The 67881-nt window shown below is 50.0% G+C and overlaps 7 protein-coding genes and 1 pseudogene across 9 annotated transcripts in view; 6 read left to right on the forward strand and 2 right to left on the reverse strand.

Moving 5' to 3' along the window:
• Nucleotides 1–3174: 3174 nt before the first annotated feature.
• Nucleotides 3175–7334, forward strand: S100A5 (S100 calcium binding protein A5). Its single transcript, XM_074389601.1, has 3 exons — nucleotides 3175–3275; nucleotides 3946–4097; nucleotides 6975–7334. The coding sequence occupies exons 2-3, from the start codon at nucleotides 3960–3962 to the stop codon at nucleotides 7116–7118; spliced, it is 282 nt and encodes a 93-aa protein (XP_074245702.1). The 5' UTR covers nucleotides 3175–3275; nucleotides 3946–3959; the 3' UTR covers nucleotides 7119–7334.
• A 908-nt stretch (nucleotides 7335–8242) lies between these two features.
• Nucleotides 8243–9715, forward strand: S100A6 (S100 calcium binding protein A6). Of its 2 annotated transcripts, none has more exons than XM_010329658.3 (3): nucleotides 8243–8352; nucleotides 8932–9090; nucleotides 9484–9715. In XM_010329658.3, the coding sequence occupies exons 2-3, from the start codon at nucleotides 8953–8955 to the stop codon at nucleotides 9616–9618; spliced, it is 273 nt and encodes a 90-aa protein (XP_010327960.1). In that variant the 5' UTR covers nucleotides 8243–8352; nucleotides 8932–8952; the 3' UTR covers nucleotides 9619–9715. The 2 variants fall into 2 exon arrangements, with proteins under 2 accessions (XP_010327960.1, XP_010327959.1); XM_010329657.3 differs by having other exon boundaries at nucleotides 8246–8352; nucleotides 8907–9090.
• A 10381-nt stretch (nucleotides 9716–20096) lies between these two features.
• LOC104649907 (protein S100-A7) lies at nucleotides 20097–23483 on the reverse strand. 2 transcript variants are annotated; one of them, XM_074389829.1, is made up of 3 exons: nucleotides 23400–23483; nucleotides 21343–21499; nucleotides 20097–20426 (listed from the first exon to the last, which is right to left on the reverse strand). In XM_074389829.1, the coding sequence occupies exons 2-3, from the start codon at nucleotides 21481–21483 to the stop codon at nucleotides 20262–20264; spliced, it is 306 nt and encodes a 101-aa protein (XP_074245930.1). In that variant the 5' UTR covers nucleotides 21484–21499; nucleotides 23400–23483; the 3' UTR covers nucleotides 20097–20261. The 2 variants fall into 2 exon arrangements, with proteins under 2 accessions (XP_074245930.1, XP_010327961.1); XM_010329659.3 differs by lacking the exon at nucleotides 23400–23483 and adding an exon at nucleotides 22952–22984.
• Nucleotides 23484–31347: 7864 nt separating this feature from the next.
• LOC120360193 (protein S100-A15A) lies at nucleotides 31348–34972 on the forward strand. The gene is made up of 3 exons (XM_039460224.1): nucleotides 31348–31474; nucleotides 32644–32869; nucleotides 34624–34972. Exons 2-3 carry the CDS (start codon nucleotides 32720–32722, stop codon nucleotides 34798–34800), a joined length of 327 nt encoding a protein of 108 aa, XP_039316158.1. The 5' UTR covers nucleotides 31348–31474; nucleotides 32644–32719; the 3' UTR covers nucleotides 34801–34972.
• Nucleotides 34973–40124: 5152 nt separating this feature from the next.
• S100A8 (S100 calcium binding protein A8) lies at nucleotides 40125–41160 on the forward strand. The gene is given in 3 exon segments (XM_010329660.3): nucleotides 40125–40172; nucleotides 40629–40808; nucleotides 40960–41160. Coding segments are annotated over 3 exon segments (342 nt in total). The 5' UTR covers nucleotides 40125–40139; the 3' UTR covers nucleotides 41089–41160.
• A 3873-nt stretch (nucleotides 41161–45033) lies between these two features.
• Nucleotides 45034–50863, forward strand: LOC104649922 (lysosomal-associated transmembrane protein 4B pseudogene; annotated as a pseudogene).
• Nucleotides 50864–52593: 1730 nt separating this feature from the next.
• LOC101049750 (protein S100-A12) lies at nucleotides 52594–54157 on the forward strand. Its single transcript, XM_003941895.4, has 3 exons — nucleotides 52594–52700; nucleotides 53287–53444; nucleotides 53927–54157. The coding sequence occupies exons 2-3, from the start codon at nucleotides 53307–53309 to the stop codon at nucleotides 54065–54067; spliced, it is 279 nt and encodes a 92-aa protein (XP_003941944.1). The 5' UTR covers nucleotides 52594–52700; nucleotides 53287–53306; the 3' UTR covers nucleotides 54068–54157.
• An 11539-nt stretch (nucleotides 54158–65696) lies between these two features.
• The window catches only part of S100A9 (S100 calcium binding protein A9), a 3484-nt gene continuing 1299 nt past the window's right edge, over nucleotides 65697–67881 (reverse strand). Inside the window, exon 3 of the mRNA XM_003941998.4 lies at nucleotides 65697–66069. Within this exon, the coding sequence (XP_003942047.2) occupies nucleotides 65812–66069 (258 nt within the window). The 3' untranslated portion in view covers nucleotides 65697–65811. The remainder of the gene's footprint in view (nucleotides 66070–67881) is intronic.

The following is a 67881-nucleotide window of genomic DNA, read 5'->3' on the forward strand; positions in this document are numbered from 1 at the left end:
GTTGGGGTTTGGAATGGAGTTTGGGTGTCCTGGGAGCAAGCTGGAGGGAAAAGAATAGGGCTGAGCTGCAAGGAGGAAGTATGCCGGCGGGAGTGGGATGGGGAGGAGGGCTGGCACTCAGCGCTGACATTCACAGTCCAGGCCATCCTGCCACCTGCTTCCGGATCACTGGCTTCAAACCACAGTGATGGATTAATCCTTTCCCATCCACGGGAGGCTCAGGGAGGGGAATGTGGAGGGAGACCCTGCTGTTTGCAGCAGCCAGGAATAGGGAAGATCAGCGTGAGAATATAGACATGCTGGAATCCACCGTCTCCGCAGCAAAGGTCCCTGGATGAGATCTGTGATCAGTCAGGAATTGAGCTCCTTCAGAGAAGGACAGGAGACCTCAGAAGAGATGAGTGGGGCTCAGTGGGTGGGGTGGGAGTGAGGCAAATAGTGGGAAGGTGACCATAGTTGTGGAGGCAAAATTCCACATATACGATCTGATAAATGAAATTGAGATTATTTCCTCCCAGAAAATCTGAGGCATGATATTGCTTCCCCTTAGGTAGGTTCAAGGCCAGAGGCTCTAGGGTGCAGTGGTGGGCTGAGCTTGGTTTTCAAGGCTGTGCCTGAGGGATCTTTAAGGAAGAGGTTCCTGGTGGTCAGGAGCAGAAGCTGGAGGGCTTGGTCCCACTGACCTCCTCTCGAGGGTCCTCACTCCTCTCATCACGTGGGCTTTTCTCTCAGGTTTCAGAGGAGTGGGGCAGGTGACTCAGATGTTCCCTACAGAGACTTGGGAGGAATTTCCGCTCAGGAGAAAGTCTGCTGCCTGCCCCGTGCTCTCCATCCATCCTCCCTGGGAGCACCCTCCCCGGGGCCTCCACTTGCATCACGCTCTCCTTCAGAGACACCTGCTTCATAGTAACCAGTCCCTGCTGCCTCTCCAGACTTGCCAGCTGGGGGTGGGGTGGAGTGGGGGAGCAGTGGGGAGCCCCCAGGCTGGAGTGGGACTGCAGCAGTGACAGGCACTACACCAAGTCCAGTTCTGTTCTTGTACTTGGACAACAACGTCTGAGTGTCTCCTGGGATACAGGCGACTCTCCCTGATCCCTACTCCCTCCTTGACGGCAGCCTGAGCCTGAATGTCCCTCCCCAGTCTGCAACCTCCGCCCCTGTGCAGGCTTTAGCCCTTTGCTGGGTGCCTTCCCCATTCCTGATTCTTAGTCCTTCATGCTGAGAGTCTCCGATGAGTCTTCCCCATGAAGATCACTGAGGCTTAGAAGAAATCATTATTTTTTTTCTTTTTTTCTTTTCTTTTTTTTTGAGACGGAGTTTCGCTCTTGTTACCCAGGCTGGAGTGCAATGGCGCGATCTCGGCTCACCGCAACCTCCGCCTCCTGGGTTCAGACAATTCTCCTGCCTCAGCCTCCTGAGTAGCTGGGACTATAGGCACGTGTCACCATGCCCAGCTAATTTTTTTGTATTTTTAGTAGAGACGGGGTTTCACCATGTTGACCAGGATGGTCTCGATCTCTTGACCTTGTGATCCACCCGCCTCAGCCTCCCAAAGTGCTGGGATTACGGGCGTGAGCCACCGTGCCTGGCTATTTTTTTCCTTTTTTGAGACAAAGTTTCCCTCTTGTTGCCCATGCTGGAGTGCAGTGGTACGATCTTGGCTCACTACAACCTCCGCCTCCCAGGTTCAAGCGATTCTTCTGCCGCAGGCTCCCAAGTAGCTGGGATTACAGGCATGTGCCACCATGCCAGGCTCATTTTTGTATTTTTAGTAGAGACGGGGTTTCACCATGTTAGTCAGGGTGGTCTCGAACTCCTGACCTCAGGTCATCCACTTACCTCAGGCTCCCAAAGTCCTGGGATTACAGGAGTGAGCCACTGCACCCAGCCAAAACCATTAATTTAAAAGCCTTTTAAAAACCTCTGGGTTCACATTAACTCATGATCTTGACCACATCCTTGGCAGAAAATATCATCCCCCACGGATCCCCATCTTAAGGGGTGTCTTCTCTGCTCCTGGAGTGGGTGTCAGGATGGGTGGGAGGGTCTCAATGTGGAAAGCAGCCCAGGACATGGAGAGATGACACCCTGTGTTTGGGCCACACCTCTGAGGTTTTCTTTCCAGGACAACCTGGTTTCCCCTCTTCGGCCTATTGTTCCACTGGACTTCAGATTGTGAGTTCTGATTTTTGGTCAGAAGAATAAAGTTCCTGGGACTGGGGATGGGTGTGCCGTGGGAATTCAGTGTGTCCCCAGCTGTGAGACTGGCACAAGGGGTTTCTCCCCAGCTCCATCCCGGGAGGCTCCGGTGTGGGCCTCCTCAAGTCCCCAGCCCCTTCCCATTGGCCCCTTCCCTCCCCTGGCTTCCTGCGGACCGACAGCAGGGGAATAAAGGCAGAAGGCAGGGTGAGGGAGGCCGTGTCTGCTGCCTGGATTTTCTGGGCTCACTCCCACGGTGGTAAGTTCTTCCTTCCTATGTCCCTGTTCATCTGTTATCTGGTGGGTCATGCTGGATGGTGAGGCCTGGTGCTACGAGTGGACATGTATGTGCTCAGGGAGGAGAGGGCAGAGCCTTTGGAATTTCTAGAAAAATGGCTCTGGGGTGGAGGTGGGGGCTGGGCCAGACAGGATGCTCCTGCAGGTGCACAGAGGTCCTCGCCTTCAACTGTGGTCCCAGCTGAGTCTCCTTGAGGTGGGAGAGGCTGAGGTTTTGGGTGGTGGGCGAGGAATGACGGGTCCGGTTCAAGAATGGAGGGGATAGCCGGGCGCGGTGGCTCAAGCCTGTAATCCCAGCACTTTGGGAGGCTGAGGCGGGTGGATCACGAGGTCAAGAGATCGAGACCGTCCTGGTCAACATAGTGAAACCCCGTCTCTACTAAAAATACAAAAATTAGCTGGGCATGGTGGCGCGTGCCTATAATCCCAGCTACTCAGGAGGCTGAGGCAGGAGAATTGCCTGAACCCAGGAGGCGGAGGTTGCGGTGAGCCGAGATCGCGCCATTGCACTCCAGCCTGGGTAACAAGAGCGAAACTCCGTCTCAAAAAAAAAAAAAAAAAAATAAAAAAAAGAATGGAGGGGAGGGCTTTGGGCTGGGAGGTGAGGACTCTCCACAGGATTAACCTGCAGCCCTCAAGTTCCGGGGGTGTTGCCTCCTTCCTCCCTAGGGGGAAGTGGTTTTGGAGTCTGAGTCACTCGAGCTCCATCTGTCTCTTCCCTTATTTGGGGGTGACTGTGCCGTTGGAATCCAGGCCCTCATTCAAGCCTCCGGATCCAGGTTTTGGAATGACCCTGCAGATTTCAGCAGCCCCCCCCCCCCGCCCTCTCCGCCCACGGACCTGTCTGTGTGTGCACTGCTCTGGCCAGAGCTTGGAGACCGGCTAGGCCAGCTCAGCCACCTCTACTACTGATCCTTGTTGAGACCTCATCTCCCGGTTCCAGCCCAGCCCTCTGTCAACCCTGGACTCGCTCTTTGCCCTGTCCCTCACTTTACTAATGGGACAGTCCTAGATATCAGGAGATTCAGGCACTGGGGCAAAGGCTGGTGACTAAGGTGGGAACTGCTGCTGGAAGGCCTGTTCCCAAAGTGTAAAGGGCAGAGAGAAAATCCCGACCCTTGATCTGCTCCGCCATCTGCCACCAGGTCTTTTAAGGTGGTCGTTTTGTCATCTTCCTGCCCTAAGCCCCCGTTTCAACAACTCCCAGGCAGGAGAGTCTGAGTCTCCTTTGGGGTCTGGCTGTTCTCCTTGCCCCAGCTGCTCCAGAGTTTGCTGTGGGCCTCATTGTAACGTGTGCTGATATCGACAGGTGCTCCTGTTGGTGGGCTTCGGTCTCATCCTGGGTTCCAGTCTCTGGTTCTTTGAGGGAGGGGCCTTCGAGGTAAGCTAGTGCTGGTCAGGGCACGTCTGACTTCTTGAGGAATGGCATCTACCCCTCTCCCTCTGCAGAGCTGCATACCGTGATGGAGACCCCTCTGGAGAAGGCCCTGGCCACTCTGGTGACCATATTTCACAAATACTCAGGGAGAGAGGGTAGCAAACTGACTTTGAGTAGGAAGGAACTCAAGGAGCTGATCAAGCAAGAGCTGTGTCTTGGGGAGGTAGGTGATGGTTCCCTTATTCTCCACCCCAAAGTCCGGTGCTCCCTCTGCGGGACACATACCTGCCTCCAGGGTGCTCCAGCTTGAGCCAGGGGCAGGGTGGCCATGGGCTACAGGCAGAGGCCAAGGAAGACAGAGGGCATTTGGGGCCAGCAAAACTCTAGCCCTCTGTGCAGGAGGATGGGTCAGGGGCTCACTGAGAAGGAGGAAGGGCTGAGTCTGGAGCGTTTAGAGAAGGAGATTGAGGAGCCTTCGAGGGTGGGGCCACACTCTCGCAGCAGTGGCAGAGCCTGAGCTAGGGGTCGTGGGCGGTGAAGGGGTGCAGGGTGTCCAGATCCAGCTGTGCACAACTCAAGAGTAGGAGACTCTGCCTGATTCTCTGTGTGCACAGCAGGGCCAGAGCTCTCTGGTGGTGGCACTCAAACTGAAAGGTTAATTTGTAAACGTAGGGTGTTGAGGAGACAGAACTGGTTCTCACCAGATGGAGATGGCAGGCAGGGGGTGACTGACAGAGGGAAAGGCCCATGAGGTGATTATAATTACAATATCCCTGAGGATAAATAGTTTTGAGACAGTCTCACTCTGTTCCCTAGGTTAGAGTGCAGTAGTGCGGTCATGGCTCACTGCAGCCTTGAACTTTCAGGCTCAAGCAATCCTCCCACCTCAGCCTCCTGAGAAGCTGGGACTCCAGGCTAGCTCCACCACACTCAGATGATTTTTAATTTTTTTGTAGAGATGGGGTCTCGCTATGTTACCCAGGCCGTTCTTGAACTCCTGGCCTCAAATGATCCTATCGCCTCGGCCTCCCAAAGTGCTGAAATTACAGGCATGAGTCACTGTGCCTAGTCTTATTATTTTTACAGTTAAAAAAATCGGTGCTCAAATATATCAAATAACTTGTCTAATGACATCCCGCTAGTGGGAGGCTGAGCCGGTGTTCTGGGCCAGGCCTGCGAACCATTCTCCCTGTTTACTTTACAGTTTAGCCTGGGGGCTTCTCCATCGATCACACCTTGAGCCCTGGTAGGCCCTCCCAGAAAGAAAGTTCACAGGGTGCCACATGGGCAGGGGACAGAAGCAGGTGCGGGCGTCTCCAGGCCTGATCTCGGGCCTTCTGCCAGGCTCCCTGCATCCTGGAGTTAATGAGGGCAGAGGGAGGGGCCATGGGTCCAGCAGGGGTTAATTACAGGAGGAGAGTCGGCCTGGGGAGGGCCTGGCAACAACTGGAGCCTGGGCTAGGGACTAGGGTCACGTCACATTCAGGCAAGTTCCGCCTCTGTAAGTCCCAACATCCTGTCTCCAGGAAAACCTGTAGCTGACGGCGGTGATATGAGGAGACGGCAGGATCTGCCTATCTGTATTTTCTTCCTGTTCCACTGAAAGGACCCTGACTCTATTATCCTGGTGGAGCCGTGGGATGTCAGGGGACCAGATAAGAGTGCACAACCAGGCTCCAGGCTCCAGGCAGGCCTCTATTACAGCTCTCCCAGCAGGGGAGGGATACAGTGGCTTCACAGCCCCAATGCACTGCTCTCATTGAGAGACAGTTTGGGCTCATTCTCAGCTAGTCCTTAGAATGGGGAGAGAGTCGGGCCGGGCGCGGTGGCTCAAGCCTGTAATCCCAGCACTTTGGGAGGCCGAGGCGGGTGGATCATGAGGTCAAGAGATCGAGACCATCCTGGTCAACATGGTGAAACCCCGTCTCTACTAAAAATACAAAACATTAGCTGGGCATGGTGGCGCGTGCCTGTAATCCCAGCTACTCAGGAGGCTGAGGCAGGAGAATTGCCTGAACCCAGGAGGCGGAGGTTGCGGTGAGCCGAGATTGCGCCATTGCACTCCAGCCTGGGTAACAAGAGTGAAACTCCGTCTCAAAAAAAAAGAAGGGGAGACAGTCAGTCAGAGACTTAGATAACGAATGCTCAGTGCCACACAATCAGCAAGACTTTTTTTTTTTTTTTTTTTTTTTTTTTGAGGCGGAGTTTCGCTCTTGTTGCCTAGGCTGGAGTGCAATGGCGCGATCTCGGCTCACCGCAACCTCTGCCTCCTGGGTTCAGGCAATTCTCCTGCCTCAGCCTCCCGAGTAGCTGGGATTACAGGCACGCGCCACCATGCCCAGCTCATTTTTTGTGTTCTTAGTAGAGACGGGGTTTCACCATGTTGACCAGGATGGTCTCGATCTCTCGACCTCGTGATCCACCCGCCTCGGCCTCCCAAAGTGCTGGGATTACAGGCTTGAGCCACCGCGCCCGGCCTAGTTTTTTTTTTTTTTTTTTTTTTTTAAGATGGAGTTTCGATCTTCTTGTCCAGGCTGGAGTGCAATGGCATGATCTCATTGCAACCTCTGCCTCACAAGTTCAAGTGATTCTCCTGCCTCAGCTTCCCAGGTAGCTAGGATTACAGGCATGTACCACCACACCTGGCTAATTTTGTATTTTTAGTAGAGACAGGGTTTCACCATGTTGGTCAGACTGGTCTCGAACTCCTGATGTCAGGTGATCCACCCGCCTCGGCCTCCCAAAGTGCTGGGATTATAGGTGTGAGCCACTGAGCTTGGCCCAGCAAGCTGTTTTTATCAGGTGTTGGTATAAAACCTAGACAATTGTTTCTGTGGCTGGGGGATGGTGTTTCAGGAAAGGCAGGCTAGGCTAGCGTTCCTGCTGTCATTTATTTCCATCCAGGAGTCAGGTTCCTCACCCCCTACCTGGTGCAGCGGGCACTATGAAGTGTGGGCAGCGGGCAGACTTTGGGGGTCGAGATGCTGACAGTGTCGCTGACTCAGCTGGGGCTCTCCCTGAGGCTTTGAGGGGGGTGACAGTGGTGGGAGGGCAGGGTGCGGAGCGGGGTCTGAGCTGTCCCTCCACCTGGTCTGTGAAGAAGATGAAGGAGAGCAGCATCGATGACTTGATGAAGAGCCTGGACAAGAACAGCGACCAGGAGATCGACTTCAAGGAGTACTCGGTGTTCCTGACCACGCTGTGCATGGCCTACAACGACTTCTTCTTGGAGGACAACAAGTGACTCGGGATGCCCTCCACCCTCACCCTGTGCCCCTTGCCGCTGACCTTGGCTGCCCCTGTCACGGCCCCTCTTTGGTCCCCTGCCCTCCTCTCCCTCCCAGATGGACCCGTCCACGGGAGGAAATAAAGTTTCCACCACAGGTGCTGGGAGTCGGGTTCTGAAGAGGTCTTGCCTACCTTGGCCTGGGGAGGGGGGAGCACAGGGGGTCTCTCCTTGAGTGGGTTGAGACAGCCTCTGTCTCTGGGGGTCAGGGTCCTGGTGGGCTCTCACTCCATTCCTCTCCTTCGGTGTGGACGTCATTGGTCTTGTCCTGGTTTAGTTTCGCCCTCCTGGAAAGTGGGGACGTCAGGCCGGGCAGGGACTCTGCAAGGACGCAGAGGAAGCTACCAGAGAAAACTGGTTTGAGAGGCGGACACCGGGAGGGGTTGGGAGTGGCTCCTGAGGGCCGTGACCAGCGGGCAGGCTTGACTTCAGAGCTCAGCGGAGGCCGCCCTGGCAGCCCCTGTGGGAAGGGCAAGCCCGTCCCTCTCCTCCATCTCCCCTTCAGCAGCACCCCGCTCATCATCTCTGGGGACCAACGCTTTGTCCTCTCGCTACAGGGCTGGCTCCCGCCTGCACGCATTAACGCGAGGTGCTGTAGCGAATGGAATTTGGGGCAGTGAGGGGAAGAAGGCTGGAGGTGGAGGTAGGACTTGGTGCTGGTGGGGGGTGGGTGCCGCAGATGTCGTTAGACCGCTGGCTGCTCCCCCTCTCTCCTCTGGGGTGACCCTGAGTATCCTCTGCGGGACACCGGCATCCTGTGAGGCGCCCTGCCTGCCCACACGGAGGCTGCGCAGACTCGACGGTCACATTCACGCTCTGGCAGAGGAAGCGGGGGTGACCGCGGCCGTCCTCCTCCTGCTCCCCTCGCCGGGTCACGTGTCACCAAGAGCAAATGGAGCTGCGCAGCTGAGGGAAACTCCCCGTCACCGGGCGTGCAGGGGGTTCTGTTGGGCTCCCCTATCCCGTCCTAACCCAGAACAGCCCCGGGCAGGAGGCGTGGAAAGTCGAGGGGGGACACCGGGGTGTGCGTTGCGTAAGCCACGGCGCGGGGTGGGGCGCGGGCGGGACTCGCGCGGGTGGGGTGGGCTTGGCCGAGCCGGCCTCCCGGACACAGACCGCTATAAGGCCGGCCGGATCGCGACGCAGCCCATCCCCTCGACCGCTCCCGTCGCGCTTGGCCACCTCGCTACCGGTGAGTTCTCGCCAGGAGCCCTGGGTACTTTCCAGGGCCGGCTGCCCTCACGCTGGGGGTCCAGCCACCCCCTGCCCAGCCTGGCCCCTGGATCCGGACTGGGGCCATCTGCGGCCTCCCCCGCTGGAGGAGGATAGTCAGGAGCAGCCGTGCTGTGCCAGGCAGGCCCCGGGCTAAGGGATCCCAATGGGGTGTGCTCTTTTGGGGTGCGGAAGGGAGTGCCCTGGGTGTGTCACTGCCACCATGTGTGGCCCTGTGAGGCTGTGCTTAGGGCTGCCCGTGCAGCCTCCATCCCTCTCCCCTGCCCAGCCATACTTCATAACTTCTGGATCCCCTAAAGGACAGTTCTCAGCGGTGCCCAAAGCTACTGTTCCCATATGCTTCTTAGAATCCTTAAGCCACCTCTCCGGCCTTGGCCCCAGTCTGCCCTCTTCTTCCCCTTCAAGCCCTGGGCTGTCTCCTGATGCCACTGTGTGTGGTCTGAGACTGAGTGGTCGGGGCTAGTGCCGGCAGCGTTGCTGGGGTGTGTGGGTGAGAAGTCCTTGCTCCCACAGCACTGACCAGGCCCTCTGCTGCCAGCTCCGAGCCCAGCCCTCAGCCATGGCATGCCCCCTGGATCAGGCCATCGGCCTCCTCGTGGCCATCTTCCACAAGTACTCTGGCAGGGAGGGTGACAAGCACACCCTGAGCAAGAAGGAGCTGAAGGAGCTGATCCAGAAGGAGCTTACCATTGGCTCGGTGAGTGGCCTCCGCCCCAGGGCCCCTCTTCCCTCCCTTGTCCTTTGGAAGCAGGATTAGGGGAGGAAGAGGTGCCAGGTGCATCTGACTCACATTTACCCACATTCCGAGGCCCTGCTCCACATGTCTTACTGAGCTGTAGAACCATTCCCACAGCGGGTAGGGGATGCTCCCAGCCTGATGTCCATCCCTCCATCACCCTGCTGGTGAGGACCAGCAGCTGAGGAGTAGCTGAGGATATGTAATGCCAAAGTGAAACCCAAGGTGGACATAGGTCCTTGGAGATGAGGGAGCACAGAGCGACTTGTAGAGAGGGTGGCCTGGGAGGGGGAAGGAGAAGAATCCAGGGTTGTCGTCACCACTGAGTCTGGATTTCACATTCTATCACATTAGAAGCTGCAGGATGCTGAAATTGCAAGGCTGATGGATGATTTGGACCGGAACAAGGACCAGGAGGTGAACTTCCAGGAGTATGTCACCTTCCTGGGGGCCTTGGCTTTGATCTACAATGAAGCCCTCAAGGGCTGAAAATAACGTGGGAAGGTGAAGACACCTCTGGGGGTCCTCTCTGAGTCAAATCCAGTGGTGGGTAATTACACAATAAATTTTTTGGGGGTCAAATTTCCCCTTGCGTCCTGGCTTCCCAGTGATTTCTGTTCCTTCTGGGCTTCCTTGGTGTCGTGGGGCACCAGCCATCCGAAGATTTGCTCACGGTCAACCTCTGAAAATGACTCACTGACTCGCCAGGCTAGGGGACCCACCCTGACAAGGCCACTGCTAGCACATAAGGTGCCTTTATATGAATGAGGAGTGATGCCCCTCTTGGTTTGGAGAGGGTCCTGGGATGAGCTTAGAGATGGAAATGGTTCCTGGGCTGGGCTGTGATGGGTCTGGGGGCAGAGATAGTCCCAAAGGCTCCCAGATGTGTTTTGCGCTGGGTGTGGCAAGAGGGGCCCTGGGGCGGGGCAAGTTCCCTTTGTCACCACAGTGCAGTGGGCAGAGAGGACGCATCTGAGATGTCTGAGGTTTGCCTCAGGGAGTTTTCCAGACCAGTGAGGTCGCTGTGTGACTGAGTCTACTCTGGCTGCCCAGGTCCCAGGTGGAGTCGGGAGGCACGCTCTAGGTGTGTCCCCGCGTTCAGGGATGGGGACTTTTTGTTGGGATGGGGGTCTGAGGAGCTGGCAGCTGCACCAACACGTGAACCACGGGGAGCTCAGTAACGGGGTGGGGTGTCCCTGCAGCCTCAAGATAATGACTCACCCGGAGGTTCCACGGGAGCCTCGCCTGGACCTCAGCCCCCATCAGAGAAGATGACTAAATTGAATTATCGTTCATCGTCTTCATTAGTGTTTGCAGGCAGGAGGGAAGGGGGTAAGGGGGGTAAACGCTGTTTCAGGGTGATGCCACATCATTCAGCCTCTCTAGACCTCGTCTGAGCCGGCGCAAGTTCGCCTCTAGCGCCTGGGGAAGAGATCCTGACTTCAGAGGGAGACCACATCCTTCTTTCCCTCTCCCCTCCCCACTTTCCTTGGGGACCCAGCTTTGTGGAGTTAAAGTTGCCTTCTGTCTCCACTGGGTGGGGATCGGTAAACAACTGGGAGCCGCACCTTCCCTGTGGCCTCCCCTGCCCCGCTGGGAGAAGTCGCGCTGTCGGCTGCAGGAGACGGCGGGCGGAGGGGTGGGGGCCGAACTCCCCCTCCGCACAGACGTGCCCAAGCCTTGGCGCCATTCCGCTCCCTCTGGAAAAGTACGCGCTTCCCAGCTCCTCCGGCGCCCGCCCGCTCCCCGCCCTAAGCCGCTGTCCCCGCCTTTCCTCGCCGCCCCTCGCCGCCCGCCTTCCAGCTGCGGACAACTTGGGGCGAGGAGCGAGCGCCCTCCTGTGGTGGGCAGAGAGCAGGACGCCGCGGGGACATTCGGGTTGGTTTTCCTGAGTCTCTGGCGGTGGGGCTGTGGCCTGGCGGTCGGGGAGTCCTTAGGAAGAAGAAGACAGACTTGGGCGCCCCGGCAATGTCAGGGTAGGGGATCCTTTGGCTCCCGGCAGTCAGCCCCAGAATCAAGCAACTCAGCTTCACAATCGACACACCCACCATGAGCAAGTCAGTGAGGGAAAGGCGGTCCCTCTGCAAAGACAAATGAAATCTGGACTCCGCGCCTCCCCTCCCCTACCTGCAGGGCTAGAAGACCTTCGCACTCATCAGTGCCGCCCGAGGAGAGGGAAGAGGACTTTCAGGGACTGGAAGCCCGCTGCTGCGGGGAGGCAAGGCCGTCCGCCAGGTGTTCCTGGGGAACGCGGGTGGCTGGGCAGGCCGCGGGTGCAGGAGAATCAACGCAGGTGCACGGTCCACCTGCTAAGTAAACAGGCGTGTTCTTTTCGTTTCTGCTTCTCCACAGCGGTGGAGGGAAACGGGAACAGGGACGTCAAGAATAAAACAAAAAACAAGGCCGGGCGCGGTGGCTCAAGCCTGTAATCCCAGCACTTTGGGAGGCTGAGGCGGGTGGATCACGAGGTCAAGAGATCGAGACTGTCCTGGTCAACATGGTGAAACCCCGTCTCTACAAAAAACACAAAAAATTAGCTGGGCATGGTGGCGCGTGCCTGTAATCCCAGCTACTCAGGAGGCTGAGGCAGGAGAATTGCCTGAACCCAGGAGGCGGAGGTTGCGGTGAGCTGAGATCGCGCCATTGCACTCCAGCCTGGGTAACAAGAGCAAAAATCCGTCTCAAAAAAAAAAAAAAAAAAAAAAAAACCAGAAAACAAAACAAACACCAAATCTTTAGGGGGATATTATATATATATTTTGAGTTGGAACCTCACTCTGTCGCCCAGGCTGGAGTACAGTGGCGCCAGTCTCAGCTCACTGCAATCTCCGCCTCCAGGGTTCACGCGATTCTCTTGTCTCGGCCTCCGGAGTAGCTGGGACTACAGGCTAGTTTTTGTATTTTTAGTAGAGACGGGGTTTGACCACATTGGCCTGGATGGTCTCGATCTCTTGACCTCGTGATTCGCCAGGCTCAGCCTCCCAAAGTGCTGGGATTACAGGAGTGAGCCACCGCGCCCGGCCTAGGGGAATAATTTTTGAGGTTTTATTTATTTGTTTGGCAGGGAGGGGAGGGAGGCAGCATTTACAATGGAATACAGCAGGTGCAGCAGTCAAACTGTGGAACTGGGTGTGGAGAGGTGCACAGACTGGACATTTTATTGCTCCAACCAATTTGAAGTTGGAATTGAATCCTTTCAGCTCGGTGTCGAGTACGGTGTGGGCTTACAGGCCAGGGAGAGCTCGGATGTGAGCTGAGGGCTTCACAGAGGTCACTTGGCTTCTCTGAAGGTTGAGCAGTGCGAGTGGCTCTCTATCTCCCCACTTCCTTCAGTTGAGGTCCTCCCATTGCTGACATTAATCCTCAATCTCGTCACCTTAACACCTGTGAAGCTGCACCAGCAGCGCCACAGACCATCTCTGTGAGTTGGGGCAGGCCCCAGGTAAGGGGGTTTAGGACTGAGTCACAGGAAGTGGCTTTCTGTTCTTTGTCAAGCAGATAGGAAATTGTCAAGAATAATGCCACCACCTTTGTATGGCACCACATAGGCACCTACTGTAGCCACTGTCTCTTGTCATCTTCAGAAGATTTATGCGTAGTATTGTTTTATTTTATTTTATTTTTTTAGAGACTGTCTTGCTCTGTTGCCCAGGATGGAGTGCAGTGACACTATCACAGCTCACTACAGCCTCCAACTCCTGGGCTCAAGTGATCCTCTCACCTCAGCCTCCTGAGTCGTTAGGACTACAGGTGCACACCAACATGTCTGGCTGATCTATTTTTTGTAGAGTTGAGGTCTTGCTGTGTTGTTCAACCTGGGCTTGAATTCCTGATCTCAAGTGATCCTCCCCACTGGGACTCCCAAAGTTCTGGGATTAAGGTGTGAGCCATGTGAGCCCTTGTGCACAGCCTGTGTAGCATATATTATTAACCCCACCAGACAAGTGAGAAGAGTGGGCTGCAGGGAAGCCATTGCCTCTTCCCAGGTCAGACTGTAATTTTTTTTTTTTTTTTTTTTTTTGGAGATGGAGTTTCACTCTTGTTACCCAGGCTGGAGTGCAATGGCATGATCTCGGCTCACCGCAACCTCCACCTCCTGGGTTCAAGCAATTCTCCTGCCTCAGCCTCCTGAGTAGCTGGGATTACAGGCACGTGTCACCACGCCCAGCTAATTTTTGTATTTTTAGTAGAGACGGGGTTTCACCTTGTTGACCAGGATGGTCTTGATCTCTTGACCTCGTGATCCACCGGCCTTGGCCCCCCAAAGTGCTGGGATTATAGACGTGAGCCACCGCGCCCGGCCCCAGACTGTAAGTTAAGAGACAGCTGCGAGCAGAACTGAAGTGCTGATTCCAGGCCAGCTCATTTGTGCCTGTCTCATGACATTCTTTGACCATTTCTTCCTCATCTTTTTCTCCTAAATGTTTTAATTAGATATTGGGAATATATAAAACTGTCTACAGACCACATCTAAGATACAAGAACAATGACACAAAACCCACCCAGTTTAACGACTGAACATTACCGTTACCTTCTGGTTCCCTGACTTGCCTTCCCCATCCCATTCTTCCCTCTCTGTGGAACTACTATCTGGTAACAGTATTTGTTCATTTCCTTTCTTAATAATTTTTACTACATGCATTTTAGTCTCTAAACAATATACAGGTTTACATTATTGTGAGTTTTATGTAAATGGAATAATAGCATGTGCACTCTTCTGTTATTGGCTGTTTTTGACTCAACATTATATTTGAGATTTATCCACGTTGCTCTGGTTTGCCAGTTTTTACTGCTATGACTATAATATAATTGATACTGCCTATTGCTGATTATCATTTCGGGTTATTTCTATTTTTTTTCCATTACAAACAGTGCTTCTGTGACCATTCCTGTGGAGATATCTTCCAGGATACATGCCAGAGTTGCTGGAGGTTTGTACTTCTGAGCGGAATTGCTGGTCTGTAGTGTACTCACACTTTCAGTTCTGCTAGAAAATGACACCTTGTTTTTCAAGGGCATTGTACTAATTTTCACTCATACCAGTTTTTCATGTTCCATTTACTCCACATCCTTATTTTTTGTTGGTCTTTTTTTTTTTGGGTGCCAATGTAGTATGAAATGTTAACTGATTTTTAAAATTTGTATTTCCCGGATTACTGATGATTCTGAGCATCATTTCATATGCTTATTAGCCTAAGTTTCTCTTTCTGTGAAGTTTCTGGTTAAGATTTTTGCTCTTAATGTTGCAAATGTCATCCAGTTTGTGGCTTGTTTTTTCACTCTCTTTAAGGATTGAAAATTAAGCAGATATCCAGCTCTGTTGCCCAGGCTGGAGTGCAGTGGTGCAATCTTGGTTCATTGCAACCTCTACCTCCCAGGGTCAAGCAATCCTCCCACCTCAGCGTCCTGAGTTGCTGGGACTACAGGTGTGTGTCACTATGCCTGCCTAATGTTTTTGATTTTTTTTTGTAAAGGTGAGGTCTCACTATGTTTCCCAGGCTGGTCTCAAACTCCTGGGCTCAAGTGATCCTCCCACCTCAACCTCCCAAAGTGTTGGGCTTGCAGCTGCCAGCCACCCTGCCCCGCCTAGATTTTTTAAATGTCTTTGAATAACACGTTATTATTTTCACCATGTATGTACTTGATTGTACAATTTATTGACCGTGTTGCAAATGCCATGTTTTTGCTTATGAAAAAGCCATCCTCTATCTTCTGTAACACAGATGTATATATTTTTTATATTTTATTTTAAATTATTATTATTTTTTAAAAGATATGAGGTCTTACTATGTTGCCCAGTCTGGTCTTGAACTCCTGGGCTCAAGGAATCCTCCCACCTCAGCCTCCCAATTGCCCGGCTTATAAAATATTTGAAGAGACTTATTCTGAGCCACATGTGAGGACCATGACCCATGACACAGCCTCAGGAGATCCTGAGACCATGCAACGAAGGTGGTTGGGTTATAGCTTGATTTTACACATTTTAGGGTGGCGGAAGTGACAGGCAAACATCAACACATTAAGGTATACATTGATTTGATCTGGAAAGATGGGACATCTCAAAGTGAGGACTTACAGGTCATAGGCGAATTCAGAGAGTTTCTGATTGGCAATTGATTGAAGGAATTAAATTATTATCTGAAAACCTAGAATCAATAGAAAGGAGTGTCTGGGTTAAGATAAAGGATTGTGGAGACCAAGGTTCTTATTATATAGATGAAGTCTCATAGCTGGCCACCCTTAGAGGCAATAGATGGCGAAGGTTTCCTGTTCAGATGTTTAAAAGGTGCTAGGCTCTCCGCTAATCTCTTCTATTTTTTTATGTGCAAGATGATTTTTTATTGATGTGTAATAGCTGTACATATTTATGGTGTACGTGTGATATTTTGATACAAGCATACAATATGTAATGATCAAAGTAGGGCAGTTGGGGATCCATCGCCTCAAACATTGACCATTTCTTTGTGTCGGGAACATGCTGCATCTTCTTTTCTTTTCTTTTCTTTCTTTCTTTCTTTTTTTTTTGAGACGGAGTTTCGCTCTTGTTACCCAGGCTGGAGTGCAATGGCGCGATCTCGGCTCACCGCAACCTCCACCTCCTGGGCTCAGGCAATTCTCCTGCCTCAGCCTCCTAAGTAGCTGGGATTACAGGCATGCACCACCACGCCCAGCTAGTTTTTTGTATTTTTTTTTAGTAGAGACGGGGTTTCACCATGTTGACCAGGATGGTCTCGATCTTTCGACCTCGTGATCCACCCGCCTCGGCCTCCCAAAGTGCTGGGATTACAAGGGCTGAGCTTTAATGTCATCTCCTCTTAGCCATTTAGAGGGTGAACCACCATCCCTTCACCCCAAGGAAATGATCTCTGCCTCATTTGCGCCTCCTTCACCCTGGCCCCACTCCGGCCACAGCGGCTACGTCACCTCAGATTCCCCGATGTCTTTCCATCCAGAACTGGAATCGTGGAGGGAAAACAGTTACTCAGATCTCCTGGTTTCCCAGCACGTAGCAGTTCTGGATCCCAGCTCATAATTGTGCTCTATATCATTTTTTATTATAAAATGCATTTGTGCAAATTCTGGTCAATACTGTCTCATGTAAACAGCAGTGCAAAATCTAAAAACTTCCAGTCCTGCAGGCAGGCTGTGCAGCTTAGGAGAGGACACCACAATCTGGACCCCAGAATCTGGAACTAGGCCAAAAAGAATAATGCAAATGAATGCGTAGTTTGCTGGGGTTGCTGGAGTTTCAAGTCTATCGCCAGAGTTCAGAAGGCAACTGACCACCCCTGATGTACGCCTGCCCCCCTTTCATTTGTCCAGTTCATATTTCACCTCAAAGTATTCCTTCCACTTGACAATGGCACATAAAGATTAGGATGGATTAGGGACATCTTCTTGTCTAGGATTAGAAATCGCCTTCTCAAGGAAGCCTTGTCTAATGAGCCTGAGAATATTTCACACTCTCCATGCTGATGCCAATGCAGGACTCACCACAGCTATTAGGATATTCTGTTTACATGCCCATGTCATCCCAGAGAAGTGATCACAGGGCAGGGACCTCATGTCTGGCATAAGTTCCTAGTTAAGATCCAAAATCCTGAGATATTGCTGATGTGCTGTGGCAGATTGTCAAGAGAACTGTGTCATTCCAAACCCACCAGGGCAGCTTATACAACAGAAGCAGCTGGCTATAAAGAGGAGAGCTGGCCAGGCCTCTCCTCAACCACAGCCCAGAGCTCCAGTCACCAGATAGAAAGTGGATTTCACTTCATCCAGTACTCCTTCAAAAGAGTTTCAATGAATAGGGTGGAGGCGATGTGTCATTCTGTATAGGAAGGAGACCATTTTAGAGCAAGGCCTAAGGGCACAGGTGCTAGCGTCATATTGATCAGAATTCAACCTTTGTTCTAACACACACTAGAGCAAGAATTTGTTTGATTTAGAGTGATTTGTAGCTACTGTACATTATGTGAGTATTAAAGAGAAAGAATTGACAGCTCTATGCCCACACTCACATGACAGCTGATATGAAAGAAATTCTGGAATTCCAAACAGTCCCAAGAATTTCTGATATCAAAAGATTCCAAAAGCTTTTTTTTTTTTTTTTTTTTTTTCAGACCAAGTCTCACTCTGCCACCCAGGCTAGAGAGCAACCGTGAGATTTTGGCTGACTGTAACTTTTGCCTCCAGGGTTTAAGCCATTCTCTTGCCTCAGCCTCTCGAGTAGCTGGGTTTACAGACATGTGCCACCATGTCCAGCTAATTTTTGTATTTTTAGCAGGACGGGGTTTCATCATGTTGGCCAAGGCTGGTCCAATAACTTGAGCATATTTCATGAACATACCCAGAATGCTGTGAGCTGTCCGTGGTGCTGAATTCACTGTGACGTCACTCCTGCCTCCCTTTGCTTTCTTCTAACTGACACGTCTTCAACCTTCTCAACAGGAATCTCTTATTTTCCCCCACATGCAGGTGGTTTTTGAGTAGCCTCCTCAAGGGTGATCTCAACTTTCCAGGAAGTAAATAGGGCAAAAGGAACAATGTGAAGAGGAGCAAAAACTCATAAAAAAGCATGTTCTTGAAAAACAATCAGTTTGTTTCCAGATTGTCACTATAACCACGCCATGACAGCCGGCTCATACATGTCCCCTTATGGATCTGTGACACAGTTTCTTTGGTATTTCTGTCTAGGAAAAGGGTTGATGTATCATAGAGAATATATATATTTAACTAAGTGTGAGATAATATCTTATTGTTTTTGTATCTTGCATTTTACAAGAGTTCTGACCAGCATCAGATAAACTTCTGTGCCCTCATTTAGTTGACTTCAATATTATTGAATTAAAGAATTACTGCTTCTCACTAGGAGCATCATTTACCACTTTTTAAATTTCATATTAAAACTCAATTTCTAGTAGAGTCTGATTTCTTAGGTTCATTTTTCTATTTAAGTATCTTTTATCTTTTATTTTCCTTTACCATGTTTTAAACTAAATTAAAGCAGTTTATTTGAACCAACTAGCTTCTTTGAATTTACCCAGTGTTAGCAATGATCATTCACGTCTGATAAATAAGAAAAAGACACCCAGATATACACTCTTGATAGGAGACAACCCCACATATGAAGCAATCTGCTTTAAAAAACCTGAACCCTGAATATGCTTAAGGTTCTAGATCTACCGAGTTAACAAAGGGAAGAGAAAGCCCCAGGAGTCGTTAATTGACACCACATGGATGCAATCAGGAAATCCAGACTATAGGAAATTTTACAGGACAAACGATCCTGTTTCTATAACAATAATAACAAAATGAAAGGAGAAAAAGAAGAGAGTGAAGCTGTACATTTAAAAAATCTTGGCTGGGTGCAGTGGTTCACGCCTGTAATTCAGCACGTTGGGAGGCCAAAGTAGGCAGATCACTTGAGGCCAGGAGTTTGAGACCAGCCTGAGCAACATGATGAAAATTCATTTCTATCGAAAATACAAAAATTAGCCAGGTGTGGTGGTGCATCCCTGTAATCTCAGCTAGCAGGAGACTGAGTCATGAGAATTACTTGAACCTGGAAGGTGAAGGTTGCAGTGAACTGAGATTGTGCCACTGCATTCCAGCCTGGATGACAGAGCAAGACTCCATCTTACGAAGAAAAAAAAGTTTTCAGAGCTGTATCAATCAGATATACTGTACGCAGCTTATTTTGTCTCTGGTCAAGTAAACTTTAAAAAAATCCATCACAACTGGAAAAATGTGAAAACTGGACATTTGATTAAATAGTATTAAATATTTTTAGATATGATAGTAATATTGTGATTATGGGCTTCTTAGGTTGCCTTGTCTTTTAGAAATACAAATTGAAATGAAATTATGTGAAGTTTGGAATTTTCCCAGCAAAAATGAAGGATAGGAGTGGATGGTACTGTAAGTGGAACAAGACTGGTCATGTACTGACCATCATCAAGGTGGGTAATGAATACATAAGGGGTTATCACACTATTTTCTCTATTGTTAATTTGTCTGAAAAGTTACTTCATGGCCGGGCACGGTGGCTCAAGCCTGTAATCCCAGCACTTTGGGAGGCCGAGGCGGGTGGATCACGAGGTCAAGAGATTAAGACCATCCTGGTCAACATGGTGAAACCTCGTCTCTACTAAAAAATACAAAAAATTAGCTGGGCATGGTGGTGCATGCCTGTAATCCCAGCTACTCAGGAGGCTGAGGCAGGAGAATTGCCTGAACCCAGGAGGCGGAGGTTGCGGTGAGCCGAGATCGCACCATTGCACTCCAGCCTGGATAACAAGAGCAAAACTCCATCTCAAAAAAAAAAAAAAACTTACTTCATAATTTTAACAGTTTTAAAAGGATGAAATAAAGACATTTTCAGATATACAAACATGAGATGACTTACCCCCCACCATACCCTTACTAAAGAAACCTCAAAAGCAAGTACAATACTACAAGAAAAAAGAAAAACTACCCCAAAGGCACAAAGAATGATAAATGATAGAAATGGCAAACAAGTAAGTAATTCTAATTAAATATTTGTATAAATCAAAAATAATAATTCCTCACTCTGCACATTAGCTCACACCTCTAATCCTAGCACTTTGGGAGGCCAAGATGGAAGGATCCCTTGAACCCAGAACTTCGAGACTAACCAGGGCAACATAGTGAGATGCCCATCTCTACAAAAAATAAAACATTAGCCAGCCATGGTAGCACACCCCTGGAATCCCAGCTACTTAAGAGGCTGGGTTAGAAGAATTACTTGAGCTAGGACGCTAGAGGATACAGTGAGTCACGATCCTGCCACAGCACTCCAGCCTGAGCAACAGAACTAGACCCTGTCTCAAATAATAAAAATCATTCCTAAAGAAGGGACATAATTTTTTTTTTTTTTTTTTTTTTTTGGTAGTTTTGACAACGTCAGTCACAAAGAGAAGGACATCAGGCAAGTGTCTGGTGGCGGGACACATTTTATTGTTCTGGGGTCTCTCACAAATTCTCACAAACTTGACCTGGAATTTGTAGTTTTGACAACGTCAGTCACAAAGAGAAGGACATCAGGCAAGTGTCTTGTGGCGGGACACATTTTATTGTTCTGGGGTCTCTGGAGGCCCCTGGGTGGGGCTGGATCACTGGCTTCCCCCCGAGCAGGGCTCCGCTCCGTGGCTCTGCTTGTGGTAGTCAATGGCTATGTCTCCCAGAAGGGACAGATACTCAGAAAAATCAATCTTCTTATCCCCATTCTTGTCCTTTTTCTCAAAGGCATTGGCCAGGTAATTTGTGCCCTTTTTGTCCTGTGGACAGAAAAACACACAAACAAGAAAGATTCAATCACGGACAAGTTTTGGGGCTGTGAGGGGAGAGGAGGTGGCAGAGACAGAGACAAGTGCCTAGATCTGCACAGGCGTGGTGGTGTGGCTGACAGCACAGGGCGAGTGGCTGAGGTCGGGGTGAGGATGTGAGTGTCACCCCTGGAGTTCCCTAGGGAGACTTTTAGACACAAACCTCAGGGTGGGAGGCAGGTCCTGTCGCGACACGCTCTGTTAAGTGATCTTGGCAAGGGAGTCTCCTGCCCCAGCCTCACTCTCTCCTGTCCCCAGCCTTCTAGGGCACTGCCTACCTTAGGTCTACCCCAGGCGCTCAAAATAGGCCCTCACACTTGGTTCTCTTTCTCTGACCCCCTCTCCATTCTTCTCTTTTTCCACCAAACTCAGCTTTCTGGGCTCCCTGTTCTTTGTCATCTAGCCCTTTAGGTACCTAGTAGCCCACAATATTTTTCAGATTTGCTAATGAGTTTTGGTTATTGCAAAGAGGGGCACTGATTTCAACTAGCAATGGAACTTCTAGTGCTTTCCTGTTAATCTCAGGGATGTTGATGTGGGGCCTTCAGGCAGCGGGACCTGAGCATGTGAGTTTCAGTCTCAGAGAGAGAGGGTCAGGGAGCGCTGGGAGAGGACTGAGCACTGCCCGCAAGCTGCAGCCTGCTGACTGTCTAATAACATCTTTATACCCGTATAACCCTTTACCATCGTGAGACTTGTTCGCCTATCATCCTTAGATTCCCATATGGTCCAAGCAATAAAGCCGTATTCGCAAACGAGACATTTTTGAATCGGAGGATGAGGGTGACCTGTCCAAGGTCACACAGGAAATTGTATCCTGAACCATGTCAGGGCCCAACCAACATTGAGAAGCTAGACCCCGACTCACACAGGCACTGAGGAAGTTGGGGAAGTTCTCCTTCATCATCGTCAGCAGGCTGGGCTTGTCAATCTTGTCGTCATTTCCGGTGTATTTGTGAAACATGTCGATCATGCCCACTATGGACTTCTCAGCTTGAGTGCTGCTCATCTTTGCTTTCAAAAGGCTTCAGAAAACAGAGACAATCATTTCTTTCCCTTCATTAGAATTAAGGTCTCTATGTGCAGGTGTTGAAAGAACGGCTGAGGAGCGAGTAAAACAGGGCTAAGATGGAGCAGAAGGAACTTGACTTTTTTAATGTGATGAGGTAATTTGCTCAAACATGGGAGGCTGGAGCCAAGTCTGAGACCTGCCCCATCCTGGCCGGGACCCAGAGGAGGTGTACCCGGACGGCAGAAGTCCAGCTGTGGGCAGTGCTCTGGAGAGCGAGAAGCAGGAAGAGACGGGGGCCGACAGCACGTGGAAGAACTGAACCCTGAGATGGGACCCCCAGCCACAGCCGCACATGGCAGACCCCACTCCTCAAACAGCACCAAATCCATCTCCTCCAGCTTCACGGTTGGGGTGAGAGTCACAGGGGCAGGACAAAGGCCTTTGAACTGGTCTCTCACCCTCGTGGGCTGCTTCAGGAACAAGACACCATGGGCCCCACCTTGGCTAAAGTGCGAGTCCTGCCTGACGCGGTGTGTGCAGGCTCCAGGTGCACATGTGAGCGTGGAAGTGAGTGTGAGCCGGAAACACAGCCCTGTCCTGAGCACAGGGGCCCTTTCGGCATCCCTTGGGAATGAGAATCAGGCATGGCCTCTGTTACACGGAACAGAAATAACTCCCTGGTTCTTAAGCTGCTGAATGGGATGGGAGTGAGGTGGGGTCCCTTCATGTCCTCTCTTTGGAATTATCTGCACCTTCCGAATCACCAAGGCTTGACTCTTTAAATAAAAAGGTCTGACTTCCCAAAGCAGACAGTTTGGGCTGCCCTGCACCCTAAGCCTGAAAAATAGGACAGTGTAGCTCTCACTTCCCACACTTTCCAAAGAACCAGAAAATGACCTTGGCTAACGCTTGTAGCATCTGACAATAAACCCCATCTCCCCCCAACGCAGGAGAAAGCTCCTTGCCGGCAATTGACTAAAAGAAGCCACCCAAAGCTTTTTGAATCTGAGGCCAAGGCAAGGGGCTGAGCCCAGTTCTGAGGATAACTGAGAATTTGCAAGTCCCAGGCCTGGGGGTTTGAAGAGCCCCCAAAGCATTCACAAGGGACCTTTATCCCTCCACCCTCTGTGGGATTCAGAACCCCAGACCTCAAGAAGAGGATGAATCCACGGAGAAGACAGGGAGGAAAGGGAGGGTGCTGTGCTCAGGTCCCACTGGGGACATTTCCACAGGAGTTGTCTCAGGACACCCCATAGGAGCAATGGGCAGGGCTGGTCCAGCCTCCTGGTTCTACAGAGGAGCGTTCTCGGGCTCCGGGGAAGGCCACACATCCTGGCTGGTGGCAGAGCTGGTCTAGACCCTGGATCCTGAGTCTTTGTCAGCAGCCCTTCCCCCTCCTGCAGGCAGCACAGCAGGCCAAACACTGGGCACTGCTAGAAAAGGCAGAGGGGCCCGTGAGACTTACCAGAGCTGGGACGTGTCACCAGGGGAAGGATGAGAGAGATGTGTGCGTTTGGACGAATAGCAGTCCCTTTATAAGGCTCAGCCTGGCTCTTCCCAGGGGCTGGAAGGCCCGGGGCCACCTCTGTCATCTGTTTCTTGCCTCACATCAGGTGGGTGGGACACACCCAGCAGGCTGTGTGCTCAGGATTTCTGGCCAGAGTCCCAGGTCACCAGGTCCCACACCACCCCAGAGACCGCACTGGGGCCTTCTCTGGCTCAACCTTGATTTGGGGGTGAGGCAGCCGGTGCACGGGTAGTAGCGGGACAGCAAGTGGAGGAAGGGAGCACGGGGACTCCGGACCCAAAGGGGACGGAGCTTCAGCCTCCAGAGCGGCGTGGCCTGCTTGCTCCGTCGCCTAGTCCTTCCGCACAACCGCTGTGACAGCCTGTTCTACGATCCCTCCACTTACTGCGCGTTTTCATGTCCAGACGTCAGGGTCCCTGCTGCGCCTGCATCCTCCCCAGTCCTCGGAGTCCTGTGAGGCAGGCGCTGCAGTCTCTGTTTTTGGAAAGAAGTTGAGATGTTTCCAAGTTTACTCAGCTAGTAAACGCAGCAAATCACCACAGGAACACAGCAAAGCCCGAATCAAATCCTTACTCTAATCCTCTCTTCTCTATGTCTTGGTCGCCTCAGGGCCTGCCCTGTGGGAACTCAAAGTCCTGGGAAGGAAGCAGGGTCACCTCATGGCCGATCATTGGTCAGCCCCTCACAGAAGCCCTGGATCCAGGTGCCGGGACTGGGGTCAGGGGTCTCCCTCTCTAGGTTGAGTGGTGGAGTGACCCCCATGGAAGAAGCCTGGAGGCAGGGAGTGGGCAAAGTTCTTTCCTGCCCCAAGGTGGTAACTTCCCAGAAAGTCTTCAATGTTTTTCTTCCTCTATGCAAAACAGCCTGTGTAGGAGTTGGGAGTTGTGCCCTTGGCCATAATGTGCCCTAACCTGCTGTGGAAACGCTGACCCAGGTAGGGGCTCCGAGGTCGGGAAGGCACGGGAGTCCCTGGGGCATGGTGAGGACAGGGAGACGGTGAATCACTGAAATGGGCTCTTTTTCTGCTGCCCCTTCCAGTGTTCCTTGTAGGCTGCAATAGAGTTCCAGGTTCATTTAGCGCCAGCCCCTTAAGCACTCTGAGGCTCCATAGAGCGGATGTGATATCTTCCTAGGTGGGGCCTACTTTCTCCACCCATCATATCCCTTCAACTTCCTTCTCCATCAGTCCTCATGTAACCAGGGGCACCTGTTTCTCCCTCTCCCACTTCTCCATATCATGGTGATATTATTTTAGTGGCAAGCGACACACACACACACACACACACACACACACACACACCCAAACACCAGAATACTCAACCATAAAAAGGAATGAAATGATGCCTTTTGCAGCAACATGGATGGAACTGGAAGCCATGATCTTAAGTGAAATTACTTAGAAACACAAAGTCTAATACGCCGTGTCCTCACTTATAAGTGGGAGCTACATCATACGTACAGATGGAGGTAGAGAGCAGAATCACAGCCACTGGAGACTGTGAAGGGTGGGCAGTCAGGAGGTGGGTGAAGGATGAGACATTTTTAGTGGTATAATGCCTGCTATTTAGGATGGGCTACATTAAAAGCTCAGACCACCACTGTGCAGTATATTTATGTACATTTGTATGCGGGTTTTTGTACAGACATGTTTTCACTTCCTTTGGGTAAATCCTGAGGAGTGTGGTTTCTGGATCCTATGTAAGAGTATGTTTATTTTTTTAAGAAAGCACCACACTGTCTTCCAACATGGCTGTACTATTCTGCGTTCCTGCTGGTAATGAACGGGAGTTCCTGTTGCTCCACATACCTCTTCAGCGTTTTGCGTTGTCAGTGTTCCACATATTGGCCGTTCTCATAAGTGTGTACTGGCATCGCATTGTTGTTTTAATCTGCGTTTCCTTGAGGACACATGATGCAGAGCATCTCTGATATGCTGATTTGCCACCTGCCGTATCTTCTCCGATGAGAGGTCTGTTGAGGTGTTTGGCCCATTTTCTCATTGGTTGGTTTGTGTCTTACTGTGGAGTGTAAAGAGTCCTTTGTGTGTTTTGGATAACACTCCTTTTTCAGATATGTCTTTTGTAAGCCTTTTCTCCCACTCTGTGGCTTGTCTTTTCATTCTCTTGAGGATATCTTTCACAAAGCAGAAATTTTTAATTTTAAAGAAGTCCAGCTTACAAATTCTTTCTTTCATGGACTACGCCTTGGTGTTCCATCTATAAAGTCATCACCAAAACCAAGATGATCATGTTTCCTCTTATGCTACCATCAAGGACTTTTGTAACACTGTGTTTTGCATTTAGGTCTGTGATTCATTCTGAGTTACGTATCATCACCACGTAGCCAAAAAAGAAACAGAAGAAAAGCAATACAAAAGGAATCAGAGACAACAATATGAATACAAGACAACAGAGAATTCTAAGTAAAAGGAATTAAATGGAAAAGAAGAATAGTTCTTATTGATTAGTGTGCAAGTCCCCAGGATGCAACAGTCTTATCCTTTTTTTCTCTTTTCTTTGTTTGCTTCTTCTTTCTTTTTATTGAGACAGAGTTTTGCTCTTGTTGCCCAGGCTAGAGTGCAATGGCATCAGCTCGGCTCACTGCAACCTCCTCCTCAATGGTTCAAGCTATTCTTCTCCCTCAGCCTCTCACGTAGCTGGGATTACAGGCACATGACACCTGTTTTTTGTATTTTTGGTAGAGATGGGGTTTCACCATGTTGGCCAGGCTGGTCTTGATCTCTTGATCTCAGGTGATACACCCACCTCGGCCTCCCAAAGCACTGGGATTACAGGTGTGAATCACCACAGTAGTCTTATCCTTATATACACTACAACATAATTTTGAATTATATAAAGCAAACTTTGAAAGAAACACAGGGAACTGACAAACTTATAATCACTTGTCAGGTTTTGGCGGAGTCTGCCCAGGTCTCAATAGGGTAGTCAGATAACAAAACACCAGGAATGGGCAGAGCAGGGTGGGCAGATGCTGCCACAGCTCCGAAGCAGCCCCAGACATAAGGGCACCGTGGATGACCATGGCTGTGTCTAATTAACATTAATATCCAGAAACGGGTGGCCAGCTGGATTTGGCTTGAAGACCATAATTTGCTGATTCTTGGTATAAAATATTTGAAGGACATACTTAAGTTTATTTATACACACATGCATTCATAAATTTGTGCCCAACCATAGAGAATATACATAAATTTCAAAAGTATTTGAGACATCCAAAAAACTGATCATTTGTTCTTGCCAAAATCAGAATCTTAGCAAATTAGCCTAACAGGGGTCTTATCTTTTGCAGCTGCTGATCACGGTGAACCCTGTGAGCCCTTCCCCTGTGTCATGTCTGGAACAAACACTCCATAAACCCACCCCGCCCCATCACACATCCAGCCTCCCAGCCGCTGCTGATCCCCGGGGAGGGCTCCCAACAGGCTGGCCGTGAACAGGAATCTGGCTGGTTGATACGTTCACCTCCTCCATGTTTTTGGGGAGCTCCCCTCTCATCAGTCTGAGGTAGAGGCAACTCACTCCTGGGTCTCTAGAAAATCTCAAGTTGCTGAAGAAGAGAACAGGAAGCCATTTGTTCTCTTTACTGTAGTTTATCCATTCATTTGTGTTTTGAGTGCTGACCGTGTTCCTGGTGAGTGGGTGTGGGGGTATCAGGGAGATGGAGTGGATGTGGACGGTGCTTTGAGCCATGCTCCGGCCCCAGGAGAGAGCTCCACTAAGCCACTGTGTGCTGAGAGAGTGGGGTGGACAGAGCCCGGGAGCCCCCAGCTCCCCAGGCAGTTCAGTGGTCACTTTCTCTGTGAAGCCAGGCAGAGCCACCATCCCCACGTCCCTGCACACCTTGGTGACAGCCCTGGCCGCACATGTGCTATGTTTGTTGCCACCCACCCTTGGCTGTGTGCCCCCAGCCTCCAGTGCAGAGAACTCCGTAAATGTTGGCTGAACTAGCAAGTGAGGCGGGTGTCTTCAGAAAGGTTCAGATAAAGTGTGTGGGAACTCGGAAGAGGAGAAATCACTTTTCAGGTGGGGGAACCAGAAGCTTTGTCAGGGCGGCCTTTCAGTAGGACGCGGAGCACTGCCAGGAGCAGAGGGGAGGACAGAGAGAGCCGCAGGAATGTTCCGAGACAGCCAGCTCTTCTGTTTGGGGCCCTCATGGGTGGTGTTGGCCGGCTGCATCCCTGGATTCCAGTGGCAGTTGGGGGAGGGGGACAGAGAGACAGAGTCCCACAGCATTCACAAGAGATTATTAGGACTCAGTTCTGCTGTCAGTCATCCACACTGGAGGATGAGAACACCCAGCTGCAGCCTAGAGCCTGTGGTCCAAGGGAAGGCAAGGGTTAAAGAAAGATGCAGAGAGAATCGGAGGCTCTACGGCAACGCAGGTGTTATGTCCGGCACGAGACCTGAGGAGGTGGGGGACCAGTTTGATGCCACAGCCCCCTGCTGCTTACAGGCTGGGGCAATTTCTAGACCTGGGTGGGGGTCTGGGCAGGATGGCTTGCTGCCTGGGAGGATGTTGATAAGCTGTTTCTGTGATCAGGTGGTTTGGACCTTTTTATGGTGAGATGTGATACGCTGTTTCTTGGACCTTTGCCCAACAGGTATGGTAAGAACGTTCCTGTGCCTTGCAGCCAGGAGGTTAGGGATGTTTCTCACGACCAGAATCTCCATGTAATGTTTTGCCATGACCAAGGTCTGTGAAATGGCAGGGGGCTTATAAAATGATGAGGTTTGGGCTAACACCCACCATCCTGTCTAGAATGGGTTTGCTGGAAGGATTGACTGTTAGTTCTGTTATTTTGATAATGGGGCTCGCTTTCTCAGAGGTCACATACACAGACAGTGCTGGGAAGCGACCCATGAGTACCCTGAGATATTTACCTGTTCAGCCAGATTTCAAGTTGGCAATGATCATTCAGTCAGAAACTCAGGTGAAACTCTGGCCCTGAGCGCAGAGAATTCGTTTTCTCTTTCCCAAACTTCCACACGGTGGCGCCACCGCGCACACACCTCGCCCTGGTCGTTGCTGTAGAGGGTTCCACGTGCTGGGCCGTCCTTTCTTCAGGCTGTGTGTCCCACGTCGGCAGCAATCTTACAGCTTTTTGAAAAAGAGATCTTCACCACAAGCTTCTGAAGGGCTAGGCTTTTCCTATTTCATTTGCATTCTTCTGTCTCTCCAAGGCCTACCAGAGAGCGCTGCACAAAATCGTATACTGGGGATGAAATTGTTAATGGAGTTGGTAGAAACAGGAACAAATTAAAACCACTAAATTTTAGTAATGGGGAATTAAGTAAATCTTGATTCGTATACACATGGAATCCCTGTGATGGTACGAAACGGACGTTTGGTCTTTGTCCCTGTTCCTGACACTGAAAGTGTGAAACGCTTGGAATTTCCTGAGTGACAGGGGTGAGAAGGCGCCTTTTGCTATTCATAACAAGCTCCTCCAGCCACACTGAGTTTGCGCTAATGAGGTGACTCTTGGTGGACCCCTAGAGAGCTGCAGGATGGGGCTGGTTGCCAGAGGAACCAACCATGTGATTAGAGGGCTGGAGCTTTCAGCCCCACTCTGGGCCCCCAGAAAACGGCTGCAGCTGTGGGAGGCCTTCACTCACCAGTGGCCGATTATTTAATCAGCCATGCCCAAATAACATGACTGCCACAGAAACCACAAACGATAGGGCTCCGAGCACTGTCGGGTGGGTGAACATGGGGTGCAGGAAGGGCGGGTACGTGGAGTGGGCCTGGGAGCTCCATGCCGCCCCACTGCTCTCTTAGGCAGAAATTGAATATTATCCTTTTTGAGGTCTTTCCAATCCTTGAGGTGTCTAAAATCCTGGGTTCGGGCAGGAGCGTGGTGGGAGTGCTTTAGGGCCAATTTCGGGTAAACTCCTTTCTCAGTTTCACCAGAAAGTGCTACTCTGCTGCTGTAGTGTCTTCTGTATGTCACAGGGCATTGCTTTCAGTAACTGGTCTGCACACCGGAAAGACATGAAGGCGTGTTTGTCAAGATCAGAGTCTTGCCCTGGCCACGGGTGGTGGGTTGTGACATAGGAGATGCATGTTTGGCACCATGTGGTTCTAAGTACAGTACCCGAAGTTTTGGCTCGATGTCTGTCTCCACCTACAGACTATGAGTTCCTGGAAGGCAGAATGTTATTCAATTCATGTCTGTCCTCTTCCTCCATAGCACCTAGCACCTAACCCATGGCAAAATTCTGATAAACATTAAGGAAGAGTTGACATTAAAATGTATAAATAAAAGTAATTTAACGTCTAACAATAATGGATTCATAAGACAAATTTTGATACATGCAAACAGATGATCGCTATGTACCCACTAAAAATCAGGCTCGCATTCATGAAGCATGTGAGCTGTCCACAGCATAACATTGAGTAAAACGTGCAGCTACAGCACAGCTGTGCACCCCTGGGAATTGGCATGGTGTAGGGGGGTGTTTTGTCCCAGAGTGAGCAAAAGCTAGGGTGAAGAGGAGCGCGGTCTGCCCCACCATCCCCAGCCATAGGTCAGAAATGAAGTTGCTTCTGAACAACAAGCTATTATCCAGCAATTGTCCAAGGGTGAACCATATGGGTATACCAAGTTTCTTCATTAGACGGCTTTAAGGTTTTGCTTATGTTTGTTTCTTGGTTATAGATGCTACAGTGGTGGACAGTTTCCTGATGATTTTTTTTCCTAACATCTGCTTCATTAATTGTTTTGGGATGAATTGCCAGGGGAACGATGGCTGAACCAAAGAATTCAATACAGTTTTTTTTTTTTTTTTTTTTTTTTTTTTTTTTTTTTTTTTTTTGTGGCTCTAGCTTGGCAAGGCTGATAAATGCAAGCCATGTTTTTAGTTTAGAAACATAAAAGTGTACCGATAAACCACTTGTTTGCCGGGGAAGTCATTATGTTAAGTCAATGAAGCCTCACCCAGCAAACTGGAAAAGGTGTTGGCTTCAGTATCTACCTCTGATTTTCTCTCCAACCTTCAGGGATGCACAGAGTCTCTGGTTGAATGACCTCTCGTTTGGTGCCCCCTTCTGGAAGACTCAGTCATCAGCCTGTGCGGGCCCTCCCAAGGGAGCTGTGTGGGGTGAAATGGGGCCAAGGAGAAGGGGCTGGCTGGGAGAAGTCTCATGTTGGGTTGAGGTGGCAGACGGGACCCCACCTGTCACTCAAGGGCCCAGGTACCATCTGTAGGGATGTGGAGCCTACAGACCCGGCCCCCTCAGAGCAGGGTCCCTTCTACATTGCAGTCGGTGATTCGCTGATAAACAATTTGGTTCTACCACTGTTCCTTCACCTCCATCCATCACCCAAATGATTAAAAAAATCCTCTATTAGCTTCTTTCCTTGTTCGTGTATGGCAGTCTCGCCCTGACCCCGGTGGTAGGGGTTGTGAGGTGGGGGATGCATGTTTGGCACCAAGTTTGTGGTGCTTTTCTAAGTAAAGTAGCTTGGAGTTTTGGCTAGATGTCTGTCTCCACCTGCAGACTATGAGCGGGATGGGACAAAGTCGCAACCGTAGCTTGGCACGGGGTCTTCGGATCTTGTCTCCCTCCTGCCTCTCCAGCCTTGTTCCTTCTAACTTCTCATGGTGCACCCTGGGGACTCCATCCCCTGAGTAGGTCATGCTCTTTCCACCCCCAGGCCTTTGCCTGTGCCATGCCCTCTGTCTGGACCTCCTGGCCCTCCAGTCGTCCTTGCAACTCAAAATGTCTCTTCAAGTCCCAGCTGCAATATCACCTCCCTAAGGAAGTCTCCCTCAACTCCCCAGGCGGCAGGTGTTCCTTCCTGCGTGCCTGGAGCACCCGTCTGTGTCACTCAGTTGGCTTGCATGTGCCTCGTGACAGTGTGTGACTGTCCCCTCACACGTCCCCACCCTGTGAGCTGGCCCTGCATCTCATGCATATTGCCTAGCAGAAGGCCTGGCACACTGTAGGTACTCAAGAGTATTTATTGAATGAATGAAGGAATGAATGTGCTTCATGACAGTGGAATTTGGGGGTTCGCTAATTGAGGGAGGACATCCCAGGGAGACGTAGTTAAGTGTGTGTCTGACCCCACCCACACCCTGGAGCTGGAAGGACGAGCTCTGAGGGAAGAAGACAGATAATGGGACATTCTGTGATTCTTAGATGCTTCAGATCCTGATCCCAGGGAGGTGGGCCCCTAAAACATTAATCTTAGGAAGTTAAGTGTTGTGAGGTCATCTCAGGAATGCAATTATAAGGCTTGGTCCTGCTGCAGAAAGACATGTGAAGCGACAAACACTGGCTGCCAGAATTGGAGGTGCTGAGGATGGGTGGGGTGTGGGGCTTGGTGGTGGGTTCCCAGCTCCCACAGCTGCCTGTTGCCTGAGCGCTGGGGTATCTCTGGGATCAACTACAGGCTGGATCTGTGGATTCGGAACCTCATCCCAACAGTGACAGGTCAGTGCCTCTTCCAAGAGAGTTGTTGGAGTGGGTGTCTGCGTTGGGTCTGTGCAGGTTCTGAAAAGCAGAGGTGGGCAGCTTCTCTGTTTTGGAGAACACGCACAGTGTGGATGAGCATCTCAAGAGCACAACCGTGGCCCAAAAGGGGGTTAGGACAGGAGCTGTTTAGGACAGGAGCTGAAAGCATGCCTTTGGGCTTGTTACCAAAGACGTGAGTTTGAAACGCAGCTGCAGGTGGATCAGTTGTGTGATCTTGGGGAAATAATTTATCCTTTCTGGGTTTCATTTCCCCCTTAGGAAAATGGGGGTAATGGTGCCTGCCCCCTATGACCCTTGTGGGTATTACGTGGGATATGGGATAATTTGCATAAAGCATTCACCGGGTGCCTGGCTGGCTCCATGAGCGGTGGAAGCAGCGCTGTCCTGACTCCTATCTGGAGAGTCCAGGGAGCACAGGTGACCTGACAGGGTGATCTCATCAGGATCTCCATAGGAGGTGAGGAGTGCAGGGTCACAGGCATCAGAGCACCCAGAGGGGCTGCACAGAGGCTCCAGGAGGGCCACAGGATGTGAGGGCTGAACGACGGTGCTGATGGCACCGGGACTTCCTCTGGAGAGGGTGGCACAGTGCGGTGGCGGCAGGAGCAGAGGCGGGATCCATGCGCTGTCTATGGATTCAACTGGGAAGGCAAATTAATAGCTCAAGAGCAGGGCGGGCTTTTCTGCATAGGGCAGTGATTCTAATACTCTGTTTGTTGCACAAGACAGTTTATGATAGTGCGGATTCTGCCTTTTCAAGGCTTTCAAAGTATTTCTGTTGGAAAACAGCCCAAACCCTGTCTTGCCTGAGTCTTTAGTTTCTCCTCATTCTTGACTGCAGGCAACTGCTGAACTGGGGTAGACTGGAGGGAGGAGGAGGCTCCTGTGCCCAGGAGGCCCTCAGTCCCAGAGGATGGACAGAGCCCTGTCCCGAGACTTTCCAGGAAAGCTTCTTGCAGGGCAGTGACTTTCAGTCATGTTTTCAAGGGGTCAGATGGAGTATAGGGACCCCGGAGGCCTGAGACCGGGTGCGGGAATGTGGGCAGGTGCAAGAGGGCAGACGGTTCTTGGAGGCAGCACCATCTGCTGTGGACCGGCTGGGACAAGGCGCTGCTCTCTCTTCCCAGACTCTCCACTGTCGCCGGCGGCTGTACCCCTGCACTTCCAGTTCTGCCCCCTGCCTGGGGCCAGGGCCCAGCAGTCATGACAGACACCCCCGTGGAGGAATCTCTCTTCCAGATCATCCGCTGCTTCCACCAGTATGCGGCTCGGCAAGGCGACGTGGAGACCCTGTCCCTGCAGGAGCTGCAGGCCCTGCTCATGGACAATGTGCCCCGCTTCATGGACAGCTTGGTGTGCAGGGTCTGGGATCAGGGTGGGGGTTCAAGCAGGGCCAGGGCACCGGTACAGGGTGGGTTCTGGGGTGGCAAGTGAGTGTCAAAAGCGAATAGTGAGGGTATTACAGAGGGCACTGTCTCCTATGAGAATTTTTTTTTTTTTTTTTTTTTTGAGATGGGATCTGACTCTGTCGCTCAGGGTGGAGTGCACTGGTGCGATCTCTGCTCACTGAAACCTCCACTTCCCAAGTTCAAGTGATTCTCGTGCCTCAGCCTCCCAAGTAGCTGGGATTATAGGTGCCCACCATCACGCCCAGCTAATTTCTGTATTTTTAGTAGAGATGGGGTTTTGCCATGTTGGCCAGGCTGGTCTCCAACTCCTGGCCACCTCAGCCTCCCAAAGTGCTGGGATTACAGGTGTGAGCCACTGTACCTGGCCCTGAGAATCTTTAATTCAGGAGATGGTGGGATCTGCGGCCATAGAGGGGTATTCCCAGCACAGCTGTGTTTCTGGTCCTTCTCTGTTCCCGAACTCTCTGCCTGGCCTCACTTCAGCCCAAACTTAGTGGATTCCTGAAACTCAGTCCTAACCACAAACCTGTGGATGTCTCTGCCCCTCCCCTGTGCCACCTGGCCAGCCCTCTGAGCTCGGCCCCTCTCCTGGGCTGCACAAGCCTGGCCATCCTGCCCCCATGCCTGGAGGGAGGATGGTGGGGGCTGCTGTGGGACTACAAGAGCCTGCCCCAGGTGCGAAGCCTCCAGCTCCTCTCTGAGCAACTAGCTTTGTGGAGCAGTTAAGATCACAGGAACAGGGTGGGCGCTGAGGGGAGAGAGGGGCTGCAAAGCTGCCCACAGCTGCTTCCCCCAAATGTTTTCTAAGGTTTCACACTGGGCTTCTCATGCCCACCAGCCAAACCTTGCTGAAAGCTGCCCCAACCGCCCCGCCCGGTGCTCATGATGCCCGCCTTGTCTCTTCCGACTCCGTCCCTGTGCTGTGCTCCGGCCCTGACTTTCTTCACGCTCTTCCTTCTGCCTCCAGTGCTTCTTTCCTCTCCTCTACCATCCCCACTTCTCAGCCCTCAGGGCCATCGCTGGGCCACCTGCCTTGGAACAACCTGGACAGCTCCCGGGCTCCTGGCTTTGTCTTTTCCCTCCTTCTGCACTCTATGGGGGCCCAGCGTCCGGGGGTCAGAGGTTTGCATGCTGGGAATTGCTTCTGATGCGAGCAGATTAAAAGGCATGCAAACTCTGACCCCCTGGGCGCAGCCCTGCAGCAGTGCTGGGCGTTCGGACTCCAGGGCCAGGTCAGCTCTGCTCTTGGAGAGCTCCTGGTGTGGAGGAAGGCACTGCCCTGCCTTGAGGAAGCCCTGGCTGGGTGATTCCTCCAGAGGAGTCTGCAGCCCAGCTGCAGTGAACAGAGGTGTAAACAGCTGCTGACGGTGGATGCGAAGTGCATCTGGGGTGCCAGTGCTGCCTGGGGACTGCAGGCAGTTAACCATCACGGTGCCCAGTTTACCTCCTTTGTCTGCATACACGCAGCTAGCTCCAGGCTCGGTTATGGGGACAGCCGCCATGCCCCTGTCTCTTGAGCCTGACTTTGCAGCATTCGGTGCCCTGGTCACTGACTATTGGAGTGAGGAGTCATTTCCTGCAAGCCCTTGCAGGCCAGGCCAGGCCACAGGGACCCCATCCCCTCCCAGCGGACGGTGGGGAGCCTGGCAGGTGGGCTGCATGCCGGGGTGGGTGATTGACCCTCTGCCCACTCCTCAGGGCCGGAAGGAGCCGTACTACATCACAGAGCTGTTCCGGGCAGCAGACAAGAACAAGGACGACCAGCTCTGCTTCGACGAGTTCCTCTACGTCTTGGGCAAGCTGGTGAAGGACTACCACCTGCAGTACCGCCGGCGGCTGTGCGCCCACCACTGCGCCCAACGCAGCCTCTACTAGAGGGGCTCAGGCAGCCTCCTGCCCACCGGAGCCTGACCCGGGAGGAGGCGTGACCTGGCTGTCGGCAGCTGAATGGAGAACCCAGCTCTGTGTGTCTGCGTGCGTCTCTCTGTGTGTGCACATGTGGGTACATGTCTGTGGAAAGGACACAGTGTGAGACAGAATAAAGCAATTTCATACATATTTCCAAGGACGTGTCAGCACTTGGTTCTAGGCTCCACCTACAGTTCGGAAAAAGGTTTGGTCCCAACCTGGGAAAGATCTGTTTTAGGTGGGTGAAACAGCCCTTGCCTCCAGGGATCCCCTGTCTGACGGGGAGACACAGCTCCCATCTCCAGGGAAGACTTGTCTGATGGGGGAGACACAGCTCCTATCTCCAGGGAGCCCCTGTCTGATGGGGGAGACACAGCTTCTATCTCCAGGGAGCCCCTGTCTGATGGGGGAGACACAGCTCCTATCTCCAGGGAGCCCCTGTCTGATGGGGGAGACACAGCTTCTATCTCCAGGGAACCCCTGTCTGATGGGGGAGACACAGCTTTTATCTCCAGGGATCCCTTGTCTGATGGGGGAGACATAGCCTCTATCTCCAGGAAAGATCTGTCTGAGGAGGGAGACACAGCTCCTATCTCCAGGGAGCCCCTGTCTGAGAGGGGAGACACAACTCCTATCTCCAGGAAAGATCTGTCTGAGGGGGGAGACACAGCTCCTATCTCCATGGAGCCCCTGTCTGTCGGGGGAGACACAGCTTATTCTTCTAGGGAGTTTATGTCTGATGGGGGTGACAGTCCCCACCTGCAGTGCTCCGTCTGAGAAGGAAGAGTCTCCTCTCTTGTGGAGATAGGCCTCGCCCGTGGTCACTCATTCACCCACCACACGGTGGTAGCACGGGGGTAGGGGTAAACTAACATGCCCCCCCGCCATGGCATCCCTGCTCTGAAAAGAGCCCCAAGAATCAGGGAGCAAGGCAGAGGCTGAGCCTGGGAAGAGATCAGGATCAGGAGGCAGGTGCATTTCTAGCAGAGGTAACAACAGTAAAAATGTATAAGGTACATCTGGGAGTGACAGAAAGTTTGCTTGGAAATTAGCGTTCATGGAGAAAAGAGTAGGAAGTCAGCTTGAATGGGTGGGTTAGGACCACAGTCTGGAAGTCCCTGAGAACTAAGCACTGGAATGTGGACTTTATCCTTTTGGTAAGGGATCCTGAGTGGTTAAGTGTGGGAAAGGGGCGAGGGCACTGGGACCAGCTCTGTGCTTCAGCAAACTAGTGCTGGGGGTTTGGGGTGGAGGGAGACAGTCAGACTTGCACAGCCTGGCCGGAGGCTCTAAAGAGCAGGTAAACAGCTGCGTGGGATGGAAGGGAGGGAGCAGGCGTCAGAACAGGCAGAACGTCAAAGGCCAGACCTGGGTGCAGACTGCGGGAGAGAAGCATCCGGAAAGAGGTGGAGGTTTCAGGCGCTGGTGACCAGCATGGGACCTCGGTGTTGGGGTGGGAGTCAGTCTGCAGGGAAGGCTGTGTGCTGGGTTTGCGCATGCTGAGTCAGACACTGACAGGAGCTGAGCTGACAATCCAGCCTGGCAGAACCACAGACACCTGTCACGGGAAGAACAATGAGTGGAGCCTGGGTGACAGTCAACCAGGAAGGCTTTCTGGAGGAGAGAAGGGTTGGGTCTGGTTTTTTCCTACAACATGATGATGGATATGAGAGTTACTCTGACTCAGGGCTATTCATGATCCCCTGACCTGAGTCCCCTGGTGTCCCTGATCCCACCCACCTGAGACCTGCCCCTGCCCTTGCTCTGTTTCTTTTTCCTCCTCCTCTCCCTGGGACCCCAGGAATCTAATGCAGAAGCCCTTGGGGAGGGTCTCCTCTGCCTTCAGGATCTGCCAGAGCCCACTTTAGTGGGCTGTGTTTTCTGAGGGTTGGTCTGGGAACCAGTGTCCTGAGCTTACTGAGACAGAAACCATGGATTCGGAAAGAGTGATGGGAGGTGACCCATCACCTGCGCACAGGACTGCAGGGTAACTTAAGAAACTCGGTCTGTTTCCCTCCCCACCTGGGCCTTTGCACCAAACATGGTGGGTGCCCCTGGGGCTGAGCCGGAGACCTTTTTATCATCAGTACGGCTCTGGGGCAGGATCTGCCCCTGCTGCTCCAGGCCTGGCCTGCTGTCCCTTCCACACTTGCCATCAGCTCAGTTTGCCTTTCCAGACCCAGCTGGGCCCTCCCCTCCTCTGGAGACGTCTGCATCCCATTCTGTGATAAACTGCTTTTTGCCAGCTAAAACTAACTCTCTCTTTCTCAGACTAAAAGCTGTTCAGGCTTCATGTTAGCTTCTTGAGCCAGACAGACTCCATCTTAGCTTCTTCATATTAGTTATTTTCCCACCATTAAGTATGTAACTGTAGTATGTAGCTGGGGCGGGCTGACACTGGGCACCTCCAGGAATGCATTTGTTAAGAGACCGAGTTAAGTGGTATGAGCAGGGCCTGGGAAGGCAGGTGCTGTCACGCGCCCGGAGCCCCCATATCTGTAAGTTCTATGTCTTTCATGACAGCTTTACCCCTCGCACCTGGCACTGTTTTATTTCTCATGTACCAGTTTATCTTTTAATTTTTCGCTTACTCTGCTTTTGTGAAAAATTTGCTTCAGTGAGGTTCCCCCTCCCCTTCAAAACTAGGGTATAAAAGACCACCTAACTTTTTCTTAGGGGCCGAGAGAATTTTGGGCGTTGGCCACCTCTCTAAAGGGCTGGTAATTCAATCTCAGTGTGGCGCATTCCTTGACTCGCTGGGATACAACAATTCCCCTCTGTATTCTCTCCTGCGGAGCGGAGCGGCAGATGCTGCAGCAACGCGTTTGTTTTACACTCTCCACTGAGACAGGACCTCAGTGTCCCCATAAATGCTCAGCAGGTGTTTGGGGAAGGAAAGGATTGAGATCTGGGGCCTGTGGGGCTGGAATGGACAGCCTAGATCTGTGCTCCTTCCCGCAGGGCGGTGACTGTGTCTAGAGGCACGAAGACCGTCGCCTGGGTTACTCAGGCCACTCTTCCTCCAGGCTCAGGGGAGGAACGCCTGTCTCAGCTGAGAAGGGCTGCGCTCCACTGGCATTGAGCATGAAGAAGGGGCACCCAGGCCAAGCCCTCCCTGCTCCTGTCCTGCCCCCTTCTGGGGGTTTCTTCACCAGCTCTGCCTGCTCTGTCGTCATTTCCTTGGCCCCAGGGATGGGCCCGGCAGGTCTGTTGGGACACATGTAGGGAATGAGCCCTTCCCTGTAAACACGAGCTGGTTCCGTTCCCTCTGGGTTGCCCCACGTCCGCCAGGCTGCTTACAGCCTCTGCCTTTCCCCTGATGTGCTTACCCAAGTCCTGATACCCTTTTGCTGCGAGATCTGTCTCCCGCTGTCCCCCAAACACCCCAGGCTGTCTGTCCAGGGGTGCTGTTTCTGGGGAGGGGGTGACATTTCACGGTCTTGCTGGTCAGCCTGCCCACGGTGTGGGGAGGAGGTTACCACTCAGGATTTTCTCACTGGACCAAGGCAAGGACCTGGAGTCACTCCCTGCGCCTCAGTTTCCCCGTCTGTCAAATAAGGATAATTAATCTTGTAATGGTCACGTCACAAGGTTGCTGGGAACAGCAAATGAGTCAGTGGATGCAAAATACTTTGCAAATACGATGTGCTGCTTTGAGGCAGGTGCTGTTACGCCAGGTCACCTAGGACAGTACACGGTGAATGATAGGTACTGACTAAGGGCGGATCCTTGGTTGAAAACTTGTCATGTCAGAAATGGCATTGTTTTCCTAGACAGAGTTTGATTCACCTTTTGTCAAGGAAGTTAGGCTGCATTTAGTTGATGAATTTACACCCTGCCTTCTTCTAGAAATGATTTAAGATGGTTGAGTATGATAAAGAGAATTTCTGCCTTGGATAAGGGAAAGGCCAAACTTAATTTTGTATTCATTTATCCCCTCAACAAGTATTAATTGAACACTTAGTAGGTGCCAGGCCCTAGGGTTGTGAAAAGAAATGTGATTTCTTTTCTAAATTGTCTCCTAGTCCCAAAGAAAAGGAAGACAATAAACAAATAAATCGTAACATAGTAGGGCCAATGCTGTGTTGGGTAAATATTTGGCTAGCATGGAAGATAGAAGAATGAACTCTGAATTGATGGCATAGGTCAGGGGGATCAGGGATGGACTTGGAGCAGATGGTGGTCCTGAGCTGGATGCGGAAGGATCAGGAGGACATTACGGGGACAAAAGGCATTACAGGCAGGAACAGGAAGTAAATGCTGTCACATCACATCATGAGTCACTCAATCATTTAATGCGTGGAATTACCATGTCTCTCTGTGGGGCCCAGTTTCCTCATCTGTACAATGGGCATTATAATAGTACATACATCACTGGATTAGTGTGATAATTAAATGGATCCATGCAAATAAAGCACTTAGAGTAGTTCCCGGCACATGGGAAATGCCCAGTGAGCGTTAACTAGTATTTTGCCATGATTTTGTTCTGATCGGTGATTGTGGCTGCTGTTGTTGTATGTGTGCTGGGCACTGTGCTGGGTCCCCAAGGGTTCACATCCAGAGAGAGCTGCGTTCATTTTGGAGGGGGAAAGGCTCCCTGCTATGTTTATGCAATGGTTCAGGCCCTTGTGCGGTGTGGAGGGACGGCAAGCAGCTTCTACCTCCCAGAGCACGGTGCATCCCCAGCTTCACAGAGCAGGAGAGCTGTGGAGGAGTGTGAGCAGCAGGGTAGGAATGGATACATAGCCCTTGGCAACAACACACATCCCCACAAAGCATCCACCCACCCACCCAAAACAACAACAACAACAGTTTTGGTTTTTAATAATGAGAACAATAGTTTTCAGTACTAAAAGCCAGCAGCCAGGGCAAGTGTTCTCAACCCTTTTGCTGTTTTTGGACCCTTTCAAATTCTGATAGAAGCCATGGAGGAATGTTCTCATTGAGTGCATGCACTCAAAATGATGCACTCAATTTCAATTCAATTTCAGGAATGTATAGCCTGACCATCAATGCAGGGGATTGGCGATCCCAAAAGTGGAGAGGGCATAGGAGTTTCCCAGAAAAAGATCCCCCCTTCCTGCTTTTTCCTTCTGGGCACAACTGCCCAGCAAATGCCTTCCTCTTTCCACTTCTCCTACCTCCCCACCCCAAATTTTCATTCTGCACAGTGATTACCACACTCACCTGGTTGAGAAACCAGAGACTGTAGCAACACTGGCAGGGAGCAGCTGTCTCTGATGGCCTGAAGCTGTGGGCGCTGGCCAGCCTCACCGCTATAAAAGGAAGCTGCCGCTCAGCCCTGCATGTCTGTTGTCAGCTGTCTTTCAGAAGACCTGGTAAGTGCGGCTGTCTGGGTTGGCCCCACACTTTGGGCTTCTCTTGGAGAGGGTCAGGGAAGTGGAGCAGACTTCCAGAGAGAGGAGAGAGCAAGCCCAGGGAGGTCTGGAGCAAAGATACTCCTGGCAGTGGGGAGTGAGGCAGGGATAAGGAAGAAGAGTCTCCTCCAGCACCTTCCAGTGGGCAAGGGCGCATGTCTCCTAGGCTGGACCTTTGTTGGGCAGAGAGTGGGTGGTAAGGAAAGGCCCCTCTGTGTGTACGTGGCTCTGTGTGAACAGACCCTTCCCCTTTCCACACCTGCATGCCTGTTATCCACTCTTCCGGTCACAGCCATAGCCATCTGCTAGTTGGGTTATTTGGAGAGCGCAGGCCCAGGACAAGGCCATCGCTTGGGGCATGAACCCTCTGAGTTCTGCTCTGGGCAGATGCATACCCCCTGCCACGGGATTCCCCAGAGGGTTCTGTCTTTCAGGTGAGGCAAGTCTGTGGGCACCATGCCGACCGATCTGGAGAAAGCCTTGAACTCCCTCATCGATGTCTACCACAAATACTCCCTGATAAAGGGGAATTACCACGCCATCTACAGGGACGACCTGAAGAAATTGCTAGAGACCGAGTGTCCTGATTATATAAATGTGAGGAGGGGCTGGGTGTGGTGGGGGCTCTCTGCCTGGTCCTGGGGGTGCCCTGTGCCCGTGGTCCTCCCTGCTGCCCTTTGTAGATGGCCCTGCACTGGCTCTCTCTGAGATCTTTAAACTCTGGCTTCTTCCTCTTCAATCTTGACAGAAAAAGAGTGCAGAAGCCTGGTTCAAGGAGTTGGATATCAACAGCGATAATGCAATTAACTTCCAGGAGTTCCTCATACTGGTGATAAAGGTGGGCGTGGAAGCCCACAAAGAAAGCCACAAAGAGTAGCTGCGTTACTGGGCCCAGGGGCTGGGCCCCTGGACATGTACCTGCAGAATAATAAAGTCGTCAATACCTCAAGCCTCTCTTGCTCATGCTTTTGTCGTTTGAGGTTCCTCGGGGTGGAGGAAGGGTTGGAAAACTCAAAGGAAGAAAAATAAACCTATGTTATCTGCCTCCCCCTGCCAACAAGCCTTTCCTGCTTTACCCCTCATCTGGCTTCTGTCCCACATTCCCTTCCGGCCCCACTCTCTTGAGCCATGAATTTGAGGCTTAAGGATTCTAAAAAGTCCATGACACTGTAGCTGGTGAGTGTACTAGCAGTTCTGAAATGGGTTGGGGATTTGGGAACGGGGTGGTATAAGAAAAACTCATACTGTTCTCCAAGCTAAATTTTAGTTTCCAGATAAATGTTTTAGATGTGGCTCTTGGAAAATTAGGGTGATAGCTACATAGAAGTGTGTGTGTGTCTGTGTGTGTGTGTGCGTGTGTGTGTGTGTGTGAGAGAGAGAGAGAGAGAGAGAGAGAGGGAGGGAGGGGCTGATTCTGTGTGTGGTGTGATGTAGGTGGACAATGTTTAGAGTTCTACATTAATAGGATAGTTCCCATACCTGGCCCCACCTCTAAACTTTGTCCTCGGGGATTTTGAAAAATTTTCCTCTATCTCTACTCCCAACCTCCCAACTCAATTAAATAATAAAGGAATGGGCAAATAGGAAAATAAATTAGTAAAACTTAAGTCAAAGGATAGGTTATTCAAATGTTGCCCTGTGGGATTCTATGCTTTGGTGATCAGAGAATTATCTTAAAAAAAAAAACTTCCCAAGGGCCTGGTAGAAGGGGAGGGCCAGAAGATGAATGGTTCTTCTCTGAGATGGGGATTGAAAGAAAGAAGAAATGGAAGGGGCACCTTTTGACAAGAACATAACCCCAAACTGGATTTTCACGCTGTGGTGTGGGGGATTTTCTGTTGTCCTCACTTAGGTGCTGGGGCAATGGTGTTAGTGATGCTTAAGAAGGTAGAAAGCTGGCCGGGCGCGGTGGCTTAAGCCTGTAATCCCAGCACTTTGGGAGGCCGAGGCGGGTGGATCACGAGGTCAAGAGATCGAGACCATCCTGATCAACATGGTGAAACCCCGTCTCTACTAAAAATACTAAAAAAATTAGCTGGGCATGGTGGCGTGTGCCTGTAATCCCAGCTACTCAGAAGGCTGGGGCAGGAGAATTGCCTGAACCCAGGAGGCGGAGGTTGCGGTGAGCCGAGATCGCGCCATTGCACTCCAGCCTGGGCAACAAGAGCGAAACTCCGCCTCAAAAAAGAAAAAAAAAAAAAAAGAAAGTAGAAGGCTGTCACCAGAATCACTAAACCAGGGTTCTTAACTTGTCTGTCTATACATCTCTGAAACTGGATTGAAGTTGATTGCATCATTTTGAAGGCATGCACTAAGTGAGAACATTCCTTCACGGCTTCTATCAGAATCTCAAAAAGGCTCAAACACCTCAAAAAGGTTAAGAACACTTGTCCTGTTTACTGGTTTTTAGTAACAAAAGGCTAAGTATTTGTCTGTCTGTCTGTCTTTCTGTCTCTCTCTCTTTTGACACAGGGTCTTGCTCTGTCACCTGGACTAGAGTACCATGGCATGTTCATGGTTCACTGCAGCCTCGAACACCTGGGCTCAAGCAATCCTCTCACCTCAGCCTCTTTAGTAGCTGGGACTACAGGCATGAGACACTGCACCGGGTTAATTTTTAATCATTTTTTTTTTGGTAGAGACTGGGACTTGCTATGTTACCCAGGCTAGTCTCGAACTCCTGGACTCAAGCGATCCTCCTACCTTGGCCTCCCAAAGTGCTGAGATTGCAGCTGTGATCCACACCACATCTGGCCAAAAAGTGGAGTATTTTTATGGCTATTGTTGTTTTGGGTGGGTGGGTGGATGCTTTGTGGGGACATGTGTTGTTGCCAAGGGCTAAATCAATTCCTATTCTGCTGCCCACACCCCTCCACAGCCCTCTGCTCTGTGAAGCTGGGGATGCGCCCTGGCATGGAGGATGGAGGCTGTTTGGTGTCCCTCTGCACTGCACAAGGGCCCCAGCCATTGCCTAAACACAGTCTACAGTGGCTGAACAAAAGACCGTCTTTCAGTGAAAAAGATTTTCCCGTTCATTTCACCACTTGGGAACCAGAACAATTTGGTCGGGTCCAGAACCCAGCCCATTTTCTGCCCTCCTGCCTGGGGAATTCAGTCTAAATAGAAATGGGCTGTAGAGGGGAGAAAAAACTACCAACACGTATGGTGGGCTATGGTGGGTTGTGCATGTGTGTGCGTGTGTGTGTGTGTGCACGTGTCAGGGTGGGAGTGCAACCTATCACAGTGCCTCTGATTCCCCTTGAAAGTGCACTGTTGGAGTTGCTGTCAATTGCTTCTTTGTGAGGAGAGTTAGTAAATACAGCAGGGAGATTTCCACCCTTGCTGGGATAATTATTGTGCCTGGAACCCCAGGATCATGGGCCGAAGAGAGGAAGCTAACTCTGGGGTAATGGAGGGGAGGGGTTATTTGGAGAAGCTACACGTGCTTCATGCCTAAGAGGAGAAGAGGAGGTGACCAATTTCCTAGGATTTCAGGAGGAGCAAAGCCTTTTCCCACCCTCTAGCAAAATGCCACTCAATTAGCTGGCTTCCAGTGCCGAAGATTACACACCTCAGGTCACCGGGCTTTTTCCTGTAGTAGACCTTAATCATATAAAGTGCAGATGAACAGGGAAAGGTAACAGTTTAAGACCTTATTCACCAATGTGTTAATTACCGACCAATTTTATTCGTTATCAGCTAACTTATTAGTGAAAATGGTTGGCAGCCAGCTGAACATTAAGACTGGGATCTAAGATGGGGTGGGAAAACCTGGTCAGCACGATATGGAGATGGGCTTCTGTGGGGCGAGGAGGAAGACCTAAGCATTAAATTGCTTTCTTTTCAGTTTTGCTGAAGGGTATCTATCCATCCCTCCAAGCCAGTGCTTCTACTCAAGTCAGGAGTGTGGAATACACTCCGCATTGCAGAAACAGAGATTATGCAGCTCTCAGCGGCACCGCAGTGATGTTACTGTAATTTTCTCCAACACGCAGTCCAAAGGTGAGCAGCTGGACCAAACGTGGCCTAGGCAAAAAAAGGTGGGAAATGTTCCAGGGTTTACTAAGCCACATTTCAGATGAACTCAACATTTAGGGGATCTCATGGGAGAAAAGATAGTGACAGGAGTATGCCAAAGGAGTGAGCACCCCGATTCTGCCTTTCAGCTATCCACATTGGTGGCGGTGGTGGTGACGTGTGTATGTGTGTGTGTGTGTGTGTGTGTGTGTGTGTGTGTGTGTCAAGGTGGTGGGGGGCAACCTATCCCAGTGCCTTTGATTCCCCTTGAAAGTGCACTGTCGGACTTGCTGTCAATGCATTCTTTTGGGGAGAGTTACTAATCTCAGTTGTTTGCCTCTACTTGGGAGTCCAATAAGTCTGCTTCCTCTGGGCCCACCAGAAGGGGGAGGTGGCTCAGCCCTTTGGAGTTTCACCGTAAGTGATGGGTGCTGGTTGTTAAGAACTGGGTCAATAGTTGATTCTTGAGTGCACAGCTGGGCAGGGTAGGTGGCGCAGCTGGCACTGGCCATCTGGAGAAGAGGAACAGTGAGAGAGGCAGGCCTTGGAAGCTTTGCAGAGGACGCAGGCTTGGAGACGATGATTTACAAACAAGACTGTGCCCGTTACTGAAACCACTGACTGGGCAGAATCAGACAGGACCTGTGGCCCAGAGCAAGGGGATTTTGTTTCCTGTTTCCCCAGCTACAAAAGAAGAACAAGGGAGTGGGAAGTTTAGAAATAAGTAGTTTAGCAGGAAATCTCATGCAACATTTGAGCCCACAAAGGAGAGCTGGGCTCACCAATTGAAGCAGATCCGGCCGCGATGATTTCTGGGTCCTGTAAGGATGACCTGTCTGAAATCTTGCTTCTCCTTCCGAGTTCTTCGCCCAAGGGTCCTGTGTTCCTAGTGGTTGTGAGTCTTGAAGGGCATGGAGAGGATCTGGACTTGCGCAATCAGTCTACAGTGGCTGAGCAAAAGACCTTATTCCAATGGGAAAGATTTTCCTGTTGATCCCTCCACTTGGGAACCAGAGCAATTTTGACTGGGTCCAGAACCCAGCCCATTTTCTGTCCTCCTGCCTGCGGGAATTCAGCCTAAATTCAAATGGGCTGAAGAGGGGAGGGAAAGCTGCCAACACTTACTGGTCTCCAGCTGTGTGTCAGTGTGAAAGAAAAAAAAAATCATCTCAAACCTGGAAAAAGGCAAAATGGTGATTGCTTATATTTTGACCTCATGCTAGAGTCTGTTGCATAAAAGCAGGTCCTCACTATTAGCCCTCATCTGATACTTAGGAGAAAAGTGTCAGCAAAGTAAGTTTGGTAGCAATTCATAACAGATGAAGGATAGTTTGCCTCTGCGAGGCAGGTCAATATGGCTTTAGAGGCTGGTCAAAATGCTAAACCCAAAACTGTTAGAGTTTTTGTCATCCTACGAAAAGTCAAAAGACTTGTATTTAGTCTTGTGTCTAAATTAAGAATCTTAGGCATTACTTTCTAACAGTCTTTCATATTCTTAATATCCTTCAAACCAGTTCAAAAGTCTCCCCTGCTGGTTCTCTTTTTTAATGAACTGACACAAAAATTTTGACACAAGCTCATGATTTTTTGTGACTGATTTTGCTATTTAGCTCAAGACATGGTGGTAACTTATTCCTCATAACAACCCTATGAGAGAGGTAATTACTATTTCCATTTTGTAGATGAGTAGACCCAGAAACTTGACACAGCTTGTGAATCTGGCAAGTGGCAGGGGTAGAATCAGATCTCTGCTGTCTCCACGCAAGAGACCCTGATTAAAACATGAAGGTGCTTCCCTTAGCCATTTTCGACCCGGGTGTGGATGGGCCAGCCCTTCCTTGCCTGCCTACCTGGGCTCTTTCTCCTCAGCCCCTGTAGGGTCTCTGCTGTCCAGAGGGAGAAGTAGGAAGAGCAGGTATCAGAGGAGCTTCTCTCTGGAGCCACTCTCCCCTGCCCAGGACTATACCTGGCATGCCTCAGGGCCTGAAGGACTGGTAATTCTTTCCTGGTGTGAGCAATCATCTGGGAAGGTTAATTTCCCCACATATAGAGGAAGAGGATTGACGTTTTGATTGTCCTAAGCTCTTAGGGGTTGTCCCAGAGTAACAATTCCGTCTTCTTCATGGGGTGGAGGAGCTTTCCTTCTAGTCTTGGGAGATTTGTAAATTCCCCTGTGATCTAAAACGCTGCTGAATCAGCCACCCATGTACTCAGAGCATTTCCACGCTGGAATAGTTCATCTGTGGCCTATCGCCAGTGTGACTGGGGTCCCAACAACCATTGGTAGTTCTGATTGGAGAGTGATGGCCTCAGTGCAGGTTACCCAGAATATAGACATACAATCAGACAGATTTTAAGCATCATCAGTGGTATGGGAAAGTAGGCACATCATGCAATTGACTTTGCCACCTAACTCATGGCTAAATCAGACACGGGCTTCGTACAGTTGAACAAGAGACTTTCGCAATGACAGCTCCCTGACTGAAGTTACATGTGCTCCCCTGGCTAATACATTTCTTTGGGGGCATACTGTAGAATACCTGCTATCATCAGATAGAGCATGCTGTTTTGGAATTTGGGGTCCTCAAGTGTTCGTGCAAAATGACACTCTGAGCTGGAAGGGCTTCTGACATTGCAGGGTTGCCTGAGATACTCTGCCAGAGGCATTCTGACGGCTGATTCCATTTCTGCCTGTGTCCTCCTACCTAGCATAGGTGTACACACCCTGGGAAAAATGGTACCCAACTTGTCATTGACCATGTCAGTGATATGTAATGCTACCACCTGGGCTATTTAGGACCAATGAGACTCACTAGTAATGAACACCTGAACAGCCCCTGATCATCTGTAGGCAGAGCAGAGTGGCCTTTGGTTGTTGCCAACGCTTCCTGCTGTACCCAAGTAAACACCTCAGATATTGTACAGACACAGGGGAAGGGATCAAGAGGCAGACCCAGCACACTGTTTTCAAACAGTGAGACCATCTGAAGGATCCTTCTTTGGCCTCTTTGTAAAACAATTTTTTTGATTTTAGATTCAGGGTAGACATGTGCAGGTTTGTTACGTGGGTAATATTGCATGATGACGAGGCTTGGGCTGCTAATGATCTCATTGGCCAAATAGTGAACATAGAACCTGGTCGGTGGCTTTTCAACCCTGGTGCCCTTCCTGCCCTCCCTCCTTTTGGAATCCCCAGTGTCTACCGCTCCCATCTTTATGTCTGTGTCTACTCGGGGTTTAGCTGTCATTTATAAGTGAGAACTTCCGGTATTTGGTTTTCTGTTTCTACGTTAATTCACTTAGCATAATGGCCCCCAGCTGCATCAGTGTTGCTGCAAGGGACATAATTGTGTTCTTTTTTATAGCTGTGTAGTACTGACATATATGACATATATGCACTACATTTTCTTTATCTACTCCACCATTGATAGGTACCTGGGTGGATTCCATGTCTTTGCTATTGTGAATAGTGCTTTGATAAACATATGAGTGCAGATGTCTTTTCCTTTGTGTATATACTCAGTAATGGAATTGAGGGGTTGAATGGCAATTCTATTTTTAGTTCTTTGAGAAATCTCCAAACTGCTACACTAATTTGCATTTCTAAAAACAGTGTATAATCATTCGCTTTTCTCTGCAACCTTGCCAACATCTGTTATTTTTTGACTTTTAAATAATAGTCATCCTGACTGGTGTGAGGTGATATTTGACTGTGGTTTTGACTCACATCTCTCTGATGATTAGTTTTTTCATATGTTTGTTGGCTACTTGTGTTTCTTTTTTTGAGAAATGTCGGTTCATGTCCTTTGCCCTCTTTTTAAAGGGGTTATTTGTTTTCTTTTTGTTAAGTTGTTGGCATTTCCTGTAGATTCTGGATATTAGCCCTTTGTCAAATGCATAGTTCGTGAATATTTTCTACCGTTCTGTAGATTGTCTGTTTACTCCGTTATTAGTTTCTTTCACTGTGTGGAAGTTTTTTAGTTTAATTAGGTCCTATATCAACTTTCATTTGTGTTGTATTGCTTTTGAGGACTTAATCATAAATTTTTTACCTAGAACATGTCTAGAATAGTTCCAAGGTTTTTTCCAAGATTTTAGTAGTTTAAAGTCTTACATTTAAGTCTTTAATCCATCTTGAGTTAATTTTTGTAAAGGGTGAGAAGTAGGGGTCCAGCTTTTTCATTCTTCTGCATATGGTTAGTCAGTGTCCCCAGCATCATTTATTGAATAGGGTTTCCTTTCCTTATTGTTTATTTTTACCAACTTTGTTCAAGATCAGTTGGTTGTAGGTATGTGGCTTTATTTCAGTGGTTTCTACAGTTTTGTAATTTTCCTTGTAGAGGTCTTTCACCTCGCTGGTTAGATGTTTTCTTAGGTTTAAAATTTTTTTTTTGTGGCTATTGTGAATGGAATTGCATCTTTGATTTGGTTCTCAGCTTGAATATTTTTGGTATACAGAAATGCTACTGATTTTTGTATGTTTATTTTGTTTTCTGAGACTTTGCTGAAGTTGTTGATCAGGCCTAGGAGTCTTTTGGCAGAATCCTTAGAGTTTTCTGGACATAGAATCATATTGTCTGTGAAGAGAGGTCATTCAACTTCCTTTTTTCCAATTTGGGTGCATTTTATCTCTTTCTCATGCCTAATTGCTCTGGCTAGGACTTTTAGAACTATGTTGAATAGGAATAGTGAGAGTAGATATCCTTGTCTTGTTCCAGTTCTTAGGCAGAATGCACTTAACTTATGCTTATTCAGTATGATGTCAACTGTGGGTTTGTCATAGATGGCTCTTGTTATTTTGAGGTATGTTCCTTTGATGCCTAGTTTATTGAGAGCTTTTATCAGGAAGAAATGTTCAATTTTTATGGAATGCCTTTTTTTTGCATCAATTGAGATGATCATATAGTTTTTGTTTTTAATTCTGTTTATGTAGTGCATCACAGGTATTTATTTGCATATGTCAAACCATCCTTGCATCCCAGGAATGAAGCCCACTTAATTGGGAAATTAACTTTTTGACATGCTGCTGTTTTTGATTTTCTAGTATTTTGCTGGAGATTTTTTATGTCTATGTCCATCAGGGATATTGGTTCGTAGTTTTCTTTTTCTTTTTCTTTTTCTTTTTGTTGGGGCTTTGCGAGATTTTGGTGTCATGATGATGCTGGTTTCATAGAATGAGTTAGGGAGGAGTTCCTTCTCAATTTTTTGCCATAATTTCTTTAGGTTTGATACCAGCTCTTCTTTGTAGATCTAGTAGAATTTGGCTATGATTCCATCTGATACAGGGTCATTTTTTGTTGATGTTGTCCTTAGGTGTTTTATTACTGATTCAATTTCATTCCTTGTTATTGGTCTGTTCAGAAATTCTATTTCTTCTTGACTCAATCTTGGGAGGCTGTGTGTTTTCAGGAATGTATTCATTTCCTCTAGATTTTCTAGTTTGTATGCATACAGATGTTCGTATCTTTGAGCATCTCTTGTAATTCTGTGGAATCAATGGTAATGTCACCGTTATCATTTCTGATTGTGCTTACTTTGATCTCTTAATCTAGCTAATGGTCTATCAGTCTCGTTTATCGTTTAAAAAAAGCAAGTTTTCCTTTCACTGATCCTTTGTATGGCTTTTTGGGTCTCAATTCATTTAGTTCTGCTCTTATTTTAGTTATTCCTTTTCTTCTGCTAGCTTTGGGTTTAGTTTGTTCTTGTTTTCCTAATTCCTTTAGCTGTGAGGCTGGGTTGTTAATTTGAGATCTTTCTATTATTATCTTCTTGATATAGGCATTTGGCGTTAAAAAATTCCCTCTTGGGGGAATCAGAGAGCGAGGCCTGCGGGCGCACTGGGGAGCCGGCCCAGAGCTGCAGAGGCTCAGGACACCGCAGCAGCGGCGCAGCGGGCGGGGCGAGGTGGTCCGCGCTCCTGGAAACGCGCGCGCACTCGCGCCACCGCGCCCAGAGTGATGATGGTCGCGCCCTGGAGCTGTTCTACTCCAAAAGCTGCTGCCTGTGCTGCCGTGTCTGCGTTGGCACCATCCTGCTCGGTGTCTGGTACCTGATCATCAATGCCGTGGTACTGCAGCTTTTACTGAGTGCCCTGGCTGATCCGGATCAGTATCACTTTCCAAGTTCTTGAAGTGGGAGGTGACTTTGAGTTCGCGGATGATGCCACCATGTGCATTGCCATTGCGATTTCTCTTCTCATGATCCCGATACGTGCTATGACTAATTACGGAGCATACAAACAACACACAGCCTGGATCATCCCATTCTTCTGTTATAAGAGCTTTGATTTTGCTCTGAACACCTTGGTTGCAATCACTGTGCTCGTTTATCCAAACTCCATTCAGGAATACATAGGACAACTGCCTCTTAATTTTCCCTGCAGAGATGATGTCATGTCAGTGAATCCTACCTGTTTGGTCCTTATTATTCTTCTATGTATTAGCATTATTCTGACTTTTAAGGGTTACTTGGTTAGCTGTGTTTGGAACTGCTACCTTTACATCAATGTCAGGAACTCCTCCGATGTCCTGGCTTATGTTACCAGCAATGACACTACAGTGCTGCTACCCCTGTATGATGATGCCACTGTGTATGGTGCTGCCAAGGAACCTCCGCCACCCTACGGGTCTGCCTAAGCCTTCAAGTGGGCGGAGCTGAGAGCAGCAGCTTGACTTTTCAGACATCTGAGCAATAGTTCTGTTATTTCACTGTTGAGGTGAGATCTCTGAGTTTGTTTGTTGCTGAAATGCTACTTTTTAAAATTTAGATGTTAGGTTGAAACGTGTAGTTTTCAACATATGCTTTGCTAGAACACTGTGATAGATTCGCTGTAGAATTCTTTCTGTAGGACTGAGGGTGTAATGGACTTCACTAACCTTTCCTAGACACTGAAACTTCCCCCAAATCCAGATGGACCTAGAGTCAGAGAAGCCTGCCTTCGTACTTGCAGGGGCCCAAAGTTGGGCAGTCAGTACACGTTTTCTCTCTGTTCCCTCTCTTTTGAAAGTGTCACATAAAACCAAAAATAGACAACGTTTTCTTAAACCATTCCAACGTAGAGAACAAAACCTTATGAAAACAAGAATGCCAGTTGTGTGATCATCGTTCTCATTAAGTAAATAGAAGTCCTTATATATGTGTTACAAGAATTTCCACCATATTGTCCTCTATGACTTAAGTTCCATGACAGTTTGCGTTTGGTGGTAAAGGATTTTCTCCATGGCCTGAATTAAGATCATTAGAGAGCACCAGGCACTGGGAGCAGTAACCATCTGATGACCGTTCTTGTGCATCTATTTTCCAGGGACAGAGGGCGACGTGCCTTGTCTGTGTTAGAGGGTGGGACGGATGTGTTTGGCACTGCATGGGATCTGGTGCTCCTCTTCTAGATCCACATCCCCACCCAGGGCCCACTTTTACCGAGTGCTCTGCCCTAGTGGTTCAAGGGGGTCGTCCCACTGACTTTATCAAGTGGAATTGGGATATATTTGTGATACAGTTGCCTAACGACATGGAAAAGGGTTTTCCTCCTTCTTTCCCTGCAAGGCACATCCTGCTGCTTTGTATGGACTTCAAAGTATGCCCAGTCACCTTTTAGGAAAATGTATGCCCAGTCACCTTTTCAGGAAAATGAGGATTGCTGTCCTTTCTGCACGCATTCTCTTGACTACCTGGATTGCAAGGGATTTTTATATATTCATATGTTCAAAAGATAGCAACTCCCCTGTGGGTCTATTATTGAATGTGCTGTCAATGAAGTCTTTTGCAATGAAAATGAGAGTTGCCAGCCGGGCACGGTGGCTCAAGCCTGTAATCCCAGCACTTTGGGAGGCCGAGGCGGGTGGATCACGAGGTCACGAGATCGAGACCATCCTGGTCAACATGATGAAACCCTGTCTCTACTAAAAATACAAAAAATGAGCTGGGCATGGTGGCGCGTGCCTGTAATCCCAGCTACTCAGGAGTCTGAGGCAGGAGAATTGCCTGAATCCAGGAGGGGGAGGTTGCGGTGAGCTGAGATCGCACCATTGCACTCCAGCCTGGGTAACAAGAGCGAAACTCCATCTCAAAAAAACAAAAACAAAAACAAAAACAAGACACCCAAGAAGTAAAATTTGTTCTCCTAGTCTTTTATTAGGGAACCGGGAAGCGGAGCTAAATCTGAAGGCTGAGCCCCGGCTCAGAGCTAAAAAATGTGCAGGGCACCCATGTATGGGTGGGTGGGGTAGGGGGGATTTTGTTTCAGGCTGAGCAGGATGGTCCGAACTGCTTTTGTGGCAGCCAAAGCCACAGGTTTGAAGCTTCTCTTGAGCAACAGAGTACTTTACATAAATTGCCTCAAGATGAATCAGAGTAATTTCTTCACCCAAGGGCGAAGATGAAGCCTGGACTGATTATAAAAGCTTCCTTTGCTCAGTACCCTTCACTGCTGCCAGCTTCTTGCTGTAGCTCTACATTCCTGTGCACTGAGGGGTAAGTGCCTTTTTCCTGGATGGGTTCTTAGGGGATCCACAGGGTAGTGGCTGCAGGTGGCCACTTTGAAATCACAAGGTGTTGGAAGCCACAGCCCTCCACTTGCGTGGGCACCTCTGCGGTGACATTGCATTTTGGACCCAAGTAGGCCAGCTGTTGTGCTAGGTACACTCAGCCCCATGACTTAAGAATGGCTAAGCACGGGTGGGCTATGCACCATTTGTAAGGGACATGTGGCCATAGTGCCATCACCGGAGGGAAGCAAACAGCCTGGCCAAGCACAGAACCCTTCCCAAGGGAGCTTGAGTAAGCAATACCCTCCAAGTTACGCTCCCTGGTGGATGAGGGTATGGAACATGGGCAACTGAGGCTGATTCTTTTAGATATTAGACAGTATTATATGTTTTCTCTTCCTCATCCTATCTACAAATGAGAAGTTCACCCTGGATCAAACAGAGCAGAGACCACAACATAGATATGGAGGTTATTATGCTTTCTTTAGGCCCTTGATTCAGAAAGAGAGGGGAGACTGGATCTTGAGGGGTGGGGGAGAAACTGCTGCTAGACCTCCCTTGTTTCCTTGAAGGTTGACGTGAGGCTGAAAAGATGACTAAACTTGAGGAGCACCTGGAGGGAATCGTCAATATCTTCCACCAATACTCAGTTCGGACGGGGAATCCTGACACCCTCTCTAAGGGTGAACTGAAGAAGATGATGGCAAAGGAGCTTGTAAACCTCATCGAGGTAGGTGATGCCCCTCTCATTTTAACCCCCCCCCCCCACCCTGCCACTGCACTGAGGGGAGTGGCAAGACCTGGTGGGACAAGGACTAGGGTGGGGTTGGCCCAGGTGTGAGTGCCCAAGGATGCTCTCCCGCTGCTGTGGGAGAGGGCCTTTCCCTCTCTCAATAACTCACTTAAGGCTCTATTCAGTTTTCCTTCTCTCTGGGTTTGTTTCCTCATATGTAAAATGGAGAGAGGCAGGGCACGGGAGGGGCTGAATGAGTGAGCTGAAGAGTATCTTCTGGGTCAAGCCTTTTGTTAAATCCAGGGTAATTCACGACCATTTATCTTCTGTTTTGTTCCATTGGATTCTCCAACACAGTGTTGGCTAATGAGTTAATGTGCCTGGGTCTCCCTAACCTGGGCTCTGAGGGGTAAGAGGCCTAAGAAAGGGTCTTGTGGGGAGGTTCTGAGCTCAAGGTCTCTGTTATCCTTTCCTCCTAGAATGCCAAAGATAAAGCTACCGTGGACGAAACATTCCAAGGCCTGGATGCTAATCAAGATGATCAAGTCAGCTTCCAGGAATTCATATCCCTGGTGGCCAGAGTGCTGAAGGCTTCCCATGAGAATACCCACAAGGAGTAGGAAGCTCTCTGAAGGCCTTTCCTTTCCCTCACCAAAACTCAGCCTTGCCTGAGGGGAGTGAGAGTTAATAAATGTACTCACGAAAAGTTCTGACTAGTGTCTGTGCACTTTTTTCTTTCCATGCTGTGGTTCCCAAACTTGATCACACCTTAACCCTGCTCTTCTGGCAGCCTAATTTAGATCCCTTAGAACTCTTGCTCCATTTGTTCATTTGATCAACAATTATTTCATGTTTGAATGCCCACTATTAATTCATGTATTCATTCATTCAACAAATGTTCACTGAGCATCAGAGACTGAAGACACCAAATTCTTGTCCCCTTAGAACTTGCATATTATTGGGGAGGGGATAGAATATAAGTGAATAGACAAGCAAATAGAAATATTCATGGCTTGCTCCTGTAGCTCCAATACTCAGGAGGCTGGGACAAGAGGATTACTGGAGTCCAAGAGTTTGAGGCTATCGTGTGCTATGATTGTGCTTGTGAATACTGATTGCATTTCAGCATGGGATATAGCAAGATCCTGTCCTTAAACATATATATATATATATGATACGATATGATCAGATTATATGATACAATAGTAGTTAATGATAAGTTACATGAAGAAAACCAAAGTAGAGAAGTAGAGTTGGGGTGGAACGGGAAGGAAGGTGATGTTGGTTTAGATGGGATGGTCAGGGTGAAGAGGGAGACCCAGGCATCTCAGATCAACTTCCTCTTTTCATTCCTAAGACTATAAACTTCCCCTTTTCATTCCTTAAGACCATAACTGAAGCCCTTTTCATATGTAATTCCTTAGACTGTAAACTGGGGCCCTTTTCATGTGTAATTCCTAAGACTGTAAACTGAGACCCTTTTCATATGTAATTCCTAAGACTGTACACTGACACCCTTTTCATCTGTAATTCCTAGGACTGTAAACTGAGACACTTTTCATATGTAATTCCTAAGACTGTAAACTGAGAGCTTTTCATATATAATTCCTAAGACTGTAAACTGAAACCCTTTCATATGTAATTCCTAAGACTGTAAACTGAGGCCCTTTTCATATGTAATTCCTAAGACTGTACACTGACACCCTTTTCATATGTAATTCCTAAGACTGTAAACTGAGAGCTTTTCATATATAATTCCTAAGGCTGTAAACTGAGAGCTTTTCATATATAATTCCTAAGACTGTAAACTGAGACCCTTTCATATGTAATTCCTAAGACTGTAAACTGAGGCCCTTTTCATATGTAATTCCTAAGACTGTAAACTGAGACCCTTTTCATATGTTAAGCTATAAACCTAAGATTCTTCCATGTGTAACAGCTAAAGTATAAGCCTATATAAAGAAGGAACTTTCCTTTGTTAGGCACTCTTGGCTATTAGGCAAATATGCCACCTGGCTCCCAGCCGAATAGACTCCTTTCTCCAATATTTGGTGTCTGAGAGATCCGTTTACCACGTCCACTCCTGCAACAAGGGTATAGATTTGAGCAGAAATCAGAAAGACATGAAGAGGAATGACTTGCAGATATCTAGGGGCCAAGAGTTCCTGGCAGTGAGTAGCCAAGGCTCGTGGTGGGCACATGCCTGATCTGCTCGAAGAGTAGCCCAGAAGCCAGTATACCTGGAGTAAAGTGACTGAAGTGGGGAGTGGTGGGTAATATGGGCCTGCACATATCAGGAAGCAGATAACAGCAGCTTATAGACCATGGGGGAGACCTTGGGCTTTATTCTAAATGTGCTAAGGAGCCACTGGGGGGCTTCGACCAGGGGAGCGAGATGATTCCATTTATGCTTTCAAGGATGACTTTGGCTGCTTTTGTGGAGAACAGATTTTAGGGCTCAGGTCAGCATGGAGGCTAAGAGATCAGCTAAGAAGAAGTTCCCCAGGGCAACCCTAGCCAAGAGAAATATAGTATGTGTAACCTAAACTTTACTAGTAACCATATTTAGAAAAGTAAAAATAAAGGGAAAATTAATTTTAATAACATACTTTGTTAGCCTAATAGAACCAACATATTATCACTTCAGCTATATAAAATTATTGTTGAGATAGTTTATATGGCCATGTTTCAAATGCTCAGTGGTCATGTATAGCTCATGGCAACCATATTGGAACCTGAAGCCCTATATCATTTCAGAGATGGAGTGGGGCTGGACTAGGGCAGTGGTAATGGTGCTGACAAGGGGTGATCAGATTATGAATACATTTTTTTTTTTTTTTTTTGAGACGGAGTTTCGCTCTTGTTGCCCAGGCTGGAGTGCAATGGCGCGATCTCGGCTCACCGCGACCTCCGCCTCCTGGGTTCAGGCAATTCTCCTGCCTCAGCCTCCTGAGTAGCTGGGATTACAGGCACGCGCCACCACGCCCAGCTAATTTTTTTGTATTTTTAGTATAGACGGGGTTTCACCATGTGGACCAGGATGGTCTCGATCTCTCGACCTCGTGATCCACCCGCCTCGGTCTCCCAAAGTGCTGGGATTACAGGCGTGAGCCACCGCGCCCGGCTATGAATACATTTTGAAGGTGGAAATGGAAAAATCAAGGATTTCTCCAAAGATTTCCCCCTGAGACACTGGGGTGAACGCTAGGGATACAGAGGTGAAAGAACAAGTCCTTGCCTTAGATGATCATCTCTGGTGGGGGAAGACCTGAATCAGGAGGAATCCCCACGCCGTGTCATGTATGTGTTGGCAGAAGGAAACATAGGATGTTGTGGGAGAATAGAGAGTGACCCAGCTTTGGGGGTGGGCTGGGGTCAGTTAGGCTACCTGAAAGAGTGGACACATGGTCATAAAATTTGGGGCAGAACTCTGAAAGGAGGGAAATGATGTAGAATCTGCACGTCTGTGGGCATGGGATAGTAAAGAATACTCTCTTTGGTTTTCTTAAAGAAGGAAAGGGCTGGAAATGAGTCAGGAAGAACAAGGAGCAAGGGACCGGGGAGAAGAGTATTATGCTCTGTCCAGCAGAGTCAGGGAAGACTTCCTGACCAGATTCTCCATGCCAGCCCAAGCCAGGTTCTGTGTTCAACACTCCCCTGGGATCGTGCCGCTCTCCTTTGGTGCTCTTGTCTTCTTTTGTGATTCTGGATCTGTGGCCATGACTATCTGTTTACCATCCATCTTCTCTGGTGGACTTGGTTGTTACAAAGCAGGTGCTGAATCACCGTGCATCACTAGCATAAGCGCAGTGCCTGGCAAGAGGCGGGTGTTTGTTATAGATTGAGTGTTTGTGTCCCCTCTGAGATTCATGTTGAAACTTAATCCCCAGTGCAAGTATTATGAGGTGGGGGTTTAGGAGGTAATTAGGCCATGAGGGTTCCACCCTTTTGAATGGGTTGGTGCCTTATGAAAGGGCTTGAGGGGGCAAGTTTGCCCCTTCTAAACCTTCCACCATATGAAGACACAGCTTTCCTCCCTCCAGAGGAAGCAGCAACAAGGCACTATCTTGGAAGCAGAGAGCAGCCCTCATCGGGCACTTGAACTTGCTAGTGCTTTGATCTTGGACTTCCCAGCCTCCAGAACTGTGAGAAATAAATTTTTATTGTTTATAAATTATCAATTCTGTGGTATTTTGTTATAGTGGCATGACCACACTAAGACAATGTTTGATAAATATTTCTTTTTTTTTTCTTTTTTTCTTTCTTTTTTTTTTTAAGATGGGGTTTCACCATGATGGCCAGGCTGGTCTTGAACTCCTGACCTCAGGTGATCCACTCACCTCGGCCTCCCAAAGTGCTAGGATTACAGACGTGAGCCACCGTGCCTGGCCCTGATAAACATGTCTTAAATGAATAAATGTGTGGAAAGTAATAAGTCTGTAGGCCTGGCTCTCTGTAAACTGGCCCAGGGAAAATAAGAAGCATGGCCTCAGGGACAGGTATATAGGTCCTGGTAAGAAATGAAATTCAATCTGATTAGTGGAAGTCACTGGGAATCTTCCTGTCCTCCAACCCCTGACTCCTCCAACCAACCACTAAGTCAGGTCTGGCACTGATGGGAGCATGAAATCAGAAGTCAGCCCCAGGCCCTGTTTAGTGGGACTGTCAAGATACCCACAGAAGTAGCAGCAGGGGCACAGCCTTGGCCTCTGGTAGACCCTCCCATGGCTGCTCCCTCTGGATCTTCTTCAGTAGCAGGGGGGCAGGCACCTAACGGCAATGACTAGGGCCCTCGACTTGGAATCAGATGAGCTTGGTTAGACTCCCAGCTCAACTGCTTGGCTCTGCGAGTTTGGGTGAGTGGCTTCCCTTCTCTGAGCCTCAGTTTCTTCATCCATTAAAGTGTGCTGTTTGCACAAGTGATCTCCACTCCCTTCATGAAGACAAAGAGACTAGACCCTGTGACTATGGTTGGTGTCACTGAACAAGCAAATGAACACAAGCGCTGGTAGATCACAGAGCTGAGATCGGCCCTGCTGCTTCTGGAGGCCCTGTCTCACTGTCACCCTCTGTGCACGCCCAGAAGCACCTGTTCTGCAGCCACGCCAGAGCAGTCTCCAGTTTATCCACGGCGTTCAAGCTTCTTGGGTTTTGATCCTGCAGTCCTCTTGTTCTCTTTGTCTGAAACGCCTTTTCTCCCCTTCGTTCACAGACTTTTTTGTGTGTCTGCTCTGTTGCAGGCGCTAGGCTATCTGGGCCCTTCTCTGGCTCCAGAACACCTGGTTACACACTACGGCCTGACTCAACTGTCACATCCTCCAGGGAGCTCACCTGTTCATATCGTCCTCACGTGTTTCCATGGAGAGTAGAGTTCAGGTCCCTTCTGATTTGGGGCTGACCTCCCTCTTCTGCTCTCAGGCTCCTGCCGGAATGACGAGTCTGACAGAGCCATCTGGACAAAGGCATTACTGAGTGATAAAGGACACCAGTGCTATTCTTTTAGGTGTTATATGTGCCACGCTTTGCCCTCAGGAGGACATTTTGGGCAGGCTTCCGGTGCACCACAAGCCAAGCCATGCCGGTGTGTGCACCAGGCCCTTATGGCTATCAGAAGCCCCTGATGTGAGAATGACGAGGTTCCGTCATTTTGACTTGGCCAAAAAAGGAAGCCTTTCAAGTTAAGACAAAGCAAACTAAAAATCTGGAGGGCAGGAGCCCCTACTTCCTGTGTTTCTCTGATTTCTCTCATTGCCTAACATAGCACTGGGCACATGGAAGTGCAACTCTTGCCCTTTCAAAACTCAGTATGGGCATTAGTCCGAGCAGGCTTTCCTTCTCCCTCCTTCCCCCTACCCCTGCCCCGCCCTGAGCCAAGAAGACAGGCAAAAAGTGCCTCCTCTACTCTCAGGGCATCCTGTGCTTCTCATCTGCCTCTGCTTGTCTTTTGTTCACAACGTTGCATTGTACAGAAAAGATCTGTTTGGTACTTGTGCCCCCACTGGACTGAGGCCTCCGTGAGGGCAGGAAATCTAGCACATTGTTTGATCTAAAAGCAGGCTCAGCAGCCTCCGAACTGGTCCTCATGCTTCTGCTCTGGGGTTTCCCATCCCACCTTCCACACAGCCACCCGAATGATCTCCTCCAGACACATCATATCACATCACCTGCCTGATTAAACTCCTCCAAAGGCTCCCTGATGTGTTTGGGGTGAAACCTTTGTGGAGATGGCTTCCCGTCATCCACGCCTCATTTCCAGTGTTGCTTCCTTGCCCGGCTGCCTGCTCACAGAGCAGTCCGGCTAGCATGCGTCTTTTATTTTCTCTGCGGAACTCATCACCGTCTGAAATGATCTGGGCTACCTATTTCTTGACTTGCTTCTTGTCCGACTCTCCCCTAGATGCAGTTTTGTTGAGCCGGCACCTATAACAATGCTCTGCATTCAGCTGCTACTCAGTGAAGATTTGCAGACTGGATGAGTAACTGATGAGTGTCAGTTTCTCTGCATGGAGCTGTTTTCTACCGGAGGGAATGAACGCCCCGAGTAGAATTTGAGGGTGATGCTTGTGGAGGTGCTGGGAGAGGGGGAGGGCCTGGCAGCAAATTTGCCATGCCACAGCAGGCTCCTCTCTCTGGACCGCGGCAATATTTGAAGGCAGTTGTCATGGCTCCCTTGCTTACCTTTCCAGATTCAATTCCCCAAGACCTTCAGCAACTGTTTGATTGTCTCCTTTTGTGATTAGGAGTAGACTGGAAAGTGGGACATCGTCTGTTTTGAAGGAGCCATTCCTGGTTAGATGTGACCCCTAGTTCCTTCACAAAGGGATTCCCCTCCCTGAAAGCACCCAGCCACATAGAACTGCATCTTACCGCAGAGAACAGGAGGGCAGAAGGCAGCAAGGGAGAAAAAGCTCCGAGAGAAGATGCAGAAAAGGTAGAGAGAGGAAGAGGGGGGTAAAGTCAAGAGGGAAAAGCGGGGAGAGGCAGAGAAGAGGAGGGAGGAACAGACTCCAAGCCAAGGCGGGGTCTGCTGCAGGTGCAGGCTGCATGCTGGAACCCTGCCACCCCTGCTGCACACCCCGGGGCCACCCTCCTCTTCCCTCTTCACCTCAGTCTTGCCAACAAACCCCTTCCTCACTGTACAGTCTGCCCGCGGCAATTTTGGGTATGCGGGCAAGAGTGGGCGCACTCATGGAGAAGAGGAAAACCTAGATGTAGTTGTTTTGACCCGGCACCAATGGCAGCGCTCTGCGTTCAGTTGGGTCTCTGCATTCCGTGGACACTCAGGAAGGAGGCCAGCTGGCGCTCCCACGGGGGCTCCCCTTCCCTGTCTCCTGTGTCTGGGGGCGGCTCTCTGAACACAGGGAGTGGGGGTCCAATCATGCAGGACTGATTGTCGTCTTGGGAGAGAAAAAGCAACAGGCCAGAGCCCCAAGAGGCAACAGGACTTGAGTAACCAGTTGTTTCAATCCTGCTGTCACTTTGGTAATCGGAGTGTCAAAATCCAGGATGCGAGGCTTTCTAAAATATACATTTTAAGCAACTGCTGGAAGGGGGCAGCGTGTTGGGATTGGATTATGAGCTTGCTTCAGAGCAGGGCTGCATCAGGGTTGTGTAAGCTTGCCTCACTGGGCTGGTGAAAGCTGAGATCTTCCTTCCTGGAAGGGTCTTGGCAAACAGCATGAAATGATGTTATTTATCATGTTGCAGTCACGCCTTGCCTAATTAAGGTGAAGCTTGGGGGAGTTTGAGGCTCTGACTAACTTGACTGTTTCTGAGAAGCACCCTTGGGCTCTCCTAAGTGCTCACGTGTGCCATTGTGGCAGACTCCCCACAGGCCGTGTGCCTGGGGTCTCACTCCTATCCCAAATCCATCCCATAAAACACAGATAGAGAAACTTCTCTGAAATGCAAATGTGATAACATCGTTGCCCTCCCTGAAGCCTTCAGGGCTCTGCCCCCATTCTGCTGGACGGAGTGTGAGCTCCTTGGCCTGGTACCTACCCCGTTCTCTGCTGCGTCTCTCACCTGTCCCCGTCGCACCCCCAGTGCTCCTCATTTCCACTTAAACCCCAGACCTGCCCATATCGGGCCTTTGCACATGTGGCCTCCTGAAGCACCTTCACGTTTATCCTGGGATGACTGTAGGTGCCAGACTTGATGTCACACTGACACTCATCCCTCCATGGAGATGGCTCCAGGGAAGGGCATTCTTCCCACCTCAAAGTCCCAGCCAACTTTGCACCTTCCTGGCCTCTCATTTCTCACATCAGAATCACTGGAGGAGCTGTCTTGTCTCCCCGCACGCCTGAGAGCTCCTTGACAGCATAGACAAGCCTTATTTATCATGAAGGCCCCTTAGAGCATGATATCATGACTGACACACAGGAAGTCTCCAGTTAATGTCTGTTGAGTGAGTGAGGGGACACACAAGTGAATGGACAAGTGAATTCACTTCTCCCCCAAGTTCTGGAGCCACGCCACCACCGCCCAGGCCCTGGACCACAGTCAGAGCACTGTCAAGTATCTGGGCAGAGTTCAGCAACTCAGACCACTACTGATCCTTCCTCATCCCTCCCAGAAAGGCATCCAGCAGTTCAGGTTCTACTGCTAACCCCAGATTGGAGGGACACTCATTGCTGCAGCAATTGTTGACAATCTGATGACAGGTTGTCTCTGGTTCTTTAGTCACCACAATGCTGGGAAAGTCCTCAAAGGTCATGTTTCCCCAAAAGACTCATTAATCACAAGAATAGCTAATGATTCTCACTTGGATTGGGAATCTTAACCTTGACATGGACATTCTTGCTCTCTCTCTCTCTTTTCTTCTTTTTTGAGACGGAGTCTCTCTCTGTTTCCAGGCTGGAGTGCAGTGGTACAATCTTGGCTCACTGCAACCTCCAACTCCCTGGTTCAAGTGATTCTTCTGCCTCAGCCTCCTGAGTAGCTGGGATTACAGGCACGTACCACCATGCCCAGCTAATTTTTGTGTTTTTAGTAAAGACGGAGTTTCACCATGTTGACCAAGATGGTCTCCATCCCCTGACCTCACGATCCATCCACCTTCGCCTCTCAAAGTCTTGGGATTACAGGTGTGAGCCACCGCCCCCAGCCTGCTTGCTCTCTCTGTCTGAGCAAAGCAGCCCACTCCACTCTACTCAACCAAACCAGATTTTTTTTTTTTTTGGGAAATGAAATAGGCTAATGTGAAGGAAGAGGTTAAGTTACCTTGATGAGCTCTGTTCAACTATGTTTAAAGAAAATTTCACAGGGTAAAAGTAGCTTGCTGTCAGACTTTCCCCCAGGGTCTGAAACAATCACCTACATGCAGACTGAATTATTGGTGACAAGGCAAATGGAAGAACCCTCGGTACCTGAGGAGGTCTCAAATCATCCTGCTGCTCAGCTGCTCCACTCTCTGCCAGCCTCAGGTCTCCCGACAGCTGGCATTCCCCAACCCCAGTTCCTGAGGGCCACTCCCACCTCACACCCACATTCAAGCAAAGCACCCAGTTCTGCTCTAGAAGCATCCTATCTTCACTTGTTCATCCACAAATGCTCACTGAGATCTTGGTCCATGCTGGGATCTGGAATGTGGGGAAAATCAGCCATAGTCCCTGCTTTCGGGGGCTCATAGTCTTGGCAAATGAGAGGTTACAACTCAGTATTTGAAGTGCAATGGTGGAATTATCAGAGAGTTCTGTGGGCCTGGAGGAGGAAGCCCCTATATTCTTGAGAAGGGTGGATGGTGAGGAGGCAGTAGCACTGGCTCTGAGGCTTGATGGACCCTAAGACTTATAAGAAACACCAGGATGGAGCACAGTATTTCTGGTGCAAAGGTGAAGAGGCTGAAGAAAGCATGGATGTAATTCAGGTAGGGTGTTTTGAAGAAGTGGCAGAATGGACACATGGATGGGAGGACAGACGATAAGGGGTTAGATTTATTCTGTGTCCTCAAAGGAGGAAAAATAGGACTAATGCTGGGTGGGCATGAGGAAATGGATTTTGTCTCATTGTAATGAGGGACATTCCAAGTGTCACTCCCAAAGGAGGACACTCTCCTTTCCTGGAGGAATTCAGGCAAGGTTGGTTCAACCACTTGGCAGGGATGTTGGTGAGAATCACTCTAGGGTGCGGGTAGGACAGATTGGATTAAATCAATAGTTTTCATGTTTTTTTCAAGACAAGTATCTTTCTTCACATCGAATTGGTCTGATTAAACAGAGGGGTGGAGGTGCCCTCAGATTCCCTCAACTTGCTTCTCCTTACCTTCAGGTTTGAGATTCTATAATGCTAATGCAGAAGCCTTCCATCTGCAAGTTTTGATTTCCTCTTGCCTTTTTTTTTTTTTTTTTTTCCTGATACCGTCCCTTGAGAAGAGGGCATGGAACACGCGAGAAATTTTAGAACATTATACAGGCAATATTTATTGAGAACCTTCTATGTGCAGCCACTACTCTAGGTGCTGGGAATAAAGCAGACAAAAGACAGATTCCATGGACATTTCTCTCTTGAGGTTATCAGTTTAGAGGGATAGGCAGAGTCATAAACATATGTAGGCACATTGTGATAAGTAATGGTGGACAGAGGGCCTAGGGGGAGCACTTACCCCCCTACTGGAAGCATCTGATCTCAGGCCCTCCAGTCCCCAGGATGCTTCTCTCACCCCAGTACCAAGTTGTGTTCAGAAGGGGATGAAGACAGTGACTCCTCCCTGGATGTGAGCATGGGAGCAGAAGGCTGTCAGAAGATGAGTGTTCCCAGCTGTCAGTTCCTCAAGTCAGACACAGAAGGGACTGGTGAGAGCTTCTAGACTCTGATGCCTAAGCCCTCAGCCAGCGACAGTTCTTGGAAACATCCTCATACCCTTGACTGGGAGCCCTTAAAAGCCTGCACCCAGAGCAGAGCCCCGAGGGTCTTAGAGCAGGAATCTGCAACAGGCAGGTTGGGGGCACAACCATAGCCAGGCTGTGAGGGGAGGGCTGAAATCCACCCCTGGCAACTCCGTATCTTCCTGCTCTGCCCTGGGGAAGGAGCTGGGGAGGTGCGGCCTGCGGAGCAGATGTGACTCAAGCTACTTTTCTTACCGAACCATTTCAAACAACTCTGTCACTTGTGTGACTTTGGATTAGTCTCTCTCCATGTTACACCTTGGTTCTTTTCACTTATGAAAAGGGAGAGTAGATGACTGCCGGTCATTTTCCAGCTCCCGCAGACCCTAATTCTGCGAATCTTCTTTCTGCCGAGGAACAGGGGTCAGAGGACCTTGATCTGGACCCTGGTTTTTGGAAGGCCCACTCCCACTGGCTATAACCTAGGAAAGGGACTTTAGAGCCAAAGCACAGGCAGATGGCAGAGGAGTCCCTGAAGTGAATGCTTGGTCTGGGGCAGCGTGACGCAGAGCAGCAGCAGCAGCCCTGGACAGCTAGGGCCAGTCCTGGTAGTAAGATTCGCAGAGAGAAGTGGATACCTATGCTGGATCCAGCTCTCAGCTACCCCCCAGAAAGGACAGCTGGCCATCGAAGCTTCAGATCAGAGTCTTGAGATCCCCAGGCTCTCCGGACCCAAAGCAGGCACTGAGTCTTTTAGCTGCAGAGCCAGGATTGAAGCTCGTTTCTTCATCCTGTTGTCCTGTTGAGACCAGGGTGGGCACAGGGCTAAGCTCCCAGATTCCCACTTGTGTGGGCACCCGGTCAGTGAGGATGGCAGCTCTGTTAAGAGAGACACAGTTGCTCTCTTGGATCCAGGAAGAGTCTGAGGGTAAACACAGCAGAGCTGTCCTTGTTCCCACTACCTGAGTGCCAGCATTCTTCCCCCGACGTGGCACTGTCTAGGTCCATTTCGGGACTACCTTGAGAAGAACAGGATTCTATTAGGAGAGAGAGGGCTGTGTAGACTGCAATGGATGAAGATAGGGTTGGCTGGCTGGGGAGGTAACCGGCACATCAAGGGGTAGGGATATGCCCTTTTGCGTCCTACAGTGTACAGTGACAAGGGCCATTTGACCGGCTGGATGGGGTGTCTGAGATGGGGCAGGGTGCCTGGGATCTGAGCAGTGGGGCCTGAAGTCAGAGGTGAGGATATGCTCAGGGAGGTGAGTCCACTGGGCTCAGCACAGACCCACGTTTTGCTGCTTCTCATTTTGTTTTACTGAACGAGGGGGCTGAGCCACAGATAAGGACAGGACCACTGAATGCCCAGAGCCCTAGGAAGGAAGGGTTGGAGGGGACACGGAAGAAGCACGCAGAGCACTGACTTGGAGGAAGACTTTATTTGCCCTTAGCCCCTCGCCTCACAGCCAAGACAGTTTGGCATAACAGGCCCCAGGGCCCAGGTTGGGCAGTGGCAGGGTGGCCTGGCCTCCTGGTTAGTGGCCGTGGCCGTGGCCGTGGCCGTGGCCGTGGCCGTGGCCTTGGCCTGGGCAGTGGCCTTGGCCTTGTACCCCGCCGAGGCCTGGCCCATGGCTGTGGCCGGGGCCGTGGTCATCCTTGTGCATATGCTCGTGGGAGGCCCAGGTCAGTCTTCCCATGAGCACGATGAACTCCTCGAAGGTCAGCTGCTTGTCTGCGTTTGAGTCCAGGTCCTCCAGGATGTGGTTTATGTCCTGCTCATTCCTCTTCTCCTTCTGTGGGTGGGGAGAGAAGGCCGTGAGGGCTGGGTGTGGCCGGGGGTGGGGGGACCCGGAGCACAGCAAATGACCAGCTGGCAAATATACAGGGGAGCCTCGCCCTCGGGCTCAATTCAAAAATTAAGAGTGACAAGGCCGGGCGCGGTGGCTCAAGCCTGTCATCCCAGCACTTTGGGAGGCCGAGGCGGGTGGATCACGAGGTCAAGAGATCGAGACCATCCTGGTCAACGTGGTGAAACCCCGTCTCTACTAAAAAAATACTAAAAATTAGCTGGGCATGGTGGCATGTGCCTGTAATCCCAGCTACTCAGGAGGCTGAGGCAGGAGAATTGCCTGAACCCGGGAGGCGGAGGTTGCGGTGAGCCGAGATCGCGCCATTGCACTCCAGCCTGGGTAACAAGAGTGAAACTCCGTCTCAAAAAAAAAAAAAAAAAAAAAAAAAAAAAAAAAAAAAAAAAAAAGAGTGACCATGGGCTGAGTGCCCACAACGGAGCGGACGCTGAGCACACACCAAACACCCTTCAGTTTATTCCCTGCCTGGGCCTGCGACTTGGGTGCTGGTTTTCTTTTCTTTTTTTAGACGGAGTTTCACTCTTGTTGCCCAGGCTGGAGTGCGATGGCGCGATCTCGGCTCACCGCAAGCTCCGCCTCCTGGGTTCAGGCAATTCTCCTGCCTCAGCCTCCAAGTAGCTGGGATTACAGGCACGTGCCACCATGCCCAGCGAGTTTTTGTACTTTTAGTAGAGATGGGGTTTCATCATGATGACCGGGATGGTCTTGATCTCCTGACCTCGTGATCCACCCGCCTCGGCCTCCCAAAGTGCTGGGATTACAGGCGTGAGCCACCGTACCCAGCCTGGTTTTCTATTTATAGAAGAGGAAGCTGAGTTCCAGGGCCTTGCCCGGGTCATGGCATGAGTAAGCCTGGAAATGTCACCTCATTTGGTCCTCATAACAACTTTAACAGCTAGGAGTGATAGCTTCCTGGAGGAAGACTTGAAACCGGTCCTAGAGAGGGCCATTCGTTTTCCCAGCTTGACTGCTCAGGGCATGCAAATTCAGATCTGACTTAAGAGGCTGGTTCCACTCCCATCCCTCCCCTGCCCTTCCTTCCCTTCCCTCTGGAGGTTACCAATTAGTGAAACTCATTTCAAGCAACACAGTGGGGAGAATCACCTAGAAAAACTAGGTGTGGGCAGGGGAGATGGAGGGAGAGAGAGCAGAGTATGTGCTCCGTTGACCTTCAAGGCTGTGATAAAGTATAGACATCAGGGGAGGTGGAAGACCCAGGCGGGGCACAAGAGAGCACGGGCTGGTTCCAGCTCTGCCACCCTCTGGCTGGGTCACCTCACTAAGTCTCCTCCCAGGGCCTGCGGGGCAGCCAGCCAATGCGAGCACTCTCCTGCGCAGCCCTTCCACGGGGCTCTGCTTCCTTTCCCACAGCATCACTTTGCTCTGGAGGGGGAAGTCAGGCGTGGGGTGGAGCGGGCATAGGGGGTCACATGGAGGGGAGCGTGGCCATGCAGCCTCTCCACTGGGCACTCTCATGTCTACCCCACCCAGCATCCTGCCTGCCCGAGGCCCCCACCTGTGGAGAACTGTCAGAGTCCCTAATACCTCCTAATACTTAAGGTGCAATTCTCCACCTTACCAAGGTGGAGGGAGGGGCCCTGGGAGGGCTGGGGACCTACGCCAGGATGTCTGGCTCAGGGAATGGAACTGAGACTGAGACCCATGTGTCCCACCCCTTTTTAATGCAGGCCTCTGCTTCCCCACCTTCCCCAAATTTGGAAACAAGAAGCCTGTTGG

Source organism: Saimiri boliviensis, chromosome 19 (genome assembly GCF_048565385.1).
Source record: "Saimiri boliviensis isolate mSaiBol1 chromosome 19, mSaiBol1.pri, whole genome shotgun sequence".
NCBI lineage: Eukaryota > Metazoa > Chordata > Mammalia > Primates > Cebidae > Saimiri > Saimiri boliviensis.

Excerpts from the sequence above, each read along its gene's own strand:
- S100A5 (XM_074389601.1), top strand. The coding sequence starts at position 3,960 with ATGGAGACCCCTCTGGAGAAGGCCCTGGCCACTCTGGTGACCATATTT. Across the intron at positions 4,098-6,974 it reads AAGAGCTGTGTCTTGGGGAG|AAGATGAAGGAGAGCAGCAT; the intron begins GTAGGTGATGGT and ends TGGTCTGTGAAG.
- S100A6 (XM_010329658.3), top strand. The coding sequence starts at position 8,953 with ATGGCATGCCCCCTGGATCAGGCCATCGGCCTCCTCGTGGCCATCTTC. Across the intron at positions 9,091-9,483 it reads AGGAGCTTACCATTGGCTCG|AAGCTGCAGGATGCTGAAAT; the intron begins GTGAGTGGCCTC and ends CTATCACATTAG.
- LOC104649907 (XM_074389829.1), bottom strand. The coding sequence starts at position 21,483 with ATGAGCAGCACTCAAGCTGAGAAGTCCATAGTGGGCATGATCGACATG. Across the intron at positions 20,427-21,342 it reads CCAACTTCCTCAGTGCCTGT|GACAAAAAGGGCACAAATTA; the intron begins GTGAGTCGGGGT and ends TTCTGTCCACAG.
- LOC120360193 (XM_039460224.1), top strand. The coding sequence starts at position 32,720 with ATGACAGACACCCCCGTGGAGGAATCTCTCTTCCAGATCATCCGCTGC. Across the intron at positions 32,870-34,623 it reads CCCGCTTCATGGACAGCTTG|GGCCGGAAGGAGCCGTACTA; the intron begins GTGTGCAGGGTC and ends CCCACTCCTCAG.
- LOC101049750 (XM_003941895.4), top strand. The coding sequence starts at position 53,307 with ATGACTAAACTTGAGGAGCACCTGGAGGGAATCGTCAATATCTTCCAC. Across the intron at positions 53,445-53,926 it reads AGCTTGTAAACCTCATCGAG|AATGCCAAAGATAAAGCTAC; the intron begins GTAGGTGATGCC and ends CTTTCCTCCTAG.